General features: G+C 39.6%; 4 pseudogenes across 4 annotated transcripts; 3 read left to right on the forward strand and 1 right to left on the reverse strand.

Moving 5' to 3' along the window:
• Positions 1 to 10,162: 10,162 nt before the first annotated feature.
• LOC306652794 (transport and Golgi organization protein 1 homolog) lies at positions 10,163 to 13,168 on the reverse strand (annotated as a pseudogene). The gene is made up of 2 exons: positions 13,043 to 13,168; positions 10,163 to 12,929 (listed from the first exon to the last, which is right to left on the reverse strand). The product of its transcript is annotated as a transport and Golgi organization protein 1 homolog (transcript).
• A 1,151-nt stretch (positions 13,169 to 14,319) lies between these two features.
• On the forward strand, positions 14,320 to 33,790 carry LOC306652790 (WD repeat-containing protein 91-like; annotated as a pseudogene). The gene is made up of 9 exons: positions 14,320 to 14,460; positions 18,912 to 19,107; positions 19,682 to 19,831; positions 21,479 to 21,571; positions 21,752 to 21,927; positions 28,779 to 28,881; positions 29,509 to 29,621; positions 30,946 to 31,130; positions 33,396 to 33,790. The product of its transcript is annotated as a WD repeat-containing protein 91-like (transcript).
• On the forward strand, positions 33,735 to 39,009 carry LOC306652791 (cell cycle regulator of non-homologous end joining-like; annotated as a pseudogene). Its single transcript has 5 exons — positions 33,735 to 33,807; positions 35,236 to 35,329; positions 37,585 to 37,670; positions 37,806 to 37,835; positions 38,310 to 39,009. The product of its transcript is annotated as a cell cycle regulator of non-homologous end joining-like (transcript).
• Positions 39,010 to 68,332: 29,323 nt separating this feature from the next.
• Positions 68,333 to 69,017, forward strand: LOC306652792 (phosphomannomutase 2-like; annotated as a pseudogene). Its single transcript has 2 exons — positions 68,333 to 68,962; positions 69,012 to 69,017. The product of its transcript is annotated as a phosphomannomutase 2-like (transcript).
• Positions 69,018 to 72,089: the final 3,072 nt, after the last annotated feature.

Raw genomic sequence — 72,089 nt, forward strand, 5'->3', positions numbered from 1 at the left:
TCAAGAAAACTAAATTGACAAATCAATATTGACATATGAACATTGACAAATCCATCATGACTGGTTAATATTGACATATCTACCCATAAGGGTTGATATCAATTAATCTACAACAAGAAGATATTAATGAATCTACACTGACAGGTTGATATTGATCAATCTATTCCTATGGGTTGATATTGGTGAATCTACAATGATGAGCAGATATCAGTGAATCAACACCAATGAGTAGATATCACCAAATCTACTCCATTGAGTTGATACTGACAAATGCACACTGACATGTTATGATAATGTCAGTGTGAATCTACCCCTATGGTTGATAAAAACAAATCTACCTGACAAGTTGATATTGACAAATCTACCCTGTTGAGTTGATATTTATGAATATACCCATTGAATTTATATCAACTGATTTACACTGAAGAGTCAACATTGATGAATCCTTGCCTTCAAATCAATATCAACTAATCTATACTGATGGGTTGATATTAATGAATCTAACATTCATTTGATATCTTTAAATCTACCCTGTGTGATTGCTATTGATGAATTTACACTTATGAGTCAATATCAACAAATCTATCTGAGGAATCAATATTAATGAGTCACCATCATCAATTTGATATCAACAAATCTATATCATCAAGTCAATATCAATGAATCTTCCTCAGTGGGTCAATATTGACAAATCTACATTGATAGTTTGATATCAATGAATCTACATCAATGAATCAATGTTGATGCATTGATATCGATGAGTCAATGTCTGTAAATCTACACCAGTCTATATTGACATATCAATATCAACATATCTACACTAATGAGTTAATATCAACAACTCTACCCAGTCCAGTCAATATCGATGAATCTACCCAAATGGATCAATGTTGAGGCATCTATCTCAAAGAGTCAATATTGACAAATCTACCTGAAGAGTCAATATAGATGAATCTGCACTGATGATTAAATATTGACAAATCTAACTTTGAGTTGAATTTGATGAGTCTACGGTGATGTATCAAAACTGATGAATCTACACCAATTAATCTACATAGGTAATTCAATATTGATGGCTCTACCCCATAAATTCTATATCAATGAACCTACATCATCAAATCAATGGACCCATCAATATCAAAGAATCTATGCTGAAGTGTCACTGTTGATGAATCTATGCTGATGAGTCAATTTTGATGAATGTACACAGATAGGTTGATATTGATGAATCTAACGAGAAAAGTCAATATTGAACAATCTATCTCGATGAGTTGATATGAACTAATCTACCCTGACAAGTCTATTTTGATGCACCACATCTACTCATTGGCATAAATTTGTAGATAACAATGATAAGGGGTACATTTGTTAATATCAACCGATCAGTGTAAACTCATAAATATCTACTAGTTGGTGTACATTCATTGATATTGACCTCTCAGTGTAGATTTCTTAGTATCTTCTCTTCAGTGTAGATTCAGTGTTATTTACCAATTGGAGAAGATTGGTCTTATTGACCTATCATGAGAGATTTGATGATATCAACTCAACTGACTGAATTCATCAATTTTGACTCATTGGTAGAGATTCATAGAACTTGACTCAACTGGTTACTTTCATTGATATTGATATGTTGATATTAATTTGTCAATGTTGATTCATTGATATTGACCCATCAGGGTAGATCCTTCAATATCAAGCCTTCTGTGCATATTCATCAATATCAACCTGTTGAAATAGATTCACCAGTATCAACACTTTGTTGTAGATTTGTCAATATTGAATCATCATTATAGATTTGCCCATATTGACTCATAAGGCTTCATTTCTCAAAATTAACTCTATTGGTTAGATTCATTAATATTAACTCTCTGATTAGATTCATCAATATTAGCTTAACTGGTTCAATTTGTAAAAAATGTACTCATTGAGGTAGATTTGTCTGTATCAACCAATAGGGTAGACTTGTTGATAACACAAATGGGGTACAATTACTGTTTCTATGTTTGTACACAATGTAGACTCACACCAATTGAGTAATCATACATGAACATAGCATAATAATGTCTCACCCACTATCTCTCTTCCCCAACTCCTCTCTTCTACACAATTCAAAGTACTTCCATTCTTCCTTTACCCCCCTACTCCTTTTTTTATGTCTCATCATCCACTTATCAGATAAGAAAATCAGCCATTGGTATTTTAGGATTGGCATATTTCACTTAGCAATATATCCTCTAACTCCATCCACTTACCAGTAAATGCCATAATTTTATTCTTTTTTTTTATGACTGAGTAGTATTTTATTGTGTATATATAACACAGTTTCTTTATCCATTCATCAATTGAAGACAATCTACATTGGTTACACAATCTAGCTAACATGAGCTGAGCAGCTATAAACATTGATGTGACTGTGTCATTGTAGTATGCTGATTTTATGTCCTTTGGGTATAAACTGAGGAGTGGGATAGCTGGGTAAATGGTGGGTCAAATTCTGAGGAATCTCCATACTGTTTTCCAGAGTGGCTGCACCAATTTTCAACCCCACCAGCAATGTATGAGTAAACATTTTCCCCCACACCCACACCAAATTTATTATTGCTTGTGTTTCTGATAATTACCATTCTAATTGGAGTTAGATGAAATCTAAGGGCAGCTTTTAATTGCATTTCTCTAATTACTAGAGATGAGGTGTACTTTTTCATATGTTTGTACATCACCTCTATATCTTCTGTGAAGGGTCTGTCCAGTTTCTTATTCCATTTACTCATTGGGTTGTTTGCATTTTTGGTGTAAAGTTTTGTATTTTTTTATAAATTTTTAATATTAATGCTCTATCTGAAGTGCATGTAGAAAAGATTTTCTCCTACTTAATAGGCTGCTTTTTCACATTATGAATTGTTCTTTTGTTGAGAAAAGACTTTTTAGTTCGAATCCATTCGAGAATCATATTTTGATTCTTGCTTTTATTTCTTGTGCTCTGGGAACCTTTTATAAAAACTCTGGTCCTAAATCAACATGATGATTTAGGTGAACCATCTTTAGTCTAATTCCTAGGTCCTTGATCCATTTGAGTTGAGTTTTGTGCAGAGTGAGAGATAGAGGTGTAATTTCATTTTACTGCATATGGATTTTCAGTTTTCCTAGCACCATTTGTTGAAGAGGCTATCTTTTCTCCCTTGAAAGTTTTTGGCACCTTTACCTATAATGAGGTAACTGTGCTTATTTGGGTTTGTCTCTGTATCTTCTATTCTATACCTTTGGTTTGCCTGTCTATTTTGGTGCCAATACCACATCATTTTTGTTACTATTGCATTGTAGTACAGTTTAAGGTCTGTATTGTGATACCTCCTGCAAAATTCTTCCTACCCAGAATTGTGTTGGCTATTCTTGGTCTTTTATGCTTCCAGATGAATTTCACGATGACTCTCTCTATTTCCATGATGAATTTCATTGAGGTTTTAATTGGAATTGTGCTAAACATACATAGTGCCTTTGGAAGTATGGCCAGTTTGACAATGCTAATTCTGCCTACTCAAGAATATGGGATATCCTTTTGAGGCTTTTTAAAATTTATTTCTTTAGGGTTCTGTAGTTTTCATTGTAGAGATCTTTCACCTCTTTTTTTTTACATTGATTACCAAGTGTTTTATTTTATTTTTTTTTGAAGCTGTTGTGGAGTAGTTTTCCTAATTTCACTTTCAGAAGATTCATCACTTATGAATATAAGTGCATTAGACTTATTTATAGTGATTTTATATCCTGCTATTTTTCTGAATTTATTTATAAATTCAGAAATTCTAGTTGTAGACATCTTCTGGTGGAGTTTTATGAATCCTGTAAATATAGCATCTTGTAGTCAGCAGATAGTGATAGCTTGAGTTCTTCTTTTAGTATTTGTATCCCTTAAATTTCTTTGGTCTGTCTAGTTGTTCTGGCTAGTGCTTCAAGGAGATGTTGAACAGAAGTGGCAAAAAAGGGCATCCATGACTTTTTACAGGTTTTAAAGGGAATGCTTTCAGTTTTTCTCCATTAAGAATGATGTTGTCTGTGGCCTTTGCATAGATAACCTTTACAATGTTGAGGAATGTTCCTACTATACTATTTTTTTCTAGTGTTTTGAGCGTAAAAAGCTGTTGTATTTTATCAAATGTTTTTTCTGCACCAATTGAAATAATCATAAGATTCATAATCTTACATCTATTGATGTGATGAATTACATTTATTGATTTGCAGATGTTGAAACAACCTTTCATCCCTGGGATAAATCCAACTTGATTGTGGTGCACTATCTTCTTAATAAGTTTTTTACATGATTTTCCAGAATTTTGTTAAGAATTTTTGTATCTATGTTCACCAGGGATTTTGCTCTAACCTTTTCTTTGATGCATGTTTTTCTGGTTTTGTTGTCAGGGTGATACTGGTTTCATAAAATAAATTTGGAAAAGTCTCCTCCATATTTCATGGAATACTTTGTGAAGTATTGGCATAAATTTTTCTTTGAAGGTCTTGTAGAACTTAGCTGAGAATCTGTTTTATTCCAGGCATTTCTTTGTTTGTAAGCTTTTTGATGGCTTCTTCTGTATCATTGCTTGAAATTTATCTGTTTAAATTGTATGTACTCTTAATTCAATATGGGAGGACCACATGTCTTGAAAAATTTTTCGATGTCTTGAAATTTTCTATTTTGTTGGAGTATAGATTTTCAAAGTAGCTTCTAATTATGTTATATATTTTAACGGTGTTTGTCATGATATTTCCTTTTTCATCATGAGGTTTGTAATTTAAATTATCTAACTCCTTCTCTTCATTACTGTGACTAAGAGTTTATATATTTACTTTTTCAAAGAACCAACTTTTTGTTTTGTCAATTTTTTGAATTGTTCATTTAGTTTCAATTTCATTGATTTCAGCTCTGATTTTAATTATTTCCTGTCTTCTACTATTTTGGTGTAGGTCTTCTCTTCTTCTTCAAGGACTTTGAGATGTAGTGTTAGGTCATTTTATTATTGACTTTTTATTGTTTCCTTCAATGCACTGCATGCAATGAATTTTCCTCTTAGTACTGCTTTCATAGTGTCCCAGAGATTTTGATATGTTGTATTGTCATTCTCATTTATTCCTAATAATTCTTTATCTCCTCCCTTATATTTTCTGTTATCCATGCTACATTAAGTAGCATATTATTTAGTCTCCAGGTGTTGGGGTATTTTCTGTTTTCTATTTTGTCATTGATTTGTAATTTAATTTCATTATAATCTGATGGAACACAAGGTAGTATTTCTATTTTTCAGATTTACTAAGGACTGCTTTGTGACATAATATATGTTCTATTTTAGAAAAGGATCCATGTGCTGCTGAGAATAAAATATATTTCCTCATTGATGGATAAAATATTCTATAAATGTGTGTTAGGTTAAATTATTGATTGTGTTATTGAGTTCCATGTTTTCTTTGTTCAGTTTTTGTTTGTTATATCTATCTAGTGGTGAGAGCAGTATGTTGAAGTCATCCAGCATTATTGTGTTGTGGTCTATTTGGATCCTGGAATTGAGAAGAATTTCTTTGATATACATAGATGTTCTGTTATTTGGAACATAAATATTTACAATTGTCATGTCTTCCTGGATGACAGTTCCCTTCAGCAGTAAGAAATATTCTTCTTCATCTCTTCTGACTAACTTTGACTTGAAGTTCACTTTACCTGAGTAACCCCCATTTTTTCTGAGTCCATGTGCATGGTATGTTTTTCCCATCCTTTCACCTTTAGTATGTGGATGTTTTTTTTCTATGAGATGAGTCTCTTGAAGGCAGCATATGGTTGAGTCTTTCTTTTTAATCCAATCTGCCAGTAATACCTTTGGATTGATGAGCTTAGCCCATTAACATTCAGGATTATTATTGAGATATGATTTGTATTTCTGGAAATTTTGGCTTATTTTTCATTTTTAATTTGGCTTGGTTTTCCTTTTTTTGGCTTTACATTTAGGGTACTTCCTCCCTTTGCTGACTTAAATTGTTGTTTTCATTTCTTACTCATGGAATATTTTGCTGAGAAAGTTCTGTAGCACAAGTTTTCTATTTGCAAATTATTTGAATATTTGTTTGTCATGGAAGGATTTTATTTTATTCTCAAATCTGAAAGCTAGTTTTGCTGGGTATAATATTCTTTTTGGCAACCATCTTCTTTAAAAGCTTGAAAAAAGCTGTTCTAGGCACTTCTAGCATTTAGGGTCTAGAGTGAGAAATCTGATGATATCTGTTTTGGTTTCTATATATAATCTGATGGTTTTTTCTTGGAACTTTTAAAATTCTATCTTTATTTTAATGTTAAGCATTTTCATTATAATATGCCTTGGTGTGGATCTGTTGCAATTTTGTACATTTTGTATTCTGTAAGCCTCCTGTATTTGATTTTCCATTTCATTCTTTATATTTGGGTAATTTTTGGATATTATTTCATTGAAAAGGTTATTCATTTCTTTGGGTTGTATCTGTGTGCCTTCCTCAATCCCAATAACTTTAAAATTTGGTGTTTTCAGGGTATCTCATTTCTTGGATATTCCATTCATGATTTCTTATCATCTTCTCTGTTTGGTCAACTATTTTTCAAGATTAAATATTTTGTCTTCATTTTCTAAAGTTCTGTCTTCCAAGTGATCAAGTTTGTTGGTGATGCTTTCCATTGAGTTTATTTGGTTTATTGTTGTCCTCATTTCAAAGATTTCTTTTTTTTTTTTTCAGAATTTCTGTAAAGATTAATTGGGATCCAGCTATAAGGGTTAAGGGGAGAGCTAATAAAGAGGCAATCACTCAGATGGCAAAGAGAGCCAGTCCAGTTTTTTATCCATTCTAGGATCAAATTGAGTTACCTAGGTTACATAGTACAGTTAGATTTGCCCATGTGCAGATCACATAACTTTCTTGCTGCTTAGGGTACATTAGTGCCAAAGGTTATTATAATAAGATAATGATTCCAGGCCTCAAGGACAGAGAATTTGAGAGCATTTCTAAGCCATTCAAACAGAGTGCCTTTTGTTCTGAGGAAATTGCTCAACTCACAGGACTTTTGCTCCTAGGAATATTGACTGAGCTGAAATCCCTATGACTCTGCTTTTTTAATTGTAATGTCCTTTTGAATAGACATAACTTGTCTTCTCTTTAAGGAACGTGGAGGGAGAAAGCAAAGCAAACATTGGCAAATACACACAGCATAATAAAGCATGTATCAATAAACATTCTCCAATGAAAGCTGTTTGATCCTTTTAAAATTTGGCAGCCAAGAAGTTAACCAACCAAATAAATACCAATCATCATAATCTTTTTACACCTTCTTTACAATGTCTTTAAGATGATCCAATTCCTTTTGAATGAGGTTATTATTATCAGTTAAGTTAAAACCACACATATTGTTAAAATCTTGGCATCCTATATAATGTAAAAACCGCAAATAATCAATAGTAGCCTGTTTTCAAGAAGAGCTTGATGATACAAATTTCAGGAGAATAAACAATTTCTGCTAAGTATGGAGGCACCCCCAACAGGGATACAATAACAGAAAAATAACACAATAATATCCAGCATAGAATTTTGGGTAAGTTTGGCAAACAGAGCTGTAACCAAGTTTTCCAGAGTGCATTCTAAACCCATTTGGGCTAGCATTTGTTGAGCAGATATTGTTAATTTTTTTATATTCCTCCAAGTCACTAGATGATTTGAAGACCAAGGGTCTCTTGGGCCTCTTGTTCTTATCAGAGGTTCCATCTTCAAATCAGGATTCTCTTCATCCAGGATCAAATGCAATTTGGGAATCAGATTGTGAAGTTTTTGATGCCAACTCTTGATGAATGTTGAATCTCACACATCTGGCAGGAATCCAGACAGGAACTGTAGGAGTAAGAACAGAAGCATATCCCCTCCCCAAGTAATCAAAGGTGCATGGTCCCACCATATCAGGTCTGGTGAAAGTCATTGTTTTACATAAATCTTTGGTAGTGGTTCCTTAGGGGCAAATGCTTGTCCAAGACTGAGGACTAGCGATGTGTATTATCTTCAAAATGTATATTAAGGGCACTTATTGTGAAGAAGGAAATATTGAGAGCATTATTAACATGAGCAAGGCTAGGTCCCCCTTTTTTTTATCCCAAATGTGTCAGCTTTATTCAGTTTACAAGTTACATACAGAAATGCATACAAATGCACACAATTTTTCTATTTTGCATAGAATCACAATATTATAGTATTTTGTAACTTGGTTTTCCCTTTCAACAATATATTACCTTTTTATTAACTATTTTTAAACTATATAATTTTAATGATTCCATAGTAAACCACTATATACTGGTATTATAATAATATTTGGTCATTCACTTATTGGTCTATTTGGTTTCAAATTTATTACTACATAAATATGTTGCACTAAATATTCTGGTAGCTGACTCATGTGCAACTTTAATTCTTTATTTTTCTTTTGAAGATTCACAATGTTTTATTAACAGCTACTGTAAACAGTAAGATAACTCAATTAGATTACCAAGTACAAATCAACATACAAAAATTAGTAGTTTACATATATTCAAACAATATTTAGAAAGATTTAATGGAAGAAAAATTTTCATGTGTAACACTAATAAAAATATATTAATATTTTTGTCAATAAAAATGTGAGAGCTATTAAAATTAAAATTAAAATATCACTGAAGCCAAAAAAATAGGCCTTCTACAAATAGACGGGCCATAGTATTTTGTAAATTAAAATTTTAATTCAGCAAAACCTCAATGAAAGCTTCACAGTCTTAAGCTATATCACCTGATGCTAAATTTAGTGAAAAAGATAGACATAGAAATGGGACCAACACTAAAACATATTCAGGCATTTTTTTAAAAGCTTAAATAATTTGAAAGCATCAAACTGGTCTACTAGCAAAACAGAATGCCCTTAAGTAAGTACACTCAGATACACAAAGAAATTGAACATATAAAGAGGACATCATCTCAAATCACTGGGAAAAATAAGTATTCAATAAGTGTTATAGGGATAAATAAAATAATATCCCTGCCTCACTTTATATACCATGATAATTCCTGATATACAAAAGATATTTTTAAATAACACAATCATTACATATTAATAATAAAACTGAATTTTTTTCTATACATATCTGTAGTTACTATGAACTATCTAACCTTGCATGAGTCAAAATCCCCAAGTCATAAATTATTTCACTGTTACATTGTGTTACATAAAAATAAATTTTTTTATGGATAAAAGTGTCATAAAAAAACTTTTAAAAAAGATGACTAATGGAGATATTTACAGCTCATACCATAAAGGGCTATCCTTCCTAACCTAACATGTAAATTGACAAAATCATAACCAATTTGAAACAGAAATTTTTGATTGATGAATTTAAGTCACTAACATTCAGGGTTATTATTAAGATATGATTTCTATTTCCAGTCATTGTGGCTAATTTTGGGGTTTTAACTTGACTTCAGTTCTCCTTTGATTGACTTTCCTTTAGGGTAGTTCTTCCCTTTCCTGAACTACATTGTTGGGTTTCATTTCCTCCTCATGGAGATATTCCTGGGAGTGTTCTGTAGTGCAGGATTTCTATTTGTAAATTCTTTTACATTTTGTTTATCATGGAAACATTTTATTTTGTCTTCAAATCTGAAAGTTAGTTTTGCTGGGTGTAAGATCCTTGGTTGGCAAAAAATGATTTTTAAGACCTTGAAATATGTTGTTTCCAGACCTTCTACCTTTTAGGGTCTGGGCTGAGAAATCTAATGATATCCATGTTGGTTTCCCTCTACATATAATTTGATGCTTTTCTCTCTAAGCCTTTAAAACTCTATCTTTATTTTGGATGTTAGGCATTTTCATTGTAATGTTCATTAGTGTGGATCTGTTGTAATTTTGTAAGCCTCTTGTAGTTGATTTTCCATTTCATTCAGGTTTTGAAAATTTTCAGATATTATTTCATTGAATAGGTTTTTCATTCCTTTGGTTTGTATATCTGTGCCTTTCTCAATCCCGATAATTTTTAAATTTGATCTTTTAAAGATATTCCATAGGCTTGGATGTTCCATTCACAATTTCTTATCATCTTTTCTGTTTGGTTAACATTATTTTCTTTTTTTATTAATAAACTTTTTTATTTACTATAACTACAAAGAACTTCAGCAAGAAGGGAAATAAGTTTAGGAAATAACTTGAGTGAACATTTTTAGCATAACAATCTGTGACCAGATATTAAGACAGAAACAGCAAGCTTATGAACACCATTGCTTTCTATCAACTGGAATGCACTCAAAATAGGATAATGGAAATACATGTTCTTAAAGCATTTCCACAGGAAATGTTAATATTTTATGACATTCCAAATCATTTAGCAATTATATATGCCACATTAACTGAAACACAGGTATTCCTTATTGCAAACTTCAAAGTTGCAAGGCTACATTAGCTTAAGTGGTGATCATTATTTAAAAGGGGAATGATAGTTTAGAATTTTTTTGGCTCAAAAATACAGACTGCCAAGGCAGCTTAGTTATAAAAATAAACCCTCAAGACTTTTGGATTTCAAAGCCAATAATCCCTTTACACAATGAAGAGTGCACAGTCCACATTCTGACTAAGTGTCAGAGGTCATGGTTACAGGCTGTTCTAAAGCCTGCAAACAGTCCTGGCTACTGCTCTGAGAGGCAGATGAAGGCTCATCTCTAAATCCTGAAGGTGCTCAGTCTCTTGCAGAAGGTGATGGTGAGTAGTCTTGGGGACCATGGATTGGGGGTGGTATTCGGGTACCAGGAATGAAGTACTCTCTTGGACCAAATGAACCTAAAGGTCTAAGTGGTGTGGGTCCTGGTAAAAATTCCCGAGGGTCAAGAGGCAGATCGCATTTTCCAGGTGGAACACCTGGTGCATATTATCTTAAGCATAGTGGTGGATGCACACCAGGACCAAATGGTGGAGGTCCAAAAGGCCCTCTGAGCTGAAGTGGCTGAGGAAGTGGCCCAGGAAGTGGCCGAGGTGGTGGTCCATACCGAACAGGTGGTGGTAGGGGCCCTCCCACAGGGAAGCCCATGAGAGATACCCCTGGGATACGAGGGGGCCCATTGGTAGCCATATTATCCTTGCCCTCATCCATCACCTTGGCTGGAGAAGAGCTCCTGGAGCTGCTGTTCATGGGAGCTGGACCACGTCCCGGGTCAGAGGAAAAGCATTTCCCAGATGCTTCAGAAGACCATTGAGGATGAGGAAAAGGTCCATCCATTGACACAAATTCACTTCTACCCATATCTCTTCCATTCAGAGTAGCAGAGACAGGTCTCCCAGCTGTCAATGAAGGGATCAATGAAGGGGTATGTTCTACAACACTCACAGGGGATGGGCCAAAAGACCCATTCTTGCTCAGTGGGCCTCTCTGGAGAGGGTTTTGTGTCTTTGCTCTTCCTGCCATTGGTTTTAGAATCACAAGTTCATCTTGCCGCATTGCCATCTTTTGGGTCATTTCCAATAATTTGTGTCTCAAATTAGCAACTTCCCTTCTCTCTTCAGCTATAGCTCATTCTGCAGCACAACCTTTGAGCCAGTTATCATGAGCTTTCTTCTCATGAGTGGCAATCTGATTCTTAAATGAGCGCTCTGCTTTCTGTAATTCTTCCTCCATTTCTTCAATTCTCCACTTGTAAGTTTTAAATTCCTGTGCAGCCAAAACTGCCTTTTCATCTGCAGCTGACAGCCGCTTTGCTCTTTCTTGTCTCTCATACTCTTCTCGACTCAGTTTCCTGTGCAGAACCATCTCCTCCTGCTGGTACAGTTCATTTAAAATGTCCACTTTCTGACTCAGAGTTTTGCACTCATCTTGCAGCCCAGCTTTAGTGGATTGGAGTGAATTGTGGTCATCTTCTAATTTCTTTATTTGGTCTTCTAGGTTACACTTTGCAGACATCGAGGCTCTTAGCTTCAGTTGTAAAAGTTTTAGATCCTCTTCAACTACTGATATTGCAGTTTGTGTCCAAGAGACATCCATCAGCTGCTTAATTCTATTTTTTACCTTCGCACTCTGGTCACCTCCTACTTCTCCATTGGCTAGTTCATCTGACTCACCTCCTCCTTTATTTTGACACTCACATTCCAATTCAAGCTCTATCTGATTCAGCTGTGTAATATAATTAGTCAAAGCATTAATATTATCATCTTTGTGAGTAAGAGCTACTTCTATATCTCTCTGGGACTTCTCAAATGATTTTATTTGCCCACTGAGGTCAGTGTGTGATTTACTCCAGTCTTTGATTTCTTGCTGCAACTGCTCTTTCTTCTTCTTAATCCTAGCATTTTCTTCCTGAACCCAATGGCATTCACACTTCACCTTGTATTCACTAAGCTTAGCTTCATTAAGAGCAATTTGAACCTCTGAAAATTCTGAAGCATTCATTGAAATTACAGTCTTTAACTTCTCTACAGTGTTCTTCTTTTCTATTTTCAAGTCCTCATTGTTGACATTATGTTCTCTCTCAGATTCTAACATAACATGAAGACTTTTAGCTCTGTCCTCAAGAATCTCATTAGTTTCTTCAAGTAGCTTGATTTTATCCTTATATTTCATTGCTGCATCGGAGAGGACCATATTTTGTTTTTTGGTTTCTTAGATATGTTTCTTTGATTCCTTGATCTTCTGTTCAAAATTTGACACTTTTTGCACTAGTTCTTCATTTTCTTTCTTCATATTCTTTAACTTTTCAGAAATTTGCTGTTCAGTAACTTGATATACTGTTTCTTTGACAACAAGAATAGTTCTCCAGAAGAAAATGGCAAATGAAACAATTTCCAAGAAGATAGTGAGATGTACAGGCTTCCACAGCAGTGCATAAAAATCAGGCCCATGATGAACATCATTGGGCAATGTGGCAACTAGCGGCTTGCTTAGCAATACAGCTAGGTGCTGCCTGCCCGGGCCTGGCACGCTCCATTTCCCCGTTGCTGTCAGTCAGTGCAGCCACTCTGCTCACCACTCAGCCACCCGCCGGCCACAGCGGGGTCCTTCCCTATGAGGGCTTTGTAGAGCACCGTCAGGGGTCCCAGAAGCTCGGGGTCCCCGGGAGAAGGGGCGACCATAGGTATGGCGGCAGGTACTGAGTCCATTGTGTAGGACAGCTGAATGGAGACGATGCTTCCCTGATGAATGGCACAGGACTCAGACCTCTTCCGCTGTTTCCACTTGCGAAGGATGCAGAACAGGGGGTGGGTACTAGGAATGACCCTCGCCCTCCCCCACCGCTTGTGCTTTCCACCCTATGCCTGCAAAACACATCATCAGTCAGTGTGGCGGGGCGGACCGCAGTGCACTGAGCTTGTATCATTATTTTCAATATTAAATTTTTATCTGAGTTTCTGTCTTCCAAGTGATTAGTTGGTGATGCTTTCCATTCAGGTTTTTATTTGGTTTATTGTTTTCTGCAGTTCAAGAATTTCTGTTTGGGTTTTTTTTTTTTTTTTTTTTTGAGAATCTCTCTTTGTTGAAATGATCTTTTACCTCCTTCAGTTGCTTTTCCAACTGTTTATTGGAGTGATCATTCATTGCTCACCTTTGCTCTCTTATCTTATCCTTTGCTTCACAAATCATTTTAATTAAGTATATTCTGAACTCCTCCTCTGACATTTCTTCTATTCTGATGTCATTGGATTCTATTAATATAGAATCTTGGTTTGTTTGGAATACTTTCTTCCCTTGTTCTTTCATGTTGGTCATGTATCTTCCTCTCTAGCAGTGCAGATCTGGGATATAGAAGTTCCCCCCTATAGACTTAAAGTGACCCTGCAGGTTTCCAAAACCTCTTTTTTAAGGGGGAGATAAATATTAGCAGCCCTTAGCACAGATAATATGTAGTGCTATACCAAAGACTCCCTATGAAGACATTAACAGTGTTGTCATAATAAACAGAGAGGATGAGTTTGAATATTATCTACAATATGCCAAATGGATTTGCAATGAGAGCTACAATTTCTAATGATAGAATAAGAGGATGGGGAGGAGTGTAGATGTAACTGTTAATGGGATAAAATAGATTATATAGAATTACTAGATCATAGGAAGAATGAAAGTGGAATCAAAAGAAGGTGATTGTTAGCATGAGAAAAGGAAGAAAGAGACTCTGAGGAAACAGGTAAACAAAAGGAAATAGAGTGAGAAAAATAAAGAAATAAAAACTTAAAATTTTTCAAAAGGAGAAAAAATCTAAACTATAACAATCATATACTATTCACACCTCTTGGTCTTCAGTAGCCTGATGAAAGATAGGTACCTGACAATGAGATTCCAGTCTCCAGCAGGTGTTCAGGGTGATATTGCCCCATCTAAAGATGGTGGCTTTCACTTCCAGGATAATCTAAAATGCCTGCACTGGCTTCCAAATGTGTTGGCAAATGAAAAGCTGCAGTGCAGGGCACAGGTGCCAAGTTTGGGTTGGGCACATTCAGGTCAGTGGTCCTGGAGGTGTGGTGTGTTCAATCTGGCTGGGGGTCCTATTGGTCCTGTTTGTTGTCCCAAAATGGTGACATCCACATATAACCAAACCTGTGGGTACTGTGAGAGTGGACTTCCAGGCAACAGTGGTCAGTGGGCAATCCTCTGGCAGTCTTCAGGCAGCCCATAGTCTAACAATGGATGATTGGCAGGTGGACATCGGGAGGTGGGTGATGGGTAGGTAAAAGGCAGGCAAGAGGCAGACAAACGGTCAAATGGTGGGTGATAGGCAGCAGTAAGTGGGCGACCTACACTCAAATGTAGGCAATGTGCTGGCAGATATCAGGTGAAAACAGTGGACAAATGGGGTAAAGAGCAGGGGATCTACAAGCACCAGAGACTGCCTCACAGAGAAAGATTTTCCTCTCCTTGAATCCTGAGATATGGAGCAACAAGGAACTAAACCTCCCTCTAGTCCACAGTCTTGGATCTCTCAAGTCAATATTGATGAATCTACACTATAGAGTCAATTTCAGAAAATCTAACCAGTCAAGTTGATATTGACAAATCTACCCCAATTTTGACAAATATATATTGAAGAATAAATATGGACAAATCAATATTAAACAATCTTCCCCAACATGGTGATATTGATGAATCTGCATTGATGAGTGGATATTGATGAATCTACCCAATGTGTGGATATTGATATATGTACCCCAACCAGTCAATATTGATGAATCTGCCCCTACAGGTCAACATCATTTAGTCTACACCTTTGAATAAATATCAATGTATCTACACTAATGGGTCAATCTTGATGAATCTAAACCTTAAAGTTGATATTGATGAATCTACACCATTGTGTCAATATCTGTGTATCTACCAATCTGGGTCATTATTGACGAGTCTTCACTAATTAGGCAATGTTGATGAATCTTCATCAATGAGTCAGTATTGACATATCAAAATTGATATACCTACAATGACAAATTCATATTGATAAATTTACCCAATCAAGTTGATATTGCCAAATCTACCCAATAGGTTATTATGAATGAATCTATTATGATGAATCAATCTCAACAAATGTACACAAGAGTTGACTTTGACAAATCTACCATGACTGGTCCATATTAATGATTCAACACTGATGGGTCAATGTCAATGACTATATTTCATCAAGTCAATATTGATGAATCTACCCCAATGGGTCAATATCAACAAATAAACACTAATGGATCATTATCAGTGAATTGATACCAATCATTTGATATTGATGAATCTTTATTAACATGTCAATATTAATGAATCTATTCCAGAAATTTGATATTGATGAATCTACTCTGTTGAGTTGGTATCAACCAATCTAATATGAAGAATTGATATTGACAAACTGATATCAAACAATCAAACCTGATGTGTCAATACTGACAAATCTACACAGATGAACTGATATCAATGAATACCCAGACAGGTTGATATTAACTAATGTACCCAGATCAGTCAATATCCATGAATCTACATTGTCAAATAGTTTTCAACAAGTTAATATTGATAAATCTATCCCAGTGGGTCAGTATAAATGAAACTACTTGGATGGGTCCATATCAATGAATCCACCTGCATTGATTATTTGATTTCAACAAATCAATACTCATAAATCTATATTGACAAGTTGATGTTGATGAATCTACATAGATGAGTTGACATCAATGATTCTACCCAGTTCAACCATTAGCAGAGAATTCACAATGACTGATAAAATCTACCTCAAGGGTTGATATTGACAAATCTACATGGACTTGTGAATATTGAAGAATCTACCATGACCACTTAATATTGGCAAATGTACACTGTTGAATTGATATTGACAAACCTATATTGATAAATTGGCATCAAAACATTAAAATCAATGAACATTTACAACAAGTTGATATCAACTAACACACCCTGTAAAGTTGATATGGACAAATTAATACAAACAGATTAATACAAACAAATCTACACTGGCAAGTAGATATCAAGAAATATAACCCAAAGAGTCATAATTGATGAATCTACAATGATGGGTTGACTTTAACATATGTATACAGGTGAGAAGATACTGACAAATCTACCCCATTAATATTGAAATATGTACATTGAAGAATCAATATTGACAAATCAACATCAATCTATCTACCCTGATGTGCAGATAATGATGAATCTACACCTTCAAGATTATATCAATGAATATACATTTTTGAGTCAATATTGACAAATCTACACCCATGGGTCGATACTAAAGAATCTACACTGATGAGTCAATGTTGATGGATATTCCCAGTTGAGTCAATTTCAATGAATCTATCCTGATGAGTTGATATGAAAAAATCTACATCAGTGATTCAATATCAACAAATCTACAACAGAGAGTCGATATCAGGAAACCTACCCTACAGGTTGATATTAAAAATCTGCCTGGCAGAGTCAATATTGATGAATGTATCCCAGGTGTTTGATACTGATGAAACTACATCTACTAATTGCTACTGACAATTCAATATCTGGTGAATCAACACTGACAGTTCAATATCAATGAATCTACACCAATAAGTTGATATGGATGAGTCAACACTTATGGGTTAATGTCATTGAATCTATGCCATCCAGTTGATATCAATGAATCTAACCCACTGAATTGATATGGACAAATCTACACTGAAGAGTCAATATTGTTCAATCTACCCTGACAGGTCAATATCAAAGGATCAAAGAATCATCAATATCAATGAATCAACACCTACAGTTGATATTGATGAATATACCTCATCAAGTCAATATCAATGAATCTAACCCAATGGATCAGTATGGACAAAACTACAGAGACAAGTAAATATTGATGAATATGCACTGAAGAACCAATAATGATGAATCTATCCCAATGTGTTGATATAGACAAATCTATTCTGACCATTCAATATTGACAAATCTATACTGAAGGGCCAGTATTGATGAATCTATCAAAAGAAGAGTTGATATTGAAGGATCTATCCCAATGGGTCCGTATCGAAGAATCTACATTGTTGAATTGATATTGACATATCAATATTGATAAATCTATTCTGATGTATTTGTATCATTGAATCTATGCCAGTAAGTGAATATCAAGGAATCTTTTCCATTGAGTTTACATTGACAAATTGAAGTAACAGGTTGATATCAACAAATCTACTCTAAGCATCAATATTGTTCAATCTATCCTAATAGGACAATATTGACAAATTTACCCTGTCGAGTCTCTATCAATCAATGTATTCTGAAGACTCAATATCTATGAACCTACTCCAAGAGGTCAATATTGTGGAAACTACCATGATGAATTAATATTGATGAATCTACCCCAATGTGTCATTATTGCTGAATCTATGCCAAGTCAATTTTGACAAATCTAAGCAGTCAAATTTATATCAATGAATCATACCACTCAAGTTAATATTGAAGAATCTATCAATTTGGGTCAATAGAAACAAATCTACTTAGATGAATCAATATTGATGAATCTACACCAAAGGGTCTATATCAATAAATCTACCCAAACTGGTAGATATCAATGAATTTCACCTATGGATCCATATAAATGAATCTTAAGTGTGAATATCCATGAATCTACACTGATGGGTTGATATTGGTGAATCCCTCACATCAAATCAAAATGGACAAATCTACCCCTTAGAGTTGACAAATCTACTTCTTTGAATCAATATTGACCAATCTACCCTAAAGAGACAATATGGATGAATCTACCTAATAAGTTGATATGAATGAATATACCTGATGGGTGGATATCAATGAATCTACCCTGCTGGGTGGATACTGATGAATCTGCCTCTATAGGTTGATAGCTATGAATCTACCCTGATATACTGATATGGGCAAATCTACCCCAACTGGTCACTGTTGATGAATCTACATTGACCACTCAATATTATTGAATCTATGAATAACTCTGGATCTACGTCTGAGTTCTACCTTTGGCCAGTCTGTGACCTTGATCAGTTTCCACAACTGTTAATGGAGTAAATAACAGCCTCTTACATGGTTTTAGAGCAGTTAAATGAGAGAAAACTACAGATCGTAGTGCCTAGTACACAGTAGGCTCTCATGAAACAAGGTTCATTATCCTTGACCTGGCCTGTTTCAAGGCAGATCTATGTCCTGAGTCCTGTCAGCTGTGAAAAGGGTCCCTGTACCTTGGCAGGGCCTGTGAGGTGAGGGAAGTCCTCAGAAATGGTCTGTCTAGGGAGTGGGAACCCCATTTTCCTGGGGAAAACTGAGCTCAACCCCCACAGCACAGAACTTTCCTCAGGACTATGTGACCACTGAGTCCCTTTCTGTGCTCCCGAGTGTAGGAGAACCCTTCCCAGCTGATGAATCCCCACTTGCTGACCACAGTGTGCAGAGAAGAAGCTGGAAGCCAGTGGCCCTGAGGCTGGACCCTGTCCAGATCTCCACATGGAACCAGACCAATGGAGCCCCTGACACAGGTGTGTACAGCAGGCCCCGAGGGAGGCGGCCGCCCAGAGCAGCTCTTAATTGTGATGGGGCAGGAGGATTATGGGTAGCACCACTCTTCCATCATGCACTGCAGGTGAGGGGGCAGGGCCTCCAGGAAGTGCCGTGCAGCTGGGTTCTCAGGCAGTGCTTGTGAAGGTGTGGCAACAGGAGGATGGCACTTGAAGGACAGTGGTCCTCCCACAGGATGGAGGATGATTGGACTGCTGCCTTCTGGGGGTCCTCTTTAGAGCTGCCATTGCAGTGGTAAGTCTTTCCACCCTTCCTAATAATGTAGCTCTGAGGCTAGGAACAATGTACTCTGCATTTTAGCCTCCAAGTCTCTTCAGTTATAATTTGCTTTATGTTTGTGTTTTTAGGAAAATATTTACCAAGTATATATTTTTACTTCCATATGATTAAAAGAATGACATTTCAAGAAAAACCCTCGGGCTGGGGAGATTGCTCAGCTGCTAAAAGTGCTTGCCCCACAAGTACAAGACCCTGAGTTCGATCCCCAGTACTGCAAAAGAAAAAAGAAAAAAGAAAACCCTCAAGGAGCATGATTTTCAGGGTGGAGGTGGGCTTCTTGTTTTGACAGCCCTGACATTCTGGGGCCCTTGAAGAGAATGAGGCCAGCAGGCTGACATCACCCTTTATCTCTTGCTCAGAGTGGACTGCTCAGAGAGGAGGGTCTCCATCTTAGACGTAGATGGGGTCATCAAAATGTGGTCCTTCAACCCCATCATGCAGACCAAAGCATCTTCATTTGCAAGTCACTGCTGCTCTCTCTGGAATGGGTCACCAAACAGGATAGGATGGTGAGTGACACTTGGCCAACAGCACCTGCTCTTCAGTACAAGTTGAACAATTCCCCAGGGCTCTTCACACTGCTGAGTTGAGGCAGCCAAGCCAGATCCCCTTCCTCCTCTCCATCACTGGGGATGCAGAGACCTCACATCCATGACTGGTCTGACAGGTTTCTGTTTGCTGTGGCTGAGAAATTACTGGATTAAGAATTGAAATGAGGCAAACTGGAGGATGTGGAAGGCTTCCTCCTGTGCATTCTGGTCTGCCCCAGGAGATGATCTAGCTACCTGTACTCTCCCACCTTCCTTGTTTTTAACCGCACTCCCAGTATACTCCCTCCTGCTGTGGAGAACCTTCCTGTCTAGGTCCCAAGGGCAGCAGTTGGTGCTGGTGAGGGGATGGTGTTCATTATTGTGTCATCCACAGAAGGGTCCAAAGAGCAGTAGTTTCTTTTTCTCTCTGTACATTAATATTTCCAATGAGGTTTGTAGTTAAAGACAAAATTGGTTTACTATTTTTCTTTCATTCCATTTCACAGGGATCATACTATACAGGGGTCAGAGGCCTGTGCTGAGTTTGTGTAATTTTTGACAGCTGAAGGAATTATTCTCATGGTCCTAGGAACTCAGGGCTCTCCCTGAGCCATTTGCTAGGTGAATGTTGAGTTTACAATCTAGCTGGTATTTCTAGGGATAGCCTCAGACCTGGGCTGCTTCTGGTGCTTTCTTCTGATTATATTTGTTATTATTATTGAAGATCTTCATCAACTAAGTCACACATTCATGGAGGCAAGGATAGCCACTTTTATGTTTTTCTGGAGGCCTTTGGATATGGAATCAGAGCTCCCCTCTAAAAAGGCAAATAGAAAGTAACCCAGACCCCATGACTAACCAGGGCCAGTACAAAGAAAGGTGGCCTGTGGGCTGGGAGTGAGAAGGGACTGGAACAGCTGGGATTACAACCAGATAAAAGAAGATCAGGGGTCCTGTGTAAGCAGACAGAATCTTTCCAGGCATGTCTTAGGAGACACATCTCTCCCATTCCACAGATGCTGCATCAGTCTGTTTTCTGGTGCTATAACAACTCCCACCCCCACCCAGGCTGGATCCTTTGTAAAGGGGACTGCATCTGCTCTACTCAGGTAAGGGTCCCCTTGACTGCCTCACAACATGGCAGATGGCATTGTGGTAGGAGAGTGTGCCAGAGGAAGAAATTACATGGCAAGACAGAAAGCTCAGGCTGGTTCAGGAGTCACACCTTCTCTTTATAACAACTCTGCAAAGGGAGATCTAACTCACTGCCCCAGTAAACTAATCAATTTCCTCTAAGCCTCACCTCTTAAAAGTCCCACCACCCCTCACATTGCCACACTGGGAACCAAGCCCCTAACACATGAGCACTCCAAAGACAGTCAGACTATATTCAAACCATAGCAGATAACTTTTATGGTTTTGCTTCTGTTCAAGGGTTGGCTTAGTCATCTTAATTTGTAAATTTTAAGTGTGTCCATTGTAGGCAGAATTCCCCCAGTTGCCTGGATAAGAGCAGGAGGGTCTCATCCTGTGTAGTCCATCACCTCACAGGAGTGGGCCTGGCCCCCTCTGGCAGTCTTCCCTGACTCCCATACTGTCCTTCAACCCCCGACCTTCTCATTCCAGCTCTTGGTGGACAGTGGCATGGGAACTGTACATCTTTATGACAGAAGCCAAGAAGAATCTCTGTGAGATCAACATCAATGACAATATGTCCAGGTGAGCCATAGGTCCCTTCCTCCTCACTGTCAAGGCCATAGCTTGCTGGCACATGCTCTGGGGGGCCAGGTGTTTCCTGAGCCCAGTGTCCCACCTCCTGGAACAGGATGAGGCTTACAGCAGAGGCTTGTCCTCCCACTTGAGCAGGCGATCATCTGACCTGGCCCACATGTATTGCAGAATCCTGTCTCTCGTGTGCAGGCCCAAAGGGACCTCTTTCGTCTGTTCAGCTGCAGCTCTGTGCCTTAATTCCCAGGTGGACTCCTTGGCACCAGACATTGGCAGCAAGGTCATGAACCAGGTTCCAGGCAAGCTGCTACTGTGGGACATGAAGAGGGGTTAAGCAGACTTCCAATGTGTGATTAGCCCTTTCCATGATAGCTTGTCCTTGTGGATTGTAGGGCAATCCTATAGAATGATAGATATTAAAATTTGAGCAAAACTGTTGAAATGAAGAAGTATAAACAGGCTCATTATCTGTTTTAAATGATTTTGGCCTTCCCATAGTAGCAAAGACTTGAAGGCAATGACTGATTACATCGTTTGTTTTTTCCCCTGTTTGGGTGGTAGCAAATATATATCCTGAGTAGGTATCTACAGCTACATGTACAAATCTTAAAGTACCAAATTCAGGGATATGGGTGACATCCATCTGCCATAGATGATTTGGAAGGAGTCCTCTAGGATTGACTCCAAAATGAGGAACAGATAAATGAGGCACACAGGCAGGACACTGTTTTACTATATTTCTGGTTTATTCTTTTGTAATGTTATATTTTATTTTGAGAGTAGTAGCATTGACATGAAAGTCTTTATGGAAATTAATTGCATCTTCTACAATATTAAATACATGAGGATCTCAAGTAGCTGAGTCTGCAGTAGAATTTCCTTGAGCTAAAGACCCAGGTAAGCCTGAATGTGCTCTGATGTGGCCTATATATAAAGGTTCTTTGTGAGTCCACAGAAGAGTATGTACTTGACAAAAGCATTGTTGTAAGGTAGATTGAAGACTAATGGGTCCAGCTGTCTCAAGCAGTGGCACTAGCTGGGCAATATAGAGACTGTCAGTGTAAATATTTAAAGGTTCCTCAGGAAATGTTTGTAAGGCAGTTATTACTGCTTCTAGTTCAGTTTTTTGAGCAGACTTATGAGAAGTAATAATAGTCCATATTTTATCAGAAACTACTGTAGCTGTACCAGAGGGGGAGACATCTGTAAAGATTACTTTTGCTGCTGGGATAGGCTGAGCCTTAACAACCCAAGGGATGTTAACAGGATGTCTTTTGAAGAAGCTGACAATAGGTGAACTTGGCAAGTGATTATCAAATGTGGTCATGGTGGAACAATAGACAGTTGCCCAATCTTCATTATTGTTAATGAGTACTTCGATCTGTTTTGCTGTATATGGGACAATAACTGTCTGAGGATGAACTCCAAAAACTCGAAGGGCCGTCTTAAGTCCTAATGCAACTAGATTTGCCACCATCACAGGATACGGGGAAACAACAATTTTGGGAGACACTGGCAAATGGATCCATATCAGGGGTTCAGTTTGTCCCAATAGACCTATAGGGGTATATTCAGAATCTAACACTATGAGGCTAAAAGGCAAGGATAGATCAACTCTATCCCTATGAGCACTTCCTAAAGATTGTTCTAACTTTAAGGCTTTTTTACCTTCAGGAGTTAAATTTCTGGGGGATGTAGGATCTGAACCTCCTTGGAGAATATCAAACAAAGGCTTAAGTTGACCAGTGGTGATTCCCAAATTTGGCCTTATCCAATTTATATCACCTAATAATTTTTGGAAATCATTTAGAGTCTTAAGCTTTTCTATGCCTATTGAATTTTTTGTGGCCTAATACAGGTATCTAATATTTGGTGTCCTACATAGGTAACAGGGTGTGGGTTTGCACCTTTTCTGGGGCCACATGTAATCCCCATTTTCCTAGGGTTTCAATAATATTGTCAAATACCCTTAATAAAGTCTGTTCCCTATGAGCCAAAAGAATATCATCCATATAATGGAGATAATAAATTTCTTTATAATTCTGTCTAATATGTGATATAGCCTGGCCAACATATATTTGACACATAGTGAGACTATTTGTCATTCCCTGGGGAAGGACCACCCATTGGTATCTAGTATTAGGCCCTTCATTATTCAAAGAAGGAATGGAAAAGGCAAATTGAGGGCTATCCTCAGGATGCACAGGAATGGAAAAGAAACAATCTTTTATGTCTATAGAGATGATATGATAATGTTTTGGAATAGCAGCTATTGAGGGGAGACCCAGTTGCATTGGGCCCATAATTTGCATACTGGAATTTATGGCTCTCAGATCTCGCAAGAGTCGCCATTTTCCAGACTTCTTTTTTATGACAAAAATGGGTATATTCCAAGGGGAAGTGGAAGGAATTATATGGTTTTCCTTTAATTGTTGACTAACTATTTTCTGGGTTGCCTCTATTTTCTCGTTAGAAAGGGGCCACTGGGGGACCCAGATAGGAGTATTGGATTTTCATGTTATCTTTAATGGTTCAGTGGCCCCTCCAGAAAACCCAGCCCCTTAGTCCCTGTTTGTCCTTCAGCTTGAATGGGGCAGGTAACACCTTATAAATTTGCCTAGTCCTTTTCCAGTCTTTTGGCACTAGACTTAATCCCGATAGCGATTCCAACATATTAATTGTAAATGGGGCCTGAGGACCATACGTAACTACTGCTTCCTTAAAACTTTTTACTGTTTTGAAATCTAGAGGTTGGTGGAATCTTTGCCCATTTCGGTCCTCTAGCACAGGGAAGAATTGTGGGACTGCTGAGGTTTCCTTAATGGGGGTTTCTTCTCCCCATGGTGAAAAACTCATCTGATTTATAGCATGAGCTAACTCCTCCCAAGTGTACCTTGGGGGATATAGAGAGCAGGCTGCTTGGGGTGAGCTGCTGCCTCCAGGAAGGGATTGGTGTTCCTTCCTGACATAACTGGTGGGGGCGACCATGTCCCTGTTGCTCTTTCTAATTCCTCCCCAATAAACCCCTCCTCCTCTTCTTCCTCTTTTTAAGAATTTACACATAGTTATTCCTTTATCTCTCCCAGACACATATTTCCTTCTTCTACTAAAGTTTTTATTCCTCCTTTCTCAGATGTTATACATTCCTTAATGAGCTGCCACATGGGAAAAGTACCTCTAGGTAATGGGGATTGCTTTTCTGCTTTGATAAGATCCTCTTTATGATGTTCCCATTGTGGAATATTTAGGACTCTCTCTTCTAAAAACCAAGGACTAAACTTGACCAGTGTGGTTACATATGCTGTTACAGTAGATCGTTTTACTGCAGTCCCATTAGCCTTAAGCTCCTCTTGTATGATTCTTATCATTTGATTTTTTGACACTTGTGACCCCATTCTGGAGTTCTGTGACCTCCTTTACCAGGGTTATGTGGCCACCCTTTACCGGGGTTACATGACCTCCCTCTTATACACTCTGGCCAGATATTTCTGGGAGGTTATCCTACAGTTTTCCTGTAGCTTACCTTAAGTTACTTACCTGAGAGGATGCAGAAGGAGGAAAAAAGCTCCCCGTTTGAGCCACCACTTGTTCAATCCAGCAGAACCGGTGAGGAGAAAGGAGACACCACTAATCTTTAGTGTGATGAGATTTATTGTGTCCTCCCTGTTTCTCTGTCTCCTGCCTTTTTCTTCTTCTTTCTCTCTCCCTGCCTATCCTCCCCTCTCCCTCGCTCCTAGCTTATTAACCAAATATAGAAAAGTTTTCTCTCATGCAGGGGAGCATGCAGGGAAATGCCAGTATAACACTATATAAATCATGAGTTGTCCACATGCAGCATGATTTTAGATAGCCAATCCTTGAGCCTGGCGTTAACATGTCATAAGTCTCCAAGGAACTAGTAACAGCAAACAACCTTTAGGAACTCCCTCAATTTGCAGCCAGTGCCACTTGGCTCACTGCCAGGTGCCATCTTGTCCAAGATGGACAGCCAGCGCACTTTGGCTCACTGCCAGGAGCCATCTTGTACAAGACGGCCATCAACACACCACCCCAGAATATTAACAGATACTCACACTGTCACAGGAGCCCTGGGGAGAGAAATGATGTTGAACTTACTTACTTAGAATGCAGTGGTGTTTCTTATTAAAATAAATAGTTTCAGTACTTAGAAGTAATTTTTTGTTTTGTTTTTCTGCAGTGATAGGGACTGAACCCCGGGGGCTTGTACGTGCTAGGTGAGCTTTGTACCACATAGCTACACTTCCAGCAGTTTTATTTTTTATTTTTATTTTGTATTTTGTATTTTGAGACAGGGTCTTGCTAAGTTGCTGAGGCTAGCCTTGAACTTGCTGTCCTCCTGCCTCAGCCTCCTGGCATATACCACTGTGCCCAGCTGTTAGTATGATTTTTAATCCTATGTTCACTTGTGATTTTCAAATTTTTAATTAAATATTGTCTACATATAAAATAATATTGAAATCATAGTTGTCTGGTTTATTGAGAAGAAAGGCAGTAAAATGAATGCTAATTTAAAAGTAGAACATTAATAATACTCTTTGCCCTTTCCCAGTCTCCACCTTTCCTTCTTCCAGAAACTGTCTTGAATTTTGGTTTGCCTTACATTTAAAAAATTAGTTTAACATATTAATATATATTCATAAACAACACAGTCTTTGTTCTGTATGTTTTCTAAATTTATATGAATGGGATCATAGTGTATTTATTTTTCTCAAACTTCTTATTCTACTTGAGAACTGATTCTCCTAACTCTGTGGTTTGGTTGTTTGGCTTCTATTGTGGAAAGATAAGCTTGTTGTCAGTGGAACAGGCCTTCCATTGTTGGCTGTCTTCTCTCTTGGGCTGCCTTTAAGATCTTCTTACCCGATTTCTGAGTGTGGATTTTTAAATTTGAAGGTATTTATTTTCTTCTTCTTCTTTCCTTAAGCTCCTGCTTGGGGTTTGTTAGGTTTTTCTGAATCCAAGAATTTCATTAAATCTGGAAAATTCTTTGTCATTGCTTTTCAGGTTTAGAGATCTTGCTTATCTCTTGCCTTCTGGAACTCCGGTCAGATGTGTTGGCACTTCTTTTTTGTTGCCTTTGCTACATTCATGGTGAGAATGCCCTCAGCTCTGTCAGTTCCCTCACTCTCTAGTCTGCTGTGCCAGATCTTTAAGTTAATCAACCTACTAGGATGCTAATTTCAGTTTCTGTGTTTCAGTTTTAGAAACACAGCTTTGTTTTAAAAACCTGCTTTGTCATGCTTGGAGTCTCCTACTTTTGCCCATTATTTGGATTCCTCCTTTTATTTTGTAAGATTTGTCACACCTCTGGTAACACCGTGTCTGAGATCTCTGTAGACCTGATTCTTCTCTGCTTTGCTGTTGTATTCACCTCTTTTGCCTTATTTTCCTTTGTCCTGTGAATTCCCACTGTAGCTTCATGTTTCTGGGACTTTTATTCTTGAGAGTATTTGAGACCTCGGGTGGAGATGCATTCACTTCTGTCAGGTTCCCAGGGACCCTACCAACTCCTGACAGCTTTTAAATAAATTCTGTGCTTGAGTTTTCACAGACTATTTAGGGACTTATGAATTTGGATTATAAATCCCTATCAGGGCAAGTTTGTGGCTATGATTTGCAGAGAGGTGAGTTTTCTTTTCCTGTTTTGTGAAGTAGGTTTTTTAGTTCATTCTTGCACTGAGGATAGAGCTCTGATTCCCAGCCATGTATGGAGATTTCTTCCAACCTGACCTTGGGTGGATCTTACACTTGGGACTTCTGAGTGCTTGATGGCAATCAAAGTGAGAACTAGGGTCATATATATTTGATTGATGCCCCATAGTGAAAGCCAGCTTCAGAGTTCCCTTGTCCTCAGGAGGCCTTCCCCTAATTACTGGCATCAGAGGATGTCTTTATTTGCTAGCTCAGCACTGTACACATATGTATCAATAACACCATATAGCACTTTGTCTTGTGTTTTTAGCCTCAGGATGATAATTAAGGGCCCCTCGGGTTCTATGTCATTTGGAATGTTAATCTTCATTAATTGTTTTTTTTATTTTTAAATTTGTTTTAATTAGTTATACATGACAGTAGAATGCACTTTGATATGTAATGGAGTATGAGTTCTCATTCTTCTAGTTATACATGATGTAGAATTCCACCAGTCATATAGTTATATATGTACACAGGTTAATAATATCTGATTCATTCTACTATCCTTCCTATTTCTATACCCCCTCCCCTTCCTTCAGTCCCCTCTACCTAATCTGAAGTAACTCTCTTCTTCCCTCTCCCACCCTCCCCCAATTATGATTTAGCATCCACCTATCAGAGAAAGCATTTTTGGTTTTTGGGATTGGTTTATGGGATTGGCTTATTTCACTTAGCATGATATTCTTCAGCTCCATCTATTTACCAGCAAATGCCATAATTTCATTCTCCTTTAAGACTGAGTAATATTCCATGGTATGTACACACCATATTTTTTTTTTTTATCCATTCATCTGTTGAAGGGCATCTAGTTTGGTTCCATAGTTTAGCTATTGTGAAGTCTTCTTTTTAAATTTTTTTAATTGTAGATGGACACAATACCTTTATTTTTATTTGTTTTATTTTTCTGTGATACTAAGGATCAAATTCAGTGCCTCACATGTGGTAGGCAAGTGCTCTACCACTGAGCTACTACCCAGGCCCAACTATTGTGCTGCTGATTACTGGACTAACTGATAGGCCTAAATTCCATGAGGTAGTTTTGTTAGCTCCTGTATTTTTAAGTGTTGCTGTGGGGAGATGTTGGGGGGATGGAGCAGCAGCAGGACCTTTGCATGGTGGTCCTCTGTTAACTTAGGGCTGCCAGTCATGAAAGTCAGTCAATGAAGTGTTCTTTCCTACTGGCAATTTGTCCTCTCAATAAGACTTAGCTATAATGCACTCAAGTGATTTGTATATTGCTAAGATATAGATCATTTTATAAGTGAACCAGCATGTATGGAAACCAAAATGTTTATGGGTCAGTGACTTTGCCTTTCAAAATAGTAAAGAGGTCACAGCCCAGCACCTTGACAAATGCTCAGGTAATTTTTCCAGAAGGTCTTTTAAGGAAGGAACTGGCAGAGGATCCAGTGGGGTGCTTGTGTCTGTGTCTGAGTTGGAATAGTCTTCTAATTGTGATTTTGTTTGGTTTTAATAGTTCCAGTTCTCTCTGGACCCAGAACCCATTGCTATCAAGTGTATGGCCTTCAATCACAATGGAAATCTGCAAGTCACAGGAGCAGCTGACAGTGTCATCTGGCTATTTTGTATGCAAGTGTGCTCAATGTGATCCTGGTCCCCTCCTTACATGACCTAGCTGGAATAGATGCTGTTGCAAAACCCTGATTTCAAATCAAGGAAGCTTAATCTCGATTGGAGTTTTTATAAAACACTCAGCACAATCCACTTGCATGTGGTTAATGTCAGCAGGCAGGGGAGGGAGTGGGACTCGATGATAGTTTGGAGCTCTCAGATCCAACTATTGTCTGTTCAGGATATAGGACTCTTTTGTCACCTGTTCAACTGTGGGTGGCTCATTCTCCTCTGTTCCCATGGAGGCATCCCCTGAGTCTGGGATGGGACAAGGCAATCCTATCTTTAGTGGATATCTGGGACCCCTGAATGGGGACAATGTAGAGACCTTATAGAAAGGACTCCTGTGTCCAGGACCCCACCTCCCACTCCTCCTAACCCTCGCTTTTGACCCAGTGAAAGCTTCTTCTGCAGCTCAGAGGCAGCCTGGCCCCTGGGCAGGTGTAGCTACCCTTTGGGGTTTAGGAGTTCTGTGGTCCCCAGAATAGCTGTGTTGTTCCCGAACATCAGGGGAGAAGCTCCCGTGCTGTGGGAGGGTGCCTTCCGAAGTGCACAGTCATAATGGCATCTGACATCCTCAGACATGCAGCAGTACGAGTGTGCAATGAGCTGGAGGGCCCACTACGGGGAGGTCTGCTCCATGGAGTTCAACTGTGATAAGAACGCCATGTACAGCATTGGTGAGGACAGCAAGGTAGGCAAGTGCTGGGACATCATGACAGGCTGGCCTTGGGTCCAGCATGCTTTCCGCTATTGCCATGCCCTCTTTCTGCCTCAGTTTTGCCATCTGTAAAATAGGTAGTAATCCATCTTCTGGGCTCTTTGTGGGGTTTGATGAGTAGAGTGGAAAAGATAGTACTGCAGGTGTCCTCCTCATAGCAAAGTGACTCAGCTCACCCAGATGGATCCATATTTGGAGTCAAGATATGATTTGGTGAGCTTGGTAATTGATGGCCTTGTAACCATCCATGGATCTATGGAGTTTGCTGAGGGACTAGGGACAGCTTCCCAGAGGCAAATAGGCCTAGGCTGAGTTCAAAGACGTTAAAAGGAAGCTACCCCTCCCCCTGAAAAAAATGATAAGGAAATGTGCCATGTAGGTCTCCCTTGTGGAAGGGTATGACAAGAAATAGGAACAGCAACAGCGGTGGAAAGGGAGCTGGGTGGGCACAGGTGGGAGAAAGACTTGTCTGTCATATGCCTTCCTGTGACTTTAGGATTTTATATACTAATTATCTGTGTTTGTCATTGAAAACAGTAACTATAAGATGAATTATTTTTATTTTTGAGATAGGGTCTTGCTGTGTTACCCAGGCTGACCTCAAATTTCTGGGCTCAAGTGAGCCCCCCTAGTAGACAGGACTCGAGATGTGCACTCCTGTGCCCCAGCTTCAGTTCTTCATTTGAAAACTAGAGGAAGGGATTTTTAAGATACAGTTTGACTTCTGTAGTCTGTTAGGATTCCCAATGAAGAAGTGGTCACAGTCAAGTAGCCTGTTCATAGGGTGGGTTGGGGAATTATACACACCACAATAAACAAAACTAGCTTTGTAACTTCACCATGCAGCATCCAATTAATTGTACTGCTGAGAAACTGAAATAGATTTGGAATTTGTCCTCTGTGCTTTATTCCTAGTTGGGTTCAAATTCTCATAATAATGACAGTAGTCATTTACCTTCTTGAGAGACCAGAAATCCATGCAAAGCCACTTGCTGTCCCTTTTCCTCTCCTGGGCTCAGGCCAGAGTGAAAGAGAAGGGTTGAACTCTGACATGAGGTTGCTGTTTTTCTACATTTTCCTCTTTTGAAAAATTGTGTCAGCAAGAGATGGGACTTTGGGGTGTCCTGTGGACTCCCACCCCCTTTCTGCCTCTGTAACTGGAAAGGGTTTTTTGAAGCTGTCAGAACTGTTGGTGGAGGGAGGCAGTTTACTCTGGGCAGGCTCTGGAATTCCACCCAGGCTTGTGCTGGGCCTGCCCCCACTGAGAGAGCACTCTGATTGTGCATTTTATTTGTAGTTTATCCAGTGGAACATCCAAAAGAGTGGCCTGAAGGTGTCTGAGTACAGCCTCCCCTCTGATGCCATGGGCTCCTTTGTCCTGTCTGGTTACAGGTTCAAGTTCCCAGAGGCCGACTCTTCGCTTTTGACTCAGAGGGCAATTATATGCTGATGTGCTCTGCCACAGGGGGAGTCATCTATAAGGTAACTGGGTGATGGAGTCACGGTGGGCAAGGGAGCACTTTCCTGGAGGCCTGGACCTAGCTGAATGGATCATGGCCATTTGACCCACCCTGTATGGCAGTGAAGAAGCCCTTGACACAAGGCAGAACCTGAAGTCCTCTAGCTGCAGGCTGGGCCTGGGCCTTAGTGCTGGTAGAGAGGGTGGGATGGGACAGGATGTGAGGCATTTGTCATCCTGTCTTAACAAGAATATGACCTCCCAACCCCATTCCTAGGGAATAATAACCTATCATAGCAAACACTGAGGAGTAGCAAGAAGAATTGGGGAGTGTTGGAAGGGGGGAGCATGCCCCCCCACAGAAAATGAGCTGGGTAGTTTACTGTAGTTACTTTAAACAGGCATGGACTTCTTATTTCATGGGAGGGCCATAGGTGAAGTACATCACAGTCCATATTTGAGGCAAATTTGAGGGTGTTATAAAAATGAGTTGTTCATGTCGCATGTGTTCCTCAGCTTACACATTTCTTTTAATTCTCAAGTCTGAGCTGCCATGTTTCATGTGTTTTCTTTGTATGAGTGTATGAAATTGCAAGAACCTTCCATTTTACTAGTATTATCTGGTAGACCTAGTGATGAGGATTTATGTTTGGCTTTGTCAGGTACCTAGTGAATTCACTTCTTAGGCTCAGTGTTCATTATTTAACCACCTGAGGGTGGTATTTAGCCTGTAGGCTTAAGATGTCATTCAAGGTGAAATATTCTCAGCATCTCTTGTTGCCACAGATAGGACAGCAGCTGTGTGGCAGAGTGGCAGACCATGGACTCAGAACGGTGGAGTGTACCAGGGACATGTAAAATCTGATCTCTGCTCTCTTGGGGCTCACATTCAAATTAGAAAGAAACACTATGGGTGAAGGAACAGTGGTGTGGTGTTGAACAGTTCCAAGAGGTGGAATCTGAGTGGGGACTGATTCCTCAGGGAAGACCCTGGGGAGGTGGCAGGCTGTGAGTTGGAGGTTCTGGAAGGAGGGGAAGGAGGAGTTGGGTAGACAGGGAAGAAGGCAGGCTGTGGACCCCATGTGGCAGCAGTGAGCAAGGAGTTCATGGCAGGGTAAGGGATGCTGCATGTGGGCACAGAGGAGGTGCTGGGGCAGAAGTTAGGTGGCTTCTAGACAGACCTACTGTGCATAGTGAAGTCAGGGTTCGCCATCAGCAAGGTACCTCTTTTCTACAGAGTATGGTTCTTTTGCTGTTTCTTGCCCTCTCCCTAAAAATTAGGTTCACAAGTTCTCATAATGGTGCATCTCTCAGTGGAGATACTCATAAAAGATTCTTATTTCCAAGTCTCATTTCATTCTCCAAAGGTTTAGTTGATTTTTGGAGGACTGGACTTGTCCCTCTGTGGGGATCTGTGTGGATGTGTACCAGTTTTACTTTTGATCATGCAGCCTTTTCATTTGCCCAAATGAACTTTGATGATTTGTAGTCAGACTCACTCTACAATAAATTAGTTGAAAGATTTCCCTGTGAAATTTTTGAAACACCAATACTGGCTTCCAATTACTTAAGGACTCTACTGAACATCAGGTCCCAGTTTTATAGTCTATAAGTAAGTTAATTGACAATTTTACAAATGCTTTCTCCATGATGGCTGAACACTTCACACCTCTTCTCTGTTCAGCAATGTTGAGTACTTCAGCTGCTCTGGTTTCCTGCTCTGTTAGTGGCTGACCTTCACACATCTGCCTGACTGCTGGAGAGTGGTGCTGGTGGGATGGAGGAGAGCTGTGTTTACACATCCATCCAAGGCCTTCCTGTGCCTGGGCGGTTCTGGGTGCCGTAGGCTGGCCTCGCTGCAGGAGAGAGCTAGACCTACCCTCCTCAGATTTTGTCCCCTGATGGGATGCCAAACTTAAGTAAATAAGGAGATGTATGAGCATATATCAGCTAGTGACAAATGATGCTGTGAGAAAACATAGGTGGGTGCAGAAGGCACTGGCCCATGGCACATTCAAGGCAGCAGAGAAAGTGGCATTTTTAAGGAGCTTTGCAGGGACATTTTTTCCACATGAGGTAGACCAACTATAGTCAGGAAAGTGAGACACTTTATAGTCTGGGAAGTTAAATGGACTTTCTGGAAAGGTGGGTATGTGGCCTGAGCCACACCCTTAGGTTTGGGTGACTGGCCCAAGCTCAAGGCAGTTTGGTCACCAAAAGTGGATAAAATGGACATGTTCATGAGTGAGGTCTGCTGATGGTTCATTCTATGTCCTGTCCTCTTGTAGCTGGGTGGTAATGAGAAGTTTCTGAAGAGCTGCTTGAGCCTGGGTGGCCCCCAGGCCCCTGGGGTCACTGTGGACTGGAGCACTGCCATGGACTGTGGGACCTACTTTATTTCCTCCATGGATGGCAAGATCAAGCTGACCACTCTCCTGGCCCATAATCTCTGAAGGACCTGCCTCAAGCAACACCACAGAGCAGTATTGTCCTGGAGCTGAGGGAGAACAGGACACCCTCCTTCCAGGTCCCTGCCAGTGTGGCAGAGCTTCAGGCAAAGATGGTCCAGGGGACTCAGGACTGTCCAGCCACAGTGACTAGAACAGGAGTCACAGGGAGCAGGTGGCATGTTCTTCCCAGAGAACAACATTGTGGTCTGTGTAAAGGCATCCTCAGACTGTGAGAGGAGAGCTCAGGAAGGTGAAATGGTGATGGCTGCTGTGTTGGCCAGGAGAAATTGACAGTAATTTGTAAATATTTGCTTATTTTTCTTTTTTTATTTTTAAAGAATGCCTTGCAGTCACTTGGTGTCTCTTTCTAGGATGCACGTGTCACTTTTTCCCTGCCTTTGTTTCCCCACACCAGCTCTAACTTGCCTCTCTGGCCATCTGTTCACCTGGGCTTTGTGGACCCACAGCATGCTCTTCTGTTTTGTCTGGGCTCAAGGTGAGGCCAGAGTGTCTCTGTCTTCCCTGAGAGATGGTGGCTTTTGTTACAGAAGCCTCTCCAGATGAGAGCAGGTACACAGGACTCCACAGCTGGTGGCCCAGCACCATCTGGTGACTGCTGTTCCTAACTTCTCATTTCGTTGCTCCTTTCATTCTTCCAACTTGATGCTCTTGAACTTGAACACTGCCAGCTGCCTTCACTGTGCTGGCAAATGGTGGGAGGACCAGATCCCTGAGCATGCTACTGGAAGGACCCCTGGGTTTCAAGCCTGCTCACCTGAGGCTGAGCTGAGCCTGGACCAGTGGTGACCATGCCCCAGCCTGGGCACCTTGAAGAGAAAGTTTCTGTAACTGTGGGAGCTGAGGTTGGGGAAGTGCAGAAGCCACCATGGATGGGTGGGACTGGACCTGGGGTTCCCATGCTTCTCAGGGTGAACCATGTAGGGGGACCTGTTTCCACCAACTTCTCGAGAAAGTTATTTTATAGCTTCTTTTGGCTCCAGTCCAGTTCTGTGGGCAGGGCTGGAACAGGAACTTTCTGCTGGGACTAAGGGGCAAGTAGGGAGGCCCATATGCATGTGGCTTGTTTACAAAAAAACACCAGAGACTTCAGGGTAAGTACTTGTCCTGTTTTACCCACTTCCACCCCTAAAGTGAAGAAAACCAAGACTTCTTCATTTCCGCGTCCCCATCTTTGGCACTGAAACAGCCATCTGACCTGTCTCACCTCAGGATTCTTGGGGACAGTATAAAGGGTCTTGAATTTCATCTGAGAGTTCATAGTTCAATTTTTCCTCTCCTCATCTCAAAGTCCCTGTCTGAAGACCCTTTCTCTCAGTACAGTCCCCACAAATTGCCGAAATGGCTTTAAGGAAAACAGCAATACAACACTCAAATCCCTGGTGCTCCTGCCCCAACCCTTTCCAGGAAGAGTGGTCATCCTCAAAGCCCATTGGAAGCTCAATCTCTCCTTTAAACTCCCTGCTCATTTCCACCCAAGGACCCAAGGTTCCCTGTTCTGTTATCTTTTGTGAAGGCAGAATAAAAGAAAACCATTGAGGCAGGCTCGGCCTCAGTCTTGAACCCGCCCATCTACCAGGTGCTGACCACCTGCCTTGGCCTGTGCTGAAGGCCCTGCAGGTGCATTTCCCCATCTGGTTTCCTTTTGCCCTCTCCTCAGGTACCTGCCAGTGCTTCTACACAAGCCTCAGGCCAAAACTCAGCCCCCGTAGCATGATATTCAAATACCTAGGAGCTCAACGTTTGGGAGTACAGTATGTATACAATGTGGACTGACAAAATTCAGTTAATTAACATTACATGTAGCTCACACACACAAAAAAAGTACAATTTTATCTGTCAATTTAAAAATGAAAAATTTAAAAAACCCAAGTGCTTCAGGTGTTGACTCCAGTGCCTGCTGATCTCACAGCTGGGTTCCTTTCCAGTCCAGGGCCTCTCAATGCACCAAGACTTTTTACAGAGACCCACAGCCCTCATTTTCCAGCTGACCATCAAAAGAAGTTTTAAGGAGAGAAATGTTCAGGGGGTAGTTCTACTGAGCAAGTATTTTCTGTTCCTTTAGACACAAAGGGAAATGATGCTTTTCCACTCCAGCCCTTTAGGTTTGTGCTGGCTCACAGCCTGTGGGAGCCAGAACCCTTGAGGTCAGTGACTGATGCCTTAGCAGTGGCCAGGGAGAAGCCTGTACTCCCTGTGGTGGGTCCTGCAGAGCCTGGAGGCTGGCTTGGTTCAACCATGGTTAAGTTGATCCCTACAGTGGCTGGCTGGTTGGGGACTTGAAACCAGTGGTTTATGTTCTTATACCTGGATTTATTTAAAATATCCACCCAGCCCACTTCCCTAGTATTGAGGATTAGCATTCATGAAGTGCCTGTGAGGTGCTGTGGAGAAACTAAAGCACCATAGAGGAAGAGAGAACTCTTTCTGTTGCAGAGTGAAGGGGGCTCAAGCTCTGTGCAGCCTGTTTCTAATTAGTAACTATGCTGTTATTAGCTGATCAGCTGTAAATCACATATCAATAAGTGTCTCATTTCTCATTTGGGGACAGATGGTATCAGATCTGATCATTTTATCTCAAAATGCAGGGAAAGACCTCCCCTGGGACTACTTACCTTGGTCTTTTCAGTTCTGTCTGACCTGGGAGCTTTTAAGGCCTATTTTCGGTTATTTGAAGTCACAAGTGTGATTTTAACTGAGGTTATCTATACATGGCAATCAGCGCTCCACGTTGTTGAATGCAGTTAACACACCTGGGCAGCCAGGTGGAGCCAATCTGAATATTAAACATTAGTAACTCCTACATTACTTTATGATCGCACTGTGAACACAGTCTTTGACTTCTTTCCCTGCACCTCCAGGATGCGTCTCCAGGTGGGGAACACTGAACTTGGTACCCGTGGGATCCTGGGAGGGGCTATTGAATGCAGAACCCCCTTCCCTTCATCTAATATCAGGTCCTGGGGCCTGGGAATTGGCACTTTGACTTTGCAAGAAGAAAAAGTAGGTCCAGATCTTCAACATGTCGGCTTAGGACCAGACTTCCTTAACAGGACTCCCATAGCGCAAGAAATTAAAGCAAGAATCAATAACTGGGAGAGATTCAAACTAAAAAGCTTTCTCTCAGCAAAGGAAACTATCAGCAATGCGAAGAGAGGGCCTACAGAGTGGGAGAATATCTTTGCCAATCATACTTCAGATAGAGCACTAATCTCCAGAATCTATAAAGAACTCAAAAAACTCTACACCAAGAATACAGACAATCCAATCAACAAATGGGCTAAGGAAATGAATAGACACTTCAAAGAAGAAGATCTACAAACAATTAACAAACATATGGAAAAATGTTCAAAATCTCTAGTAATAAGAGAAATGCAAATCAAAACCACCCTAAGATTCCATCTCACCCCAATTAGAATGGCGATTATCAAGAATACAAGCAACAACAGGTGTTGGCAAGGATGTGGGGAGAAAGGTACACTCATGCAGTCACTCTGGAAAGCAGTGTGGAGATTCCTTAGAAAACTTGGAATGTAACCACCATTTGACCCAGCTATCCCACTCCTTGGCCTATACCCAAAGGACTTAAAATCAACATACTACAGAGATACACAGCCACATCAATGTTCATCACTGCTCAATTCACAATATCCAGACTGTGGAACCAACCTAGATGTCCTTCAATTGATGAATGGATAAAGAAACTGTGGTATACATATACAATGGAATATTACTCAGCCATAAAGAATGATAAAATTATGGCATTTGCAGGTAAATGGATGAAATTGGAGAATATCATGCTTAGTGAGATAAGCCAATCTCAAAAAAACTAAAGGACAAATTATCTCGCTGATAAGCGGATGAGGACATGTTCCTGCCCCAAGGAAGGCACAGTTGTGCTCATCCCTCGTGGGAAGGCCAGGGATACAACTATCTTGCTCTCATTTCCTTCTTCCTGTGAGCCTGGAGACTCTCTGTCCCCTTTCATGACTTCAAATCTTTGTTTCAGAACCCCTGCCATGAAGACTGTGTAGTGCATGAATGAAGCAGAAATGGTGGATGTAGCTCTGGGGATCCTGATTGAGGTAGTCCGCTGTGTCCCTTTCTGCTCTTAGGACCAGAGACTTCATGGACAGAAACCAGTCCAAGGCTCTTGGTCACTGTCAGGGATTCTGCTTCTGTTAACTGGCTTATTCCATGTGTTCCTTCCTTCCCTTATTTTTCCCTCAGCCATGCTGTCCCTGGCTTTCCCCATGTGGGGTGAGCCTTTGGGACTATATACCTGGAACAGGTGTGTGTGAGAGACAAGCATGCACCATGACTCTGTGTTGATATGTGGAAGGGACACAAAATGTTCACCTTATTGTTTTCTCAGAAGGGTCTCAGTCAGTCAAGATCCTTCTCAACTTCTGCACCTCTCCTTAGCAGAATGCTGGGGAAGTCATTGGCTTCCTGAAGTAATAATAAGACCACTGTACAGTTGTATAGCAATTTACAGTTTATCATGTGCTGTTTTACACAGTGTTTACCTCATTAATCCTCACAATAACACTTGTGGTTTATTAAGATACTGTTACCCCCAAGAAGCTGGGACTCAGGGTTTCCTTAGTTCTGTGATGCAGCCTGGGCCCCTCTCATTCTCTCACCCTACATTCCTATTGGTTTCTTCTTTCTGCTCAGCTGTTCCTCACACCCCTGCCTGTTGGTCTCCCAAGTTGGTTCTGATTGCTTAAGAACCTGAGGAGTTTGGGGAGAAGTCCGTGGAAGTGATGCCTGGCCTGGTCATGCACAGTTGCTTCTGGATCTGTCCCACCTCACTGATGGACATTGAGCCTGCCATTTCTTCTACTCCACAGTGCCGCACACAGGAAAAGCCCTGGGAACAGTTACCTCTGGTGGATGTTGATAAGCTGGAGCTCTACCCCATCTGCTCCATATCTCCTCACACAAGTTCTCCTAGGAGCAGCAGTGAGGAAGAGGATGGTGGGAAATACAGGGCTGCCTGGGGCCTCAACCCTTCCCAGGGACTAGGGGCTTCTAGCTCTACCTGCAGGGAGGTGGAGGAGGAAGATGTGTTGAAATATGTCAGGGAGATATTTTTCAGCTAAAGATATACTGTTCACTGGACTTTCTTCAGAGAGCTGCTGTGGGGGCTGTGGCCTCCAACCCCACCCTGGGGTGCAGGTGTGGCTATCTGTGCTCCCAGCTTTGCCCCTCCCTGGCCCTGGCATCCTAGATCAGAAGCTCCAGGTGCCCTGGGCCTTTCTGCAGGGGGTGCTGTTTCCAGTGGGACAGTGAGAACTCAAAACAAGTTCCCATTAGAGTTTCTCCTCATCTGGCACAGAGCATTGGAATCCCAATTGTCAGTTTTCAACATTCTAAAGAAAATGAGGCCACAGTGTCAAGCTTTTAATAACCAAAGAGACAACAATGTTCAAGGAAAAGCATGGCTGCTGAATAACTGTTCCCTAGGCTTTCATCAGCATGATCTCTCCCCTTCAGAGGGGTGAGGGCCAGCCTCAAAGACACACAAGCTATCCACAGTTCCCATTCCACCTGGGAGTGTGAGGCTTTTCATGCAGAGACTGGCAAGCCAGGCCAGCATCCCTTAATTGCCACCTCTCTTCTGCCTGGCAGCTTCTACCTTGTTCCTGGGAAGGTTTATAGCAAGAATGGATTGGGAGCCCACAGACACTAAGGACAAAAGATCACACCAGAGTCCATGTTTCCACCTCTGTATTCAGTGTGGCTTTGGAAAGGCATAGAATGAGTACATCATTGCTGTACAGGTTTTCCAACATACAGGTGCCATAAATACAGAGTTCTCAATGCATGAGTTGTGGTGCTTCTCTCCTTCCCAGTTCTGAGTGGAGATGAGAGGGGACATAGCCTCTGTGTATGGATCCATTTGGTCTAGTCCACTTTCTCTGGCCCAAGGATCTGGTGCATCCTGCCCCACCTTCCAGGGTCACAATGATAGGAGTGCATGCCTGCTGACTCCTGCTCTGTCCTTTATGGAGGGACCTCCAAACCTCTAATTTTCTTTGTACCACATGTGTTCTGTCTTTATTGGATTCCTTGGGGGCCATTCCTGGGCCATGGGGATGGAGTCCTGGTGAGGAGCTCATTGCAGCAAGCCACTCATCACTGACAAGCGTTATGTCCACATTGTAACCAGACAGTGGAGTTTCTCGAGTGAGATGCCATCTTCTTGTCCCACATATTCCCAGCACAGTACCGAGATGGTCCATTTGTGCTTCCTACTGGAAATACGCAGACTTTAGGAACTGGGTCCGGACAGGTTAGAGGCTGGCCTTTTCCTAAACATTTCACATGAGAGTGTCAAGATACGCGGTTGGAAACCCGTGACACTCACTGTTTGCCCTGTCCCAAAGTCTGTCCTGTTTTTTTTTTTTTTTTCATTTTTTTAACAATCCTGGTGATCATGTTCTCATGACAATGAGCTTTTTAATTCCTTTTAATGACCAGCCAGTGCTTCCTTCAAAGGGCAAAAGGGTACACTGCTGATTCATTGTAGCCATTTTTAGATGAGCTTTTTCCTGTTTATAAGTAGTACATGCCAGCTGCCAAAAACTAGAAAATATTTGAAAGTGTAGAAAAAAGTCTAAAACCCATCTGTAACTCCTGGTCATAGAAATAGCCACTCTTAACACTCTGTAAGGTTGTTTTATAAGTTAGGATCACATAAATATATGTTTGCATTCCACTTTGTGAACATCATTGTAAAATAAATGTTTCCCTATGTTCTAGAAATGTTTCCTAAATGACACTTTTAAGGGCTTCATATAGCCATATCAGAGCTTAAAGTGTTTATAAACTGTATTTTATAACATTATTTTATAATAATATAATGATACTGTGACTATGTGAATCAATTTATCCTCCCAGCAGCAGTGTAAGAGAATGCTTATCAGTTTTTTAAATTTTTCTCCCAGCTTTTCTTTTTTTTTTTTCTTTTCTTTTCCAGGGTAATGGTGTCACTATTCTGTAACAGGCTGGCCTTGAACTCTTGGGCTCAAATAGTCATCCTACCTCAGCCTCCCAAGAGCTAGAACTACAGGCATGTGCCATTGTCCTCAAGAGTGCTTGTTCCCTAGAATTGCATATTCTCGAGTAATTTAGTCTTACATAGTGACAGGTGACTCGTTATTTTCTTTCAGAGTTAGTAAAGTTCAATATTTTCAAGTAATGACCACCTATATTTCTTCTTTTATGAAGGGCTATTCTTTTGCTGAATCTACACCAAGTCAATTTTGACAAATCTAAGCAGTCAAATTAGTATCAATGAATCAAACCACTCAAGTTAATATTGAGGAATCTATCAAATTGGGTTGATAAGATCAAATCTACTTAGATGAATCAATATTGATGTATCTACACCAAAGTGTCTATATCAATAAATCTACCCCAACTTGTAGATATCAATGAATCTCACCTACGGATCCATATAAATGAATCTACTCTTAAGTGTGAATATCAATGAATCTACACTGATGGGTTGATATTGGTGAACCCTTCACATCAAATCAAAATGGACAAATCTACCCCTTAGAGTTGACAAATCTACTCCTTTGAATCAATATTGACCAATCTACCCTAAAGAGACAATATGGATGAATCTACCTAATGAGTTGATATGAATGAATATACCTGATGGGTGGATATCAATGAATCTGCCCTGCTGGGTGGATACTGATGAATCTGCCTCTATAGGTTGATATCTATGAATCTACCCTGATGTGCTGATATGGGCAAATCTACCCCAACTGGTCACTGTTGATGAATCTACATTGACCACTCAATATTAATGAATCCACAAGTTAATATTGACACATCTACTCCAATGAGTTGATAATGATGAATCGATACCAAAGAGTTGATAACAATGAATATACACTGACTATTGATATTGATGAATCTACACCAAGGGACAATATCAACAAAATTACACCAACCAGTCAATATCAATAAATCTACCTCAACTGGTCAATATTGGTGAATATATACTGACCAATCAATATGGATGAATCTCTACCAATGATTTGATATCAACAAATCCAAATTGATGAATCAATATTGACAAATTGATATCAACAAATCTACAGTGAAGTAATAAAATTGACAAATTTGCATTGATGGATCTACACAGATGTTTTGATATGATGAATCTACATAGTTGAGTCAATATCAATGAATCTACAATGATGTCACAAACTGATGAATCTACACAAGTTGATATACATAAAACTACACTGGGTCAATACCAACAAATCTTCCCTGTTTATTCAAATTTGATGAATGTACAGTGATGAGTAAAAACTGATAATCTACACTGAAGCATCTACACCAATAGTCAATATTAAAAAATGTACACCAATGAACCAATGCAACAAATATACCTCATCGAGGTGATATCAGTGATAATACCCTGATGAGTAAATATTGAAATACCTACTCTAACAAGTTAATATTCATGAATCTATTCCAAAGTCAATATGACAAATCTATGCCAATGATGCAATATTGATGAATCTACCCCATCAAGTTGATATCAAATAATCTATCCTGACCATTTGTTATTGAGGAATCAGCTCCTACCAGTTATTTCTCACAAGTGGCTCCTATATCTTGCAAAATGTTTAGGGTGATGGGAACGTGTTTTTGCTCTAATAAGGACTTTTGTTGGATCTATAGTGTAGTTTCAGGATTGAGGGTGATCATGAGGAAGATGAAGCCCTGACAAAAATTTTAGAACTTTTCTTTCCTCACCTAAGTTGAGGAAAGAAGCTAGAGATTGAAATAATACCCATCAGGCCTAAATGATTAAGTCTTCACAAATGTCTGTACAAGATGTGGTCACAGAGTTTTTGAATTGCTGTACACAAGCAAGCTTAAGGAGAATGTTGCACCCCAACTCCATGTGGGCAGAGTCTGTTGCACTGGGGACCCTGCAGGGCCTCATCCTCTGAAACTTGTCATTTGACCATAATTTTGTCTTTTATAGAATGTCATCAAAGGTGGGCCATACAGCATCTTGTCTCTTCAGTTGGTTTTATTGCACTTAACAGCACAATAGGTAGGATGTATCTGTGTTTATTTGTAACTTTGTGGTTTATTTCTTTCTATTATGGATGGGTTGTGCATTCAGCTACAGAAAGGTTTTTGGATATTTTATCTAATCAGCATCATAGTTCTGACGTGCATAATTGCATGGTAGTTTTGGTTAGACATGATTTTTCAGAGCATGTTTCTAAATGCAGATTAATTATGGGCATAGAGTTGGGTCAGAGATTAAATTTGTTTTGCCTTGGAAGGCACTGACACACCATCTTCCAAAGTGACTACATCATGTGTCTTTCCAATAATGCCTGAAAATGCTGGTGTTCCATATCCTATTTTTTCAGTGTAATGATTTCTTAGAGTTTACCAGTGGTAATTGCAGTGCCAAGCTACTATTGTTTTAATTTATTATTTTCTAACATGATAAGAGAGTGAGCATCAATGAGTATAACTGTTTTCTGATTTTATACTTTCTTGTTCAGTTGTCTGCTCAGATATCTACTTTTGTGCATTGGAGATTGAACCCAGGGATGAGTAGTCACTGAGTCACATCCCTAGTTCTTTTTTTGTTCTTGTTTTGGTATTTTTATTTGAGACAGTGTCTCCTTAAGGCTGGTCTCAAATTTGCAATCCTTCTGCCTCAGACTTTTGGGGAATTGGTATCACAGGTATGCAACACTTCAGTTGGAAAAAAATGTTAAATTTTTTAAGTCCATGTTATTGGTATATTTCTTCTGTCCATTGGCTTTAGGTAGCACGTGTTAAAACTAATGACCAAGGCACAGAAATGTCACTCTGTCTTAGAGAAATGATCCATTATGTGTGAGGCCATGTGTTTGATCCCCAGTACATGAACACACACACACACACACACACACACACACACACACACACACACACGCACACACATACACACTCAACATTAAGTCTAAGATCACATAGATTTTTATGTTTTTCTTCTGGAATATATTTAGTTTTCTTAGATTTTAGTTTTGGAGTATAATGGGCTATTTTTGGTATGAGTTTTCTTTTGTGCCTACATTCATTTCACTCCATATAATTTGCAAACACTTGGTGCACATATTGCATTTTTAAAATATCATGAAAATGGATTTCATTTGAACATACATGCTACTTGTGCAGCATTCCATTACCAGAAAAGCATGTTGTGTAATTAGCGAAGTTAAAATAGTAGGCTTATATTTATAGTTTCAATTCTGAAAATAGAAACCTGAATAAAACAGCCACTTTAAACTTGTTCTGGCAAACCTGCTGTAGATATAGTCTAAGGTAGTTAACCATATAAGCCTTTTAAACTCTTAATGCCCTCCATATGAGTCAGCAGTTAAGGAGATTATAGAACCCATGAAAGCTTTTTGTATGTATAACTAGGTTTTATTTTTCTTATGTTGCTGATTTTACAATTCTGACTAAAGCTGACCTGAAGGGTCAGTTTATAATATTCTAGTGCTTTAATGCCTATTTTTTTTTTTTTTTGGAGGGATGGGTAATATTATTTGAACAGATGCAGAAGGAACTGTTAGTGAGTCAAGGCAAACACATTTGAAATAAAGGAATTGTGTATTAACATGTTAACAATTCATAACTGCACTTTTTATGACATTTTGAAAATCTATTTATAGGTACAGAAAAATGGGTTTTGTTAAACTGTATCACATTTATACTTGCAGAAATTTATTTCATTGTTATTAGTAGGAATTTTATTGGTTCAATAAAATTGGCAAAACTGAAAAAAAAATAGTAGGCTTACAACTGTGGGTGAGGATGTTATATCAAGAGGTTTTTACTCCTCTCACTATTGAAAAGCAAAGAAAACTCACATAACAAGTCTTTCAAATATTCAGTGTTGTATATGATGTGTCCCTATACATGTATGATGCTATAGATGATTCACTTTGAATTTCTGAGAGCCACATTTTTCTGCTATCTACAGAAGCATCCACCTCTCTCCTGAAGATACTGTGTACCTCAGAGGGGATCTGGTTTCCATGCTTCATGAAGTACTTCAGAGAGGAAATAAAGTTCAACTGATACCCCATGTGAGTATGTGGTCAGTACCTGTGGCCCAAGCACATGGCCAGAATGGGGCTCTGTTACCAGTGCCACAGCATAGACTGGACCCTCATGACTTCAGCTCTGAGTCATCCTTAGAGTCCTCATCTGGAATGGAGCCACAGCTTGCTCTGTGGAGGGCCCATGAAGAAGAAGAAGATACATCTGCAGGTGTTAGAGAATTTCTTCCCGTTCAGGACTGCTCCTAGTGAACCTCAACTGGGAGCAATCAGAGAGGTAAGAAACAGAGCACTGCCTGGAAACAAGAGTGTACATTCCCAGAAGACTCCATAAGAAACAAAAGGACCCAAACATTCCCCATAACTGAAATAGTACAGGAGTTATCCATTCAAACCATTAAAACATAATGGTCTATATCCTGCTTCTCTGGGAGAATCCCATCAGAAATAAAGCAGTTAATTGAATGGACCATTCCTAGTCATACGCAGGGTTCCATGCCACTTGGGGTTTGGCTCTTCAAATATGAACTGCAGTCTTGCTCCTGAGACCAACCAAATAGCTCCAAAGTCCCAGCATTTTTGTCAGAATTATCATATCCTGAGTGCACAGGTACAGATGCAAGAACCCAAGAAGTGACAGATGTAGCCCATACTGACTCACTGCACCTTGGTAACCTGAGGCCAGAAGGTAATGTCTGTGGGCATTGTTTATATGGATTCTCAATTTTGGGCTTTCATTGACTGTTCTGGGTTCCATATTGTGTCTTTAAGCATTGCTTTTGCTTAATTACGATCGCAACAGGGCAACTGTTGTCATGAATACATCATTAAATAATGTATTATTTTTTCTAGGTGGGTCTAACTCCGAGGAAATCATTGTTCAAAAATTTTTTTTCTTGTGTTTTTCTATTGAGAATTTGGCACATTACACCTTTGTCTTGGATGATATAGTCATACAGGGAATAGTAAAATCCTCGGAGCTTGGTGCCTCAGTACTTAGAACTGGTGATGCTGTCCTTTAAAGTGTAAAAACCTGCGCTGAACTGATTTGGTACAGATCCATATTGGGGATATTGGTAGAAACATGTATTGGAGGCAGGGGACTAGCATTCAGGTAGGCTTTATTGAGGTACTTGTTCATGGGGCTTATTTGTTAAGACAGTGAATCTGTCACCTTCTGAATTAAACCCACTGGAAACAAGACCCATCACCCCCTTTCTGTGAGTTCTTATTTTCTCCTGTTTGGATAGTTAAGTAAAAAATTCCAGCATGGGAATTTTGAGGCACTTTTTCAAGAGTGTCCAACAAAGAGAATCTGTCACCAACTCCACTTGTTAACTTAATTGTTGTGTATAGTAACATGGAAAATGATTATCCTTAGCCTAATACCATAAGATGAATAAATTTAGGATCAGGAGAAAAAAGGAGAGAAATTTTCATGCGTTTGACTTCTATCTGTTTAAAAACCAGGGATGATTTCCTGTTTTAAAATTTATTGGAGCTTGATGGTGTATGAAGTCCAGCACCAATACGGATCTTTATTTTGGTGATTTTCCCCAAATTTTTTTTTTAATTGTAAACAAATGGGATACATGTTGTTTCTCTGTTTGTACATGGCGTAAAGGCATACCATTTGTGTAATCATAAATTTACATAGAGCAATGTTGTTTGATTCATTCTGTTATTTTTTCCCTTCCCCCCACCCCTCCCACCCCTCTTTACCCTCTATACAGTAGTTCCTTCCTCCATACTTGCCCCCCTCCCTAACCCTAACTCTAACCCTTCCCTCCCCCCCATTATGTGTCAACCTCCACTTATTAGCGATATCATTCGTCCTTTGGCTTTTTGAGATTGGCTTATCTCACTTAGCATGATATTCTCCAATTTCATCCATTTGCCTGCAAATGTCATAATTTTATCATTCTTTATGGCTGAGTAATATTCCATAGTATATATATACCACAGTTTCTTTATCCACTCATCAATTGAAGGGCATCTAGGTTGGTTCCACAGTTTGGCTATTGTGAATTGAGCAGCTATGAACATTGATGTGGCTGTATTTCTGTAGTATGCAGATTTTAAGTCCTTTGGGTATAGGCCAAGGAGTGGGATAGCTGGGTCAAATGGTGGTTCCATTCCAAGTTTTCTAAGGAATCTCCACACTGCTTTCCATAGTGGCTGCACTAATTTGCAGCCCCACCAGCAGTGTATGAGTGTACCTTTCTCCTAACATCCTCGCCAACACCTGTTGTTGCTCGTATTCTTGATAATCGCCATTCTAATTGGGGTGAGATGGAATCTTAGGGTGGTTTTGATTTGCATTTCTCTTATTACTAGAGATGTTGAACATTTTTCCATATGTTTGTTGATTGCTTGTAGATCTACTTCTGTGAAGTGTCTATTCATTTCCTTAGCCCATTTGTTGACTGGACTGTTTGAATTCTTGGAGTAGAGTTTTTTGAGTTCTTTATAGATTCTGGAGATTAGTGCTCTATCTGAAGTATGATTGGCAAAGATATTCTCCCACTCTATAGGCTCTTTCTTCGCATTGCTGATAGTTTCCTTTGCTGAGAGAAAGCTTTTTAGTTTGAATCTATCCCAGTGGTTGATTCTAGCTTTTATTTCTTGTGCTGTGGGAGTCCTGTTAAGGAAGTCTGGTCCTAGACCAACAAGGTGAAGATTTGGACCTACTTTTTCTTCTATAATCTGCAGGGTCTCTGGTCTGATTCCGAGGTCCTTAATCCATTTTGAGTTTAGTTTCGTGCATGGTGAGAGATATGGGTTTAGTTTCATTCTGTTGCATATGGATTTCCAATTCTCCAAGCACCATTTGTTGAAGAGGCTATCTTTTCTCCATTGCATATTTTTGGCCCCTTTGTCTAGTATGAGAAAATTGTATTTATTTAGGTTTGTGTCCGTGTCCTCTATTCTGTACCATTGATCTACCTTTCTATTTTGGTACCAATACCATGCCGTTTTTGTTACTATTGCTTTGTAGTAGAGTTGAAGATCTGGTATTGCAATACCCCCTGTTTCACTCTTCCTGCTAAGGATTGCTTTAGCTATTCTGGGTTTCTTATTCTTCCAGATGAATTTCATAATTGCCTGCTCTATTTCTGTAAGGTACGTCATTGGGATTTTAATTGGAATTGCATTGAATTTCTATAGCACTTTAGGTAGTATGGCCATTTTGACAATATTAATTCTTCCTATCCAAGAACATGGAAGATCTTTCCATCTTCTAAGGTGTTCTTTAATTTCTTTCTTTAGTGTTGTATAGTTCTCATTGTAGAGGTCTTTCACCTCTTTTGTGAGATTGATTCCCAAGTATTTTATTTTTTTCGAGGCTATTGTGAATGGGGTAGTTTTCCTAATTTCTCTTTCTGAAGATTCATCACTTATGTATAAAAATGCGTTGGATTTATGGGCATTGATCTTGTAACCTGCTACTTTACTGAAATCACTTATGAGTTCTAAGAGTTTTCTGGTGGAATTTCCAGGTTCCTCTAAATATATAATCATGTCATCAGCGAACAGGGATAGTTTGAGTTCTTCTTTTCCAATTTGTATCCCTTTAATTTCTTTGGTTTGTCTAATTGCTCTGGCCAGAGTCTCAAGAACGATGTTGAATAGAAGTGGTGAAAGAGGGCATCCCTGCCTTGTTCCAGTTTTTAGGGGGAATGCTTTCAGTTTTTCACCATTTAGAATGATATTAGCCATGGGCTTAGCATAAATGGCCTTTACAATATTAAGAAATGTTCCCACTATCCCTATTTTTTCTAGTGTTTTGAGCATGAAGGGGTGCTGTATTTTATCAAATGCTTTTTCTGCATCTATTGAAATAATCATGTGATTCTTGACTTTAAGTCTATTAATATGGTGAATTACGTTTATTGATTTCCTGATGTTGAACCAACCTTGCATCCCTGGGATGAAACCCACTTGATCATGGTGCACTATCTTTTTAATATGTTTTTGTATGCGATTTGCTAAAATTTTGTTGAGAATTTTTGCGTCGATGTTCATTAAGGATATTGGTCTGAAATTTTCTTTCCTTGATGAGTCTCTGTCTGGTTTAGGTATCAGTGTGATATTGGCTTCATAGAATGAGTTTGGGAGGGTTCCCTCCTCTTCTATTTTATGGAATACTTTGAGAAGTATTGGAATGAGCTCTTCCTTAAAGGTTTTGTAGAACTCGGCTGAGAACCCATCTGGTCCCGGACTTTTCTTTGTTGGTAGGCTTTTGATGACTTCTTCTATTTCAGTACTTGAAATTGGTCTATTTAAATTGTTTATGTCCTCCTCATTCAGTTTAGGCAATTCATATGTCTCTAGAAACCTGTTGATGTCTTCGAAATTTTCTATTTTGTTGGAGTATAGATTTTCAAAATAGCTTCTAATTATGTTTTGTATTTCCATCCTGTCTGTTGTGATATTTCCTTGTTCATTCCGAATTTTAGTGATTTGGGTTTTCTCTCGTCTTCTCCTTGTTAGTGTGGCTAAAGGTTTATCAATTTTGTTTATTTTTTCGAAGAACCAACTATTTATTTTGTCAATTTTTTGTATTGTTTCTTTTGTTTCAATTTCATTGATTTCAGCTCTGAGTTTAACTATTTCCTGTCTTCTACTACTTTTGCTGCTGTTCTGTTCTTCTTTTTCTAAGGCTTTGAGCTGTAGTGTTAGGTTGTTTATTTCTTGAGTTTTACTTCTTTTATTAAATGCGCTCCATGAAATAAATTTCCCTCTAAGTACTGCTTTCATAGTGTCGCAGAGATTTTGATATGATGTTTCTTTGTTCTCATTTACCTCTAAGAATTTTTTAATTTCCTTCCTAATATCTTCTGTTATCCATTCATCATATAATAGCATATTGTTTAATCTCCAGATGTTGGAATAGTTTCTGTGTTTTACTCTTTCATTTATTTCTAACTTCAATCCATTATGATCTGATTGAATACATGCTAGTGTCTCTATCTTCTTGTATTTGCTAACATTAGCTTTGTGGCATAATATATGGTCTATTTTAGAGAAGGATCCATGTGCTGCTGAGAAGAAAGTGTATTCACTCTTGGTTGGATGGAATATTCTATAAGTGTCCGTTAAGTCTAAATTATTGATTGTGTTGTTGAGATCTATGGTTTCTTTGCTCAATTTTTGTCTGGAAGATCTGTCCAGTGGTGAGAGAGGCGTGTTAAAATCACCTAGTATTATTGTGTTGTGGTCTATTTGGTTTCTGAAATTGAGATGGATTTGTTTGACATACATAGATGAGCCACTGTTTGGGGCATAGATGTTTATGATTGTTATATCTTGCTGATTTATGCTTCCCTTAAGCAGTATGAAATGACCTTCTTTATCCCTTCTGACTAACTTTGGCTTGAAGTCCACATTATCGGAAATGAGGATGGATACTCCAGCTTTTTTGCTGAGTCCATGTGCATGGTATGTTTTTCCCCATCCTTTCACCTTTAATCTATGGGTATCTTTTTCTATGAGGTGAGTCTCTTGCAGGCAACATATTGTTGGATCTTTCTTTTTAATCCAATATGTCAGTCTATGTCTTTTGATTGATGAATTCAGGCCATTAACATTCAGGGTTATTATAGAGAAATGATTTGGTTTCCCGGTCATTTGGTTCATTTTTAAAATTTTGTTTATTTATTTGTTTGACACAACTTGTTTCCTCCTTTATTTGACAATTCCTTTAGGATAATTCCTCCCTTTGCTGATTTGCTTCTTTGTTTTTCATCTCTTCCTCATGGAATATTTTGTTGAGAATGTTCTGTAATGCTGGCTTTCTTTTTGTAAATTCTTTTAGCTTTTGTTTATCATGGAAGGATTTTATTTCATCGTCAAATTTGAAGGTAAGTTTTGCTGGGTATAAGATTCTTGGTTGGCATCCATTTTCTTTCAGGGCTTGAAAAATGTTGTTCCAGGACCTTGTAGCTTTTAGGGTCTGGATTGAAAAATCTGCTGATATGCGTATTGGTTTCCCCCTGAATGTAATTTGGTTCTTTTCTCTCACAGCCTTTAAATTTCTGTCTTTATTTTGTATGTTAGGTATTTTCATTATAATGTGCCTTGGTGTGGGTCTGTTGTAATTTTGTGTATTTGGAGTCCTGTAAGCCTCTTGAACTTGATTTTCCATTTCATTCTTCAGATTTGGAAAATTTTCTGATATTATTTCATTGAATAGGTTGTTCATTCCTTTGGCTTGTTTCTCTAGGCCTTCCTCAATCCCAATAATTCTTAAATTTGGCCTTTTCATGATATCCCATAGTTCTTGTAGATTCTGTTCATGATTTCTTACCATCTTCTCTGTTTGTTCAGCTTTGTTTTCAAGGTTAAATATTTTGTCTTCAATGTCTGAGGTTCTGTCTTCCAGGTGTTCTATCCTATTGGATATGCTTTCTATGGAGTTCTTAATTTGGTTTATTGTTTCCTTCATGTCAAGGATTTCTGTTTGGTTTTTTTTCAATATCTCTAACTCTTTATTGAAATGATCTTTTGCTTCCTGTATTTGCTCTTTTAACTGTCGATTGGTGCGATCAATCAATGCTTGCATTTGCTCTTTCATCTCATCATTCAATGCTTGCATTTGCTCTTTCATCTCCTCGTTTGCTTCTCTGATCATTTTAATTATGTACATTCTGAACTCCTTTTCTGTCATTTCTTCTGCCATGCTGTCATTGGGCTTTATTGATGTAACATCTAGATTTGTTTGCAGCATTTTCTTTCCTTGTTTTCTCATGTTGTTCATATATCAGTGGACCGCTGAGATATTGCAGATTTCCTCTGTTGATTTACAATGACCCTGAAGATTTCTATATATATCCCCTCTTAGCCTTCAGTAGGCTGAAGTCTTGGAGGAGGTTGATAATGCGGTGCTCCACAAGGAAGCTGCCTCTCTAGGAGTGGTGGCCTTCAGGTGGGGTATATTCCCTGCTAGTGGGCAGAGGTGCCTCCACTTGTTGACCAATGGTCATCCAAAGGGGACCTAGGCTGTGGGCTGAGGCAAGGCCTGTTTGGGCCTGAGTCTCTGGTTTTACCGTCCTTGTGGGAAACCTCACCCAGCAGGGAAGACTCACCCGGTGGGGAGGTCTCGCTGGTCAGTTTCCTCCTAGAGGTTCCCCTCAATTTACAGCTACTGCCTGGGCTGGGCTGCCTTCCTCTGCAAAGTTTCCAGGGGCCCGGCCCTACCTCCTGGGCCTGGGAGCCTCACCCTTCGCAGATGAATCTCCTTAGGCTGCCCCTCCTCAGAGAATTTGCCCATAGGCCTGGAACCTTCGCTCCGCCCTAAGCCTGTCTCTGTGCGGCTCTTCCACCCAGAAGCCTCCTAGATCCTGGGACCCTGCTCTGCACCTAATCGCCTGGCTGCGTGGCCCCTCCTCTGAGCAGCCACCTGTGGCCCCGAACAATCGCTCTGAGTCCCAGAGACCCGCCACAGGCCTCTTCCTCCAGACAGCCGCCCAGTATGCCGGTGCGGTCACTAGGAGTCCAAGAAACTCACTTCGTGCCTCCTCCTCCCACCAACCACCCGTAGCCCGGGGCAATCAATCACTCCGAGTCGAAGTGACCCTGCCCGTTCCTCCTCCTTCTCCAGATAGCCCCCCGGGTGTTCAGGAGCAGTCCCTCTGAGTGGCTCTGAATCCACGTGACCCGCTGCACGGGTCCTCTGGGCAACCGCCCGGAGCTCTGGTGTGGTCCCTCAAGACCAAGCGTCCCACCACGCTTCTCCTCCAGGCAGTCCCCCTGTGTTCAGGAGCTGTCACTTTAAGACCAAACAACTCACCACTCGCCTTCTCCTCTGAGCAGCTGCCTGGAGCGCTAATGCAGTCACTGCGAGTCCAAAGGATCCGCCGCGCTCCTTCTCCTCCTTCTCCTACTCCTCCGGGCAGGCCCCGGGGTTCAGAAGTGGTCAGAGTCCAAACAGCTCGCCACGCAGCCCCTTCTCTGGCAACCGCCTGTAGTTCCCGTATAGTCACCCGAATCCAAGCGGCTGCTCCTCTTCCTCCTTGTCCTCAGGGCAGGCCCCGGTGTTCAGAAGTGTCGTTCTGATTCCAAACAGCTCGCCGCGCGGCTTCTCCTCTGGCAACCGCCTGCAGCTCTGGCGCAGTCTCTCCGAATCCAAGTGGCCACGCTCCTCTCCTCCTCCTCAGGGCAGGCCCCGGTGTCCTGAGTCCACACAGTTCTCCCCGCCACTCCTCCCCCGGGCAGCCGCCAGAGCCCCAGTGGCTGCTCCGAGTCCCAGCGCTGTGCCGAGCGGCCTCCTCTATGGCGCTCCAGCGGGGGGAGGGGCGTCTCGCCGGCAGTTCTACTTCACAAAGTTTCCTGCGTTCCGGGACCCCCGTCCCATCCGGGATGCCCCCCCAGGGGGTGAGAGTCACCCGGCTACTTTGAGTTGGTCCCAAGCGTCTCAATATCTCCTCTCTTGAATCCTGAGTTCTGGAGCAACACGTAATGCAGCCACCCTCTAGGCCGCCATCTTGAAAAACGATTTTCCCCAAATTTATGTCATCCCCCAGTAAATTTCATGGAACATTGAAGCAGTTAGCAATGCCCTATCTTGGAAGCCATCCCACAGGAGTGATTATGTATATGGATGTGAATTTTCAAGTCTTTTTCAGGACAGATGTCTATCATCTGCCTCCCACCTTTGGTGAGAAGGTAATGAGCAGCAAGTAAGCTGTGTGCACAAGGAACATAGTTCTAAATTTCCTGGGATGGATAAGTAATTCCTGAAGTTCCTTAGGGAAAGGGAAAGATATCACCTCCTTGTGTTCCATTCAAAAGTGAAAACAGGCAGTTCAGTGAAGATGCATTTTGTTAGTATTTGTCCCTTGCAGGAAATGGTCTCCTATTCATTGTGCAGTCCTCAAAACTGAATTGTGTGTTCTTTCTGTTCCAGTAACCTTAGCTATTGAATCAACATTGCTTTCTGGAGCTGAAGAAATAGATTGATTTGGAGAGCACTCTCCTAGCTTGCATAAGGGCCATGGTTTGAATCCCTGGCCTCTCAGACTGGGGTGGGGGTGGGGATGGGGGTGGCAGGAAAAAAAAAAACTCTTGGAGGAGCTGAAGAAATATTGCCTTCTGAAATGGGTCTTGTTTCCAAATTTTAGTTGAAATCATAGAAGGAAACTATCTTCAACTGCACATAAAGCAAAAGGAAGTGGCTTGCAGGGTCAGGGTGTGGTGGCACATTCATGTAATCCCAGAAGCTTGGGAGGCTGAGGTAGGAGGATCCCAATTTCAAAACCAGCGTTAGAAATGGTGAGGTGCTAAGAAAATTCAGTGAGAATTTTCTCCCAATAAAATACAAATAGGGCTCAGGATATGGCTCAGTGGTTCATTGCCCCTGAGTTCAATCCCCCATATCCACCCCAATAAGGAAGTGGCTTGCTGCCAACTGAGAGAAGAAACAAAGACTTTCCATAAAGTCATGGAGAAAATGAAGTCCTCTCCCATGGTTATGACATGATATTGAACAAACTCTTTGGCCATTTTACACCATCCTTTCTTCTTGATAAAATTTGTGAATCAGTAAATTTTATAACCCAAATATTTTCACCTACCTTAGGCACTTAGGACTGAATCACAGCAATTTCAGCTCCTTGCAACTTCAAGGTGTCCCCATGTCTCTGTGAGCTGCCACACCAAGTATTTCCACAAAGCTCCGGAATCCAAGCAGTGCTTTCTGCACTGAAAATTTGGAAACAGACAAAAAGAAGACATCCCATGACTCCACCTTAGAAGTAAAATCTGATGACCCCTGCTGATTTCTGTTTCTTTGAAACAAGATGTTGATGTAGATTCATTAATAGGGGAGGGAGCTGCTGCCCTTGGGCAACAGGATGCTGTGGTGTTTGTGGTCCCTTGTTGTGTAACCACATTATACTATGGGAAGAGACATTGGGACATTTCTACATTGCACAAGAAGCTATTTGCAGGTCTATTTCAAGGGGAGGCACTCTTTAGATGCTCTAGTATGGATTCCATTTTAGAACTATAGTCCACAGAACAGATATTAAATCAGTTTTAGATTCTGTTGTATGGGTAATACATTACATTCAGAGCTAAGTGCAGATATTGTATTATCACAAGATATTATATCATGGATATTATTTTTGTATTAAAAACTATAGGGTAGCTATTACATTTGTTATGGATGCTAGAGCACTCATCTTCTAAAAATATCCTAGTTGTATGGAATCTATTTTATTTATATTAAATGCAGTACTGTGGTTTATGTAATAGTATTAAAACCTTAGGCAATTATATTAGTTGTACTTGCTATAGTATGAATAATGCATCAATATTAAAAGACACAGGAGAGATATTATAACAGTTTGAAATGTTATACTATAGATAGCATATTAGTATTAAGGGCCATACATAAATAGTTATGTCACTTTTAGAAGTTCAAGTATGCATATCATGTTAGGATTAAAGTCAACATGGAAGTTAATACATTTATTTAATAGTATCTCATGAATATTCTTTTAGTTCAATAGCCAAAATGCAGATATTTTATTACCATAAGGTTGTATAATATACATATCATGCTATTACTAAATGCTGTAGAGAACCTGTTTACTAGTTTTAGGTGTTATGTCAAGGATATTAAATGAACATTAGATTGCCACTATGAATATTATAATCATCTTTAAGGTCCCAAGGAATCTACTGTATTAGTAGATTAGTATTAGTTTAACATGGAATAGTAAGAATAGTTCTTTAGCATTAAAGACCACATGTAAATTATTATTTTAGAGGGTACAACAAATATATCATATTCATATTAAGAGGCCCAAGCCAGTGAGCTATTATATTATGTTTGTATTTTATAGAATGGAAAGGATTTTAGTATGAACAGGCAGAGACCAGTGATTACAGCAGTTTTGATGGTATAGTATGAATACAATGTCAGTATTGAAAGACCAAGGAACAGTTTATTTTTGTGTGTTGCTGAGGATTTAATCCAGTGCCTCAAATGTGTTAGGCAAGTGCTCTATCAATAATACACAACTCCAGTGCAAAAGAATAGTTTTTATAATTCACAACTCCAGCCCAAAATAATAGATTTCACATTAGTTTCAGAGGCCATTTTCCATATTACATATATTTGAAAGGACTCAGGGAAACTATTAATTTTGGATGCAAAGTGATTGATAATATTTTAGTATTAAAACCACAGGGCAACTACTATATTAGTTATAAATGCTAATGTATGAATGTTATGTTAATACTAAAGGATGAAGTGCATACTAAGGATATTATGTGAGTATCAACAGTCACAGTAAGGAAAAAATTAGTGTCTTCAGTCACAGTGAATGTATTATGTGAGTGTCAGGTTCCAGAGTGAGGATATTATGTTAGTGTCAGAAGTCAAGTGTAAGCATTATATGAGTGTCAGATGCTAGCGTGAGGAGCATTATGTGAGATTCTTGGGCCAGAGTTACAATATTATGTGAGTGTAAGTGGTCAAATGAGGTAGGTTTTGGAATTTGTTTTGCTGAATATTCATGTGTGGAAAAGTATGATACTCATGATGATCTCATTCACAAAAATGGGATGTTGTGTATGCATACTCATGATCTAGAAGGCATGTTCAACTAAGCTGCTTGCAAATAAATAACATTGTTCTTTGCTTGCATTTTAATTTTTTCTGTAATTCACATATTAAGTTTTACCAAAAAAATGCTATTTTTAAAAAAGATGTCAAATGAGAATTATATGTGAATATGAGGGTCCACATGTCAAATATTTTTTGAGTGTTTTATGCTACAGTTAAGATACTATGTGAGTGTTAGAGGTCAAGGGAAAGAAGTTATCAGAGACAAGGCAGTAGTCAACATCTAAGGGGAACAAGTCTTCACTGTTCTTGAAATCAAAGCATGGATTTGGAAGGGGGAGGCTGAATCCGGTTAGGATTCTATCATAAAATTCCAGGTGAAAGTCAGTGAGGATGTAAGACTGTTCACAGTGGGACAGGGTCAGAGGAGCTGTATCTGCAAGACTCAGGGAATGCCATCAACAGGACAAGGGGAGTAACTTGGGGTTGGGAAAAAGTGGAATTTGTGTATGAAGAGGGTAAAGGACAGAGTAAGCTCATGGGTAAAGAGTTAAGAGTTCATTGTGACCATGCTCAGTTTGAGGATGTTGTAGGACATTTGGGTGTAAGTATCCAGGTGGAGCTGGAAAGAAGGACAGTTTGAGGCTGAAGAGAAGTTAGGGAGTCATCAACATATGAGGGACAGTTAAAATCATGGAAGTGGATACAGTCACTCAGAAGGTCTGCAGCCCAGGAAACTATGGGGTGGGTGATCAGGGAAGTTGTGGGCTGAGTTGTTGAAAGACTGGTAGTTTGAAATTCTATGGTTCTCTGTGTATGATAGATGAGCTCAGGATAAAACAAGTAAAGTGGTGCTCACAAGGGGTAGTTATGGAGTATCCAAAACCAGATTAAGGGGGCATATAGAACTGAGACTAAGGATTCTGTCATTTTTTTCTTTCCCTGAAACTGTGACTTTTGAATGAATATGCTGTTTTAAGGTAATGATTTGGTGGCAGTGCACAGAACTGATGGGAAAGGGGAACTTGAGGAAGGTGGACTGGGTTAGGTAGGTGTGTAGGATACCTTCTCTATAATGATAGGGGTTGAGTACAGAAGGAATTGAAATGAGGGGAGCATAAATTCCAGGAAAATTCAGAAGCCATGGCATTATGCATCATGGCAACCAAGACATGGGGTGGTGGACCCAGCCATGAGCACAGTGATCACACCTTGTTTTAACCTTGTTTGTAGCACCTTGTTTGTAGCATACTTGTACCCTCAGTGTTCGTGGAGGGGATAAATGATACAGTTGACAAAAAATAAAGTTTAAGAAACAGTGGATGTAGAAAGATGATAATGAGTTCAAGTTTGAATATGGGCATTGAAAGTGGAGAAGCCAGTGAAGTGTGAGAGGACAGTATGGGACACACTCAGATTTGCACATGGAATCAGTTCATCAAGTATTGAGTTCTGAGTACTATAGGAGAAAAGATGACAGAAAGAGGTAGCAGAAAGTTAAGCAAATTACCATAAGATGAGGTGGAACATGCTCAAAGTTAAGGGGAAAAAAAGGGTTTACGCAATGTTCTAAAGACACAACAGGGAGAGAACCTCCATCTGGTTGAAGAAGATGAGGAATATCTCCTTTAAGGAGGTGGCATTTAGATGGGCAAAGGGAGGTAGGAGTAGAGAAGAGGGCATCGCAGGACTTGATCCTGGCAAAGGGTCATGTGCAAAGGCCCAGATGGGCACATTTGGATAAGGCCAACACACCTTGTTTGGCCAATGTGTGGGTTTTTTAGATGACTAAGTATTAAGTAGAAAATTAACTGGAGATGAAAAGTCAGTTCCTGGTAGGAGTGTCCTTCCCTTTGCAAATAAATGCTCAGGTGCTTTCTTCCCCAACAGCCTGCAGGATCACGAGCCCCCTATGTCCACTTGTTTAAACAAGCATTATGGGTAGAAGAAGAGAAAGTGAAAGCATGGGTTTTGCTTGTGACTCCTTTCTTTAACACTTTCCCTCAGTCAGCCTTGCCTGCCTGGCTCCCCAAGCCCATGGGGAGAGGTTATAAAAGCTCACACTCTTCCAGAAACTACTCAGTGCAGGATTTATAGGAACTTTCCTTTAAAAAGTAATCAAATAACTCTTTAAGGCTACAGGGCCCCTAGGGAGAACAGAGATGTGTGGGAGGAGTGGGAGATGTCACTTCACAATGTTTATTTGCATACATTGTAGAAGGCATTTCAAACATATTGAAGAAGACAGTGGATTCTGAGGTATTTATCCCTTGGACAGCAATGTGCAGCTTCAGACAATAGTAGGTACCAATTTTAGATAATGGAAATCTGAATCCTAACCCTTTAATTATTAACTCAAGGATTAGAGAGTAATAGAAAGTTAGCTCTTTTGTGCTTTTGACAACTGTCTTTTATTTTGATACTGAACATTGAACCCAGGGCACTTTATCACTGAGAGCTACATCCCTTGTTAATTATTATTATTATTGTTATTTTTATTATTATTAGTTGTTGTAGTAGTAATAGTGGTAGTATTGAGACAAGGTCTCACTAAATTGCTCAGGGCACTGCTAAATTTCAGAGGTTAGCCTCAATCTTGTTACCCTTTTGCCTCAGTCTCCCAGGTTGCTGAGATTACAGGCATGTGCACCACCCTCCCAGACTGAGGACTATTTTCTTAGACATTGAGATGCTTTCATTGATGGATGAACCAGGGGACCCTAAATACCCTGGTAATTAAATGTTAATGTAACATACTGTGTTTGAAAACTGGCTCTGAAGTTACATGCAAATACTACTTCTTGGGTCATGTGAACCAGTGGATTTGAGCCTGAAAAGACAGCTAATTCAGTTTTTGTCCATCTGTTTCAGAGCATTAAGTACTTCTCGATATACAATTGCAGACTCTCATCCATAAATAGATGAATTACAGTCAGTAAAGTCCACTTTTAATTACTGATTCATTTATTCATTCAAACACATTTAAAAAGCACTAGGGGTGAGTGTAGTTGCTATGACTTGTGCTGGACACTTCTACAGGGTTTAGATGGATAATCCAATTTAATCTTCCCAGCAAACTTCCCAGTAATGTAGGTATGGTTTATTCACCCCATTTTACAGATGTTGAAATTGAGGCTCAGAAAGGTTAGGTAGTTTGCCTAAGGTTTCCTAGCTGGTAAGTTTGGTTCTGAGCCTGGCACGACTCATGCTGAGCAGTTAATTCTCAACAGTTAGGCCAGTGGTCCTGGCATACTTGCAAAACTGCCTTGCCTGAAACAAATGAGGAGCTTATTCAAAACATGTATTTACCCTAGTAACCTCATAGGTCATTGATTATGTAGAAAATGCCAGAGTCAAATGATTTTGTATAAACTTGTTTCCTTTCAGCATTTCATGTTCAAAGAGATTTAGATGTTTGTGTCTGTTCCACTGAGTAGAGCAGACCTTTCATTTCAGGTTTAAGCCCAAATGCTCTTGATAATTAATGAAATTGCTTAGACTAATTCTAGGGAAAAAATAACATGTTGGTGACCATAATGATGCAGTCCAAAATGCTGGAACTTTCACTGTGGTTATTACAGAAAACACTGCATTGACACCACAATGCACAGAGGGACTCCTAGTCACCAGAACTGCAAACCCATCCTGGGCTGGGGAGTTTGCCTCTGCTGAGAATAAAAGTCCAGCAGATTTAACAGGCAGAGAATCCTGTTTCTTGTCTTCTTTCTGGCTTGTGGGCCAGGACTCCTGCTGCCTGCATGAAAGCAAATCCCAGTGTGGCACTTTCCTGAGAGACTCAGGAGTGTTGAATCTTCATCCAACCTGACAAAAATCACCACATATAACCTTCACCATTGCCAGGGTATTGAATTCTCACCAATCTCACATCCAGAGTGTAATCTGAAAACAAGTTCAGAGCTTTTTAAGAAGCTGTGACAGGGTATTTTAACATCAGATTCTAAGCTATTACAGGGATGGTCAATAATGGAAGGTGTGAAGACATAATTTTAAAATGTGTATGTTTGCTTTATGTGTTTATAACATAATAGAGTGTCCACTGTAGAAAAACAATTCCAAAGAGAAAGAAAGAAAGAAAGAAAGAAAGAAAGAAAGAAAGAAAGAAAGAAAGAAAGAAAGAAAGAAAGAAAGAAAGCCTCTTCCTGAGATCCCATTTTGTCAGTACACTAAACTTCCTTTAATTTAGGAGGGGGAGCAAGTTGAAGAGATCTTTTGGACAAAAATTGCTACAAATGAGTTTTCCACCAGAATAGCAATACGTTTTTCCTTTGTAAGTTGATAAGTATTAGTGTAGAACAGAAATAAGCTGTTTAAATTTTGCACAAATAAGTTGTGCAGGATTACTAAGATCGTGGGGTTTGCTTCTTGGTCCACAGGAGGGAACATAACATCTCTACTGCTCTGTTGATCACACTAGAGTCAGGGGAACCTCTATCAAGAACTATCTTTGTCCTTTATTTTCAAGGCACCAAATGGATTGCTTCTGACCCCTAGTCCACTACTGGCTAGCTTACATTTTGGGAACAGATTTAGTCCTGTAGCTTTACTGAGTCCTGCACACTGAAGGGCAAATACTCTCTCTGTTCCAGGTGAGTATTTGAAAATAAACTTGTAAACATATAACTTCTAAGAGACACCATCCTCTCAATTCTGCAGAGACTTAAGATGGTGGCTTCTGTCTCATATTTGGTAAATATATTGAGTTTTAAAAGGGTGTTATATATGCACAATTCTGCAAACCCTTTAAGAGGAGATTTTTTTGAGGCAGAAATGGTGTACTTATGTCAACTGTCCATAAGTGCAACAAGTAGTTCTTGAAGTATTTTGTATATTTTAATTTGACTATGAAAACTGAAAATATTTTTAGGAAAGTATAAAACTGAAGAAGAAAACATGATCCAGTTACTCGAAGTACTGATTGACTTTAAATAAATTCAAAAGTAAAAATAGCAACACATTTCCTCTACTGGTATACAAAAATCACCTGCATACTTCTAAATTATAATCAAGTTAATCAAGTTCTTTTTTTTTTTGCTCTTTTTTTTTTATTTTATTGTAAACAAATGGGATACATGTTGCCTCTCTGTTTGTACATGGCGCAAAGGCATACCATTTGTGTAATCATAAATCCACATACAGTAATGTTGTTTGATTCATTCTGTTATTTTTTCCTCTTCCCCCCATCCCTCCCACCCCTCTTTACCCTCTATACAGTACTTTCTTCCTCCATACTTGCCCCCCTCCCTAACCCTAACTCTAACCCTAACACTAACCCTTCCCTCCCCCCCATTATGTGTCATCCTCCCCTTATTAGCGATATCATTCGTCCCTTGTCTTTTTGAGATTGGCTTATCTCACTTAGCATGATATTCTCCAATTTCATCCATTTGCCTGCAAATGCCATAATTTTGTCATTCTTTATGGCTGAGTAATATTCCATTGTATATATATACCACAGTTTCTTTATCCACTCGTCAATTGAAGGGCATCTAGGTTGGTTCCATAGTCTGGCTATTGTGAATTGAGCAGCTATGAACATTGATGTGGCTGTATCTCTGTAGTATGCTGATTTTAGATCCTTTGGGTATAGGCCAAGGAGTGGGATAGCTGGGTCAAATGGAGGGTCCATTCCAAGTTTTCTAAGGAATCTCCACACTGCTTTCCAGAGTGGCTGCACTAATTTGCAGCCCCACCAGCAATGTATGAGTGTACCTTTCTCCCCACATCCTCGCCAACACCTGTTGCTTGTATTTTTGATAATCGCCATTCTAATTGGGGTGAGATGGAATCTTAGGGTGGTTTTGATTTGCATTTCTCTTATTACTAGAGATGTTGAGCATTTTTTCATATGTTTATTGATTGCTTGTAGATCTTCTTCTGTGAAGTGTCTGTTCATTTCCTTAGCCCATTTGTCGATTGGATTATTTGTATTCTTGGTGTAGAGTTTTTTGAGTTCTTTATAGATTCTGGAGATTAGTGCTCTATCTGAAGTATGATTGGCAAAGATATTCTCCCACTCTGTAGGCTCTTCCTTCACATTACTGATAGTTTCCTTTGCTGAGAGAAAGCTTTTTAGTTTGAATCTATCCCAGTTATTGATTCTTGCTTTTATTTCTTGTGCTATGGGAGTCCTGTTGAGGAAGTCTGGTCCTAGGCCAACATGTTGAAGATCGGGACCTACTTTTTCTTCTATAATCTGCAGAGTCTCAGATCTGATTCCAAGGTCCTTAATCCATTTTGAGTTGAGTTTTGTGCAGGGTGAGAGATATGGGTTTAGTTTCATTCTGTTGCATATGGATTTCCAATTCTCCCAGCACCATTTGTTGGAGAGACTATCTTTTCTCCATTGCATATTTTTGGCGCCTTTGTCTAGTATTAGAAAGTTGTATTTATTTGGGTTTGTGTCCGTGTCCTCTATTCTGTACCATTGATCTATCTGTCTATTTTGGTACCAGTACCATGCCGTCTTTGTTACTATTGCTTTGTAATAAAGTTGAAGTTCGGGTATTGCGATACCCCCTGCTTCATTTTTCCTGCGAAGGATTGCTTTAGCTATTCTGGGTTTCTTATTCTTCCAGATGAATTTCATGATTGCTTGCTCTATTTCTGTAAGGTACGTCATTGGGATTTTAATTGGGATTGCATTGAATCTGTATAGCACTTTTGGTAGTATGGCCATTTTGACAATATTAATTCGGCCTATCCAAGAACATGGGAGATCTTTCCATCTTCTAAGGTTTTCTTCGATTTCTTTCTTTAGTGTTCTGTAGTTCTCATTGTAGAGGTCTTTTACCTCTTTTGTGAGATTGTATAATCAAGTTCTTTTTCTGTGATTTAAAAAGAAAGAAAAAGTATCCAGGGCATTAGGTTAAAAAATATTAAAAAATTAGTTGCTTTACTTTGCAAAAACCTCTGTATTAGGAGAGCCTTATTATTCACTTAAATGCTAGAATTTTGCAGTATTATCACTTTCTGTCATGTGGATATTGGTATTTTTTTCCTTTCATACCAAAAGACTGTTCCTCACCCATCCATGTTGCTATTGTTGAGATATATGAGTTTAGGGAGAAAAAATTCTAGGGACAGGAATGAAGGAGGGATAGACACCATGAAAACTCCCCCTGACTGATTCTAGCCTTGTCTCATCCACCCTGCATCCTGTATCCACAGTGTAGTTCATTTCAAGCTAGTTGCAGTTCTTTAGCTCCCATTACATTTAAATATTATATTTATTATTATTAAATAAATGTAGCACTTAGCATTCTGCCTGTTGATCTGGCAAACTTCAGTAGACTGTGGGCCCTCAAGACTACAACTGCATCCTGTTCCCCATGGTGTCTCTAAGCATGCAGCTTGTTGACTGGAGTACAAATGATACCAGCAATTATCAGTGACTCTCTAAATGAAAAGATGCCAAAGAATTCATAAAGAGATGTCAGAAAAAGTAAGTGTTAAAAAAATCAAGTCTTAGCTTTTGAGGTGGTCATTTTGCTTGTCAAAATTATATATGCCAAGTACTATCTCTGTGCCAGAAGCCTGATGTACATGATGAGATTTAGGGTCTCATTGGAAGAATGGTAAGCTAAAGTGATTTTAATTTTTATCTTGCTTCTCTGGCTTACTACTGGAGTTAGGGTGTCATGAAGTGACTATGTCCTTGGAGCAATTGGGTTTCTCTCTTTCCCTGGCTCTTATTCCTTTCACATGAAATCAAGCTTTAGTCATACACAGCAATACATTGATTTTTAAACATTTTAACATAGGCAGGAAAGCAAAAACTAGTAATTGCATGTAAAATTAGCAATGAGCAAATCTAGTACTTTAAAAAAGCTTTAGCCTAAGAATCCTAATCTTTGGTGAGGAGATTAAGGGCCTCATTGTCTGAAAGACTCAAGCTTTGAACAGCAGAATGCTAAAAATAAGTAAAGCAGAATGGACTTATGTGACTCTAGGGCAGGACCCAGAATTTCTGTGGAATTCAGCAAGTATTTGTAAATAATGAATGGTCTCTTTTCCCTCCTTATTTGGAATTCTGCAACATGAGTGAAATATGTCTTGGTGACATCCTGGGAAAACCTTGGGGAATGACTGGAACTATGCTAATTTTCTAATCTAGTATTACCAACAATAAGTATTGTTCATGTTCACGATTTTTCTATACAATATCTGGATCTCTGGGAGTTGGAATATTTATACCCAGTAGTTCTGAAAATTAGCATCCAGTCAATTGGATGGTGTGCTACAGATTTCTGAGTTCTTAGGTCTTAGATTTCTTAGTTTTTAGGTCTGACATAAATATTTCATTCAAGTGCCTAATAATGCTTTTGGTCCAGGGGTGATATTTTGAGAATGACTGAAGGCCAGTTGTTCCTAGTTTACATTTAGAAATATGAAGAATAAATTGCATTGTATGTTGTGAGGGAAGGTTCTGATGATTGGCCCAGGGCACTCCAACACTGAGTTCCATCCTCAGCCCTTTATATTTTGAGAGAGGGTCTTTTTAAGTTGCTGAGGTTGGCTTCAGGTCCCAGACCTGAGTTACTAGGATTACAGTCCACTTCCACTTCAACTGGCTTTATTACTGAATTTAAAAGTATTTAATTGAGATTTCAATTTTAATTTCACCAAATAGACCTGTTTTTTTTCTTTTGGTGCCATTCAAAAGGCAGGATGACCCCCCCCCGCCAAAAAAAAATAATACAACCCAATCTGGATGGCTGACTTGTTATATGTTCATGGACACTCTTTTTCTGATTGGATCATAAACTAAGGAAAAGCACTTATGCACCTTTCAAAATATTATTACCCTTCCAATGAAAAGGGTAGTTGAACATAACAATTTTTAAAATGATAAACATGAAAACATGGTAAGAGAAAGAATTTTCTGAAACTAGACATTGTGATTGATGGATTTTCAGCATTCAGATTATGATTATGTCCCTTCCAAACTTATAAAAGCAATCTATCAAAATAATGAACCTCTCTCACATATACTATTAATGTACTGGCAAAGGAAATAAAACCGGGCTTGGCCTACAACAAACTTTAAGTGATGCTGGCAGGTTTCCTGTTGTGATCTTTACAAAGATAGGCTGGAATCCTGAGGGTGACAGCTGACAGAGCTGAGGATTTTCTGCACATGATCATTCACATACATTCATTGTTCATTCATGTACAATTATTATGGCAGGCTATAGCATATATTAAAGAAATTTGAAATAGGAGAAAAGGCACAAAATGTTCTGGAAGAAGTATGCTTTCTAACTGAGATATATTTTAGTAAATAGATAGATGCCAAAAACACTGTGCTAAGTGTTGAATGTGAAGAACCCAGAAATGCAAATAAATTGAAATGTGTTCTTCAATTGAATAATTCGGGTTTTGAGCTTACATATCTGTACCATTCAAAATTTTTAAACAGATTTTTATCAAATTTGAAATGCACCCAGTTGGTTGAAATCCCATGGAACTACTCAAATTTGCATTTGAGAATGTGTGCTGATATTTTTAGTTTGACAAATATGAGCCAGTGAATATTTTCAATACTCTGCATCAGGGACTGTAAGAGATATACATGTGAATAACAGGAGAGTAAAAAAAGTGAGCAGGAACTGAGGTTCTAAGTGGTTCTTTGCATCCAGGAACTGGGCAGATTCTGAGGAAGAAGTGCCACTTGAGCTGAGATGGGAGAAGGGACAGGATTTTGATAGAGAGCAAAGTATATTTTAGGACTTAATATACCTGCCTGGTTAGGATATGGAAAGTATATTTAGGAAGAGACAGGGCGATAGGTGAAGTCTGAAAAGGAGGCATGGGCCATGAATAGTTCCACCTTAATCTGCTTCAGACAAGATATTCATGTGAAGAAAAAAACTCAATAGAAAGTGGAAGGATGGGCTGGGGATATAGCTCAGTTATTAGAGTGCTTGCCTTGCAAGCAAAGGGCATTGGGTTCAATCCCCAGCACCAAAAAAAAAAAAAAAAAAAAAAAAAAAGGGAAAGAACAGGAAGATAGGAGAATATTATTACACTACTTCAAATACTGGAGGGACAGTGGAGATGGGAATAAATTTGGAAGACATTTCACAGGCAAAATTGAGAAGAACTTGAGTTTTGTTTGAGGAGTAAATAGGTAGTAAAAATGAGGAAGAGGCAACCCGACTACATGACTATGAGACTGGCAGTGTTTTAGGAAGAATACATAATATGCATTCATGTCCTGTGTGCCAGAGAGTATGGGCCACTCATCATGTATATGTGTTCATAATTATCAAATACTAACACAAATCTAGGAGTCCTTTGTGAATTACCAAATTTTTTACCTGGGAAATCATGTCTCATGAAGGTTCATACTTTCCTGTAATCAGAGTGACCAAAGTCTAACTAGTTTTAATGGTTTGACTGTTTTCTTCAAAGATGGTCCCTAGTATCCAGCCTTTATTCAGTGTGTAAGTTTCACCTCTGTAGTAGGCTCTGCAGATGAAAATATCAATAAAATGGAATCACTCTTTAGGACTTGTGTTCTTGTGAGTGGGCTATAGTTGCCTCAGAGCAGTTCATCTTCTACTTTTTTAATTATTTTTTTATTTAGCTTCTAGTTTTTTACAGATTGCATTTTGATTTATTGTACACAAATGGGGTACATCATTTTGTTTCTTGGTTGTACACAATGTAGATTCATACCATCCGTGTAATCATACATGTACATAGGGTAATGATGTCTGCCTCATTCCACCATTTTCATACCCCCTCCCTCCCTTTTCCTTCTATATATTCTATAAAGTTCCCCCATTCTTCTCTCATTCTCCACCCCCATTATATACCATTCTCCACTTACCAGGGAAAACATTCTGCCTTTGGTGTTTTGGGCTTGTCTTATTTTACTTAGCAAGATATTGTCCAATTCCATCCATTTATTCTCAAATGTCATATATTTTTCTTCTTTATGGCTGAATAGTATTCCATTGTGTATATATTCCAGAGTTTCTTTATCCATTCATCTGTCAAAGGGCTTATGCTTTTTTAAAATAACAACTTTTTTGAGGTGTGATCTTCCCACCATGAAATTAACTTGTGAAGTGATCTGTTCCAGCTTTAGGTTATTAGCACATTCAAACTGTTGTGCACATACACCACTGCCTATCAGAAAGAAAACCCTGTTCCCACTTGTAGTCATTCCCATTTATAACTCTTCTCTATCTACAGAAACCATGAGGCTTTGTCTCAATGATTTGTCCATTCTGAACATTTAATACAGAAGTAAAATTTAGTGCATGCCCTTTTGACAACATCCATGACCTGATATCAGCTCTTTTTCTTTTCTTTTGCTTTTTGCTGGTCACCATTATACTTCACTGAGTCATTTCATTGATCCATTTTCTGACCTGAGTTCTTTGGAGTAAAGAAAAGGCACTCCTTCCTTCAACAGGTATTTGTCAGATGCCTCCTTTATGTCACATTCCACAGGTTCCTGTTCTCACTAAATTCAGTATGATAAAGGTACAAGGAGAAACATAAGAAAAACACACATATGAATGTAATCAAATGGTCAGAGGAGCCCTATCTAAGGACAAAATATTTATACCAAACTTTGAAAGAGGACCCAGTGACACAAAGAGATGAGGCTAAACATTGGGCAAACCATTTGACGCTAAGGTTGTCAGGAGTCTGGTGAGTTCCAAGGCCTGAAAGGAAGCCAGAGTGGCTGCATTGCTATTAGGAGGTTGTCCCGGGTGAGAGGAGCAGGGCCATGATCACCTAGCTCTTTTTTGTGAGAAACAGTTTTGGATTCTTCCAGGTGGAGTGCTATGATCTGATTTGGTTTAAGAAACTGTGGCTGCTCTTTGAATAATGAAATGCAAGAGTCAAATTGGAAATACTTGGAAATCTTCTGCATATGTCCTGTCCATTGTCACTGGCAGCCTTGGTTAAGATAGGGAAGAAGAAATAAACCAGAGTGGACACATCAAAAAGCTATGTCAAGGGGTCAAATCAATGTTGCCGAACCTGGTGCCTACGTGTCATGTCCAGTGCACTCAGAAACCGTGGACATGGTGACATCCAACCCAAAACTGTGCCTCTTCAATGTGGATGGGACCTGACGTCCCCATGGCAGAAAATTACCAAAGAAATGGATAACTTTCTACAAAAATTGAGGCAGAAAATTAAAAGTGGAGTGGTAGGCAGGTTGGACTTCAAGAAACTATAGGAGCAACTGGGAAATGATGTGGTTGAGAAATATGATTTTGTGTTTCCAGAAAATGGATTGGTTGCATACGAAGATGGAAAACTATTGTGTAAACAGAATATTCAAGGTCACATGGGTGAGGCCCTGATGGAAGACTTGATCAAATACTGCATGAGCTACATTGTAAAAATTAAACTTCCCAAGAAAAGGGGAACTTTCATTGAATTCTGAAACGGGATGTTGAATGTGTCCCCTGTTGGAAGAAGCTGTAGCTAGGAAGAATGCATTGAATTCTATGAGCTGGCAAAAAAAGAAAATATATAAGATGAACTTTTGTAGCAGATCTGCAGTAGAAGTTTGCAGGCAGAGGCCTCACATTTTCTATATGAGGTCAGATCAGCTTTGATGTCTTTCCTGATGGATGGGACAAGAGATATTGCCTGAGACATGTGGAAAATGATGTTATATGACCATTTCTTTCTTTTTTTTTATTGTAAACAAATGGGATACATGTTGTTTCTCTGTTTGTACATGGCGTAAAGGCATAGCATTTGTGTAATCATAAATTTACATAGAGTAATGTTGTTTGATTCATTCTGTTATTTTTTCCCTTCCCCCCACCCCTCCCACCCCTCTTTACCCTCTATACAGTACTTCCTTCCTCCATACTTGCCCCCCTCCTTAATCCTAACTCTAACCCTAACACTAACCCTTCCCTCCCCCCCATTATGTGTCATCCTCCACTTATTAGCGATATCATTCGTCCTTTGGTTTTTTGAGATTGACTTATCTCACTTAGCATGATATTCTCCAATTTCATCCATTTGCCTGCAAATGCCATATTTTTATCATTCTTTATGGCTGAGTAATATTCCATTGTATATATATACCACAGTTTCTTTATCCACTCATCAATTGAAGGGCATCTAGGTTGGTTCCACAGTCTGGCTATTGTGAATTGAACAGCTATGAACATTGATGTGGCTGTATCTCTGTAGTATGCTGATTTTAAGTCCTTTGGGTATAGGCCAAGGAGTGGGATAGCTGGGTCAAATGGAGGGTCCATTCCAAGTTTTCTGAGGAATGTCCACACTGCTTTCCAGAGTGGCTGCACTAATTTGCAGCCCCACCAGCAATATATGAGTGTACCTTTCTCCCCACATCCTCGCCAACACCTGTTGTTGCTCGTATTCTTGATAATCGCCATTCTAATTGGGGTGAGATGGAATCTTAGGGTGGTTTTCATTTGCATTTCTCTTATTACTAGAGATGTTGAGCATTTTTCCAAATGTTTGTTGGTTGCTTGTAGATCTTCTTCTGTGAAGTGTCTATTCATTTCCTTAGCCCATTTATCGACTGTATTATTTGAATTCTTGGAATAGAGTTTTTTGAGTTCTTTATAGATTCTGGAGATTAGTGCTCTATCTGAAGTATCATTGGCAAAGATATTCTCCCACTCTGTAGGCTCTTTCTTTGCATTGCTGATAGTTTCCTTTGCTGAGAGAAAGCTTTTTAGTTTGAATCTGTCCCAGTGGTTGATTCTAGCTTTTATTTCTTGTGCTATGAGAGTCCTGTTAAGGAAGTCTGATCCTAGACCAACAAGGTGAAGATTTGGACCTACTTTTTCTTCTATAATCTGCAGGATCTCTGGTCTGATTCTGAGGTCCTTAATCCATTTTGAGTTTAGTTTCGTGCATGGTGAGAGATATGGGTTTAGTTTCATTCTGTTGCATATGGATTTTCAATTCTCCCAGCACCATTTGTTGAAGAGGCTATCTTTTCTCCAATGCATATTTTTTGGCACCTTTGTCTAGGATGAGAAAATTGTATTTATTAGGGTTTGTGTCCGTGTCCTCTATTCTGTACCATTGATCTACCTTTCTATTTTGGTACCAATACCATGCCGTTTTTGTTACTATTGCTTTGTAGTAGAGTTGAAGATCGGGTATTGCAATACCCCCTGTTTCACTCTTTCTGCTAAGGATTGCTTTAGCTATTCTAGGTTTCTTATTCTTCCAGATGAATTTCATAATTGCTTGCTCTATTTCTGTAAGGTACGTCATTGCGATTTTAATTGGAATTGCATTGAATTTGTATAGCAGTTTAGGTAGTATGGCCATTTTGACAATATTAATTCTTCCTATCCAAGAACATGGAAGATCTTTCCATCTTCTAAGGTGTTCTTTAATTTCTTTCTTTAGTGTTGTATAGTTCTCATTGTAGAGGTCTTTCACCTCTTTTGTGAGATTGATTCCCAAGTATTTTATTTTTTTCGTGGCTATTGTGAACGGGATAGTTTTCCTAATTTCTCTTTCTGAAGATTCATCACTTATGTATAAAAATGCGGTGGATTTATGGGCATTGATCTTGTAACCTGCTACTTTACTGAATTCACTTATGAGTTCTAAGAGTTTTCTGGTGGAATTTCTAGGTTCCTCTAAATATATAATCATGTCATCAGAGAACAGGGATAGTTTGAGTTCTTCTTTTCCAATTCGTCTCCCTTTAATTTCTTTGGTACTCCAGTTGTGGAGTGGACACTGGCCACACTAGGCAGCAAGGTCACCCTCCATCCCCTGCAGGTTATGCCCTTCTTCCAGTGCCAGAAGCATCCAGAAGGGAGGGGATAAGACTCATCAAGAAAAGAATTTGTCCCCCATCAGCCTATGACCTACCTCATACTGGCACATTGTCACTGTACACATGGGTTTATGGAAACTTTGTCATTCAGGAATAATTCAGAAAGGATAAGTGTGCCTAGGCTTACCCTCTTTAAGGATCTTGAGAAACCATAACTGTTAGTGCTTAGGCCCCAGTATATATACCAGAAGGGAATGTTTGGTGATTAGAAAGGACAGCTGTCCACACTCACCCCTGGGACAGCAGCTGGAAATGCCTCCTACCTGATGTGCCCTCCTGAGCTGAGCAAGGGTGGTGCTGGGATGCTTCCTGTTTGTGACCCAGACCTCTGGTGGCCTGCCAGACTGCTGGCCAAGACCAACTGACCCATGGGGTCTGCACTTGGGCTGGCTCAGCACTCAGGTGGCATTCACTACACTGAACGGCCTAGCCACTCTCAGATGAGAGACCTTGCCCTGGAGGTGGGGTCTGCTGCAGACCAGAACAGCTCACTGGGGCTGGCATCAGACTTGACCAAGGGTACCCTCTCCTGAGGGGACCTGGTTCCTCAGGCATCCATACAGGAATGAGCCATGTCTGCAGTGTCTGCTTCTTCCTGTGCCTTCACTTGAGCGTGGAAGCGCTGTTGCCCTCCCCTCCCCTCCACCTTCTGGGACTGAAGGGAGCCCCATGCCTCCAGAGCACCAAGCTTTCCCAGAATGGGTTCAGCATCTGAGCCTTTGGCATCCCCACCTCACCTCAGGGCTGAGCACTAGGTGAGCCCCACTGCCTGGCCTGGGGCAGGGCAGTGAGCCAGCAGCAGCTGCAGGCCTGCCCTTGGCCCCACATGGGCATGTTCTCAGCAACTTCAGGACCAGATATCTTGTCACCTGCCCTTGCTGGATTTTGCAAATGGTACTATAATGATCTTTCAAAATAAAGTGTAGCACATTAAAAAAAAAAAAAAAAAAGCTATGCCAAAATGAGAATGGATAGGTCTT

The sequence above is a fragment of the Sciurus vulgaris genome (assembly GCF_902686455.1).
Source record: "Sciurus vulgaris genome assembly, contig: HiC_scaffold_597_arrow_ctg1, whole genome shotgun sequence".
Lineage (NCBI taxonomy): Eukaryota > Metazoa > Chordata > Mammalia > Rodentia > Sciuridae > Sciurus > Sciurus vulgaris.